Source organism: Scyliorhinus canicula, chromosome 11, assembly GCF_902713615.1.
Source record: "Scyliorhinus canicula chromosome 11, sScyCan1.1, whole genome shotgun sequence".
In the NCBI taxonomy this organism is placed as follows: Eukaryota; Metazoa; Chordata; class Chondrichthyes; order Carcharhiniformes; family Scyliorhinidae; genus Scyliorhinus; species Scyliorhinus canicula.
The window spans coordinates 147,892,261-147,953,208 of NC_052156.1; the positions used below are offsets into that span (position 1 = coordinate 147,892,261).

Here is a 60,948-nt window from a genome sequence, read left to right on the forward strand (position 1 = left end):
AACTAACCCAAGCTCAAGGCAATGGTGTGGACACTAGTAGTGGGGGTGCCATATGGTGGACTTATCCAAGATATGAAATTTTGCCCAAAACCAAATTTTCTGAGAATCTCCAAGAGATATCCCCACTCCACCCTATCAAATGCTTTTTCAGAATCCATGGAAAAAATTATCTGTGATTCGGGCACTAGAAAGAGGGAGAGGACAATATTTTAGAACCGACGTATATTGGCCAACAATTGCCGATCATTGACGAAGCCTGTCTGGGCCTCCGAGATCACCTCTGGAGGCAGGGCTCCAACTGCAGCGCCAGCAACTTTTACGAGTAGTTTAACATCTGCATTTAAAAGCAAAATGGGTCGAAATGACCCACATTCCGTAGGATCCGAGTCCTTCTTCAGGATCAGGGAAATAGAGGCCTGCGCAAGTGTAAAGGGCAATGAACCTTGGGACAAATAACTTATTTAATATTAAAGGGATCATCTGTCCTGCAAACGTCTTAATAAACTCAATGGGGAATCCATCAGGGTGGGAGCTTTATTGCATTGACATTTTGTTATTTCCTCAGGGTCCAACGGGGATTCCAACTCCTCCCGCCTCTCCCTCTCCACCAATTGGAAGGACAACCCATCCAAAAACTCTGTCATGGCTGAACTCTCCTCCAGGGGCTCCGAGCTATAGATATCCTGGGGCTGGTTTAGCACAGTGGACTAAACAGCTGGCTTATAATGCAGAACAATGCCAGCAGCGCAGGTTCAATTCCCGTACCAGCCTCCCTGAACAGGTGCCGGGATGTGGCAACTAGGGGCTTTTCACAGTAACTTCATTGAAGTCTCTTTGTGACGATAAGCGCCTATTATTATTATTAAAGCTGTGTTGACCTTAGGCGGAGTGGAAACCAGTCTGCCACCCGAGTCCCTTATCTGCACAATCTCCCAGGAGGCAGCCGGCCACCTCAGCTGATGAGCTAAAAGGCGACTGGCCTTCTCCCCGTGTTTATAAAATGCCCCCCTCAAGCGTTGCAGCTGGCTCGCCGCCTTACCTGTTGACAGCGTCTGCAGCGTTTTCCTACTCGCAAGCAACTCCAGGGTAGGGGTTGTAATGAAATGTATAGTTTATGGATGATATGTACAGTCTATAGGATAAGGAGAGTAAAGGGTTAACAAGATGATGTTCATGTATTTCAACACTAGATGGCATCACTGAGTAGTCCTATAAAAGGCTGTGTCTCTCAGCATTCTGGGAGAAGCTGATGGAGAAGCTGACGAAGAAGGATAGTGTGAGGTTGAGTTAGAGTGTAGGTTGTATTAGTGAGGGGTTGGTTTAGAACAGGGCTAAAAGGCTGGCTTTTAAAGCAGATCAAGGCAGGCCAGAAGCACGGATCAATTCCTGTACCAGCCTCCACAAACAGGCGCCGGAATGTGGCGACTAGGGCTTTTCACAGTAACTTAATTTGAAGCCTACTCGTGACAATGAGCAATTTTCATTTCATTTTTTTCATTGATAATTAATTATTGTAACATAGATTCAATACTATTATTTTGTTAACTGTTACTCAGTAGTGTGCGAATCGTTTCAAGTAGTGTAAAATAAACAGCTTTGGTTTAAACATATAACTTTATGTCTTTGTAAACACCACGACTTTGGCTATCTTGGAGAACAATACAAGGAACATAACAGGGGTATGCGCGTACTGATGGTCCACCTCGAGGATGGAGTCCACCAGCCTCTGCCACTGCACCCTCGCAGTCCTTTCCATGTGCGCTTTGTAGGTAACTATCTCCCCCCCTGATGACCACCTTAAGAGCTTCCCACAATGTAGAAGGTGAGAGAGATTCATTTTTATTAAATTTTATATATTATCCAAAGGCAGTGGACACACATTCACAAAATCCTTTATCCACCAATAACGCCATATCCAATCTCCATGGCAGGGGTTGGGAGGGACCTGACTCTCGGATCAAATCCACAAAATGTGGGGCATGGTCTGAAATCACATATCAGCTAACTCTTCGGCTGGCAGGGCCACAGTGAAGAAAAATACTAACAGAAGAAAGGTACAAGTATATTTTTTTTAAACTCTTAAAACATTGTACTCCAACAGGGAGCTATATATTTGCCATAACAGTTATAGCACGTGGAACAAAACCACCCCATAACATTAAGCTCCCCACCCAAATCCAACGTTTGAAACACTCATCTCACACATGAACGAAGAAATGTGAACATGTACAACAAACTCCTCATACCCACATACCCACCCTCAACATCCAAATTTCACAGAAACATCAATCAACTCATACTCAGACCATGTTTCTTCACAAAAGTCTCCTGCACATCGAAAAAATAGACTTTTGCCTCAAACGTCACTTTGAGCCGCATGGGGTACACCACACCAAATCGCATTCCATTCTTATACAGGGTGACTTGAGCCTTGTTAAATACCACCCACTTGCTTGCCAGCTCCACACCACTGCCTTGCTAACGTCTGATGGCATGGCCTCCTCATTTATAGTCACCATATTCCCTAGCCGATCTCAGGACCTGTTCCTTTTCCTGGAAGCTTGCGGTGGTTTGTTGGGATGAGGCTTCTGCCGGGAGTGTCCGGTGGGCTCGATCCAGCTGGGGATCCACCCTCGGCCCACGTGAATCCACCCTCCCCCACTATCTTCCCAAATATCTTTTAAAAGTATTCGGTGGGAGTGGGAGTCCATTTCCTCCAGCAACCCCACGATTTGAATATTCTGCCTCCTGGAATGATTCTCCAGATCATCCACTTTGGCCCTCAGTGCTTTATTCACACCGGCCATCAGGCACATGCCAGCTTCCAGAGGGGCTGATCACTACATCTCGAGAAAGCCATCTCCATGCCCTCTATCACAGCACCATGCACTTTCACCATCTCATTGCTCTTCATGTATGGGTTGCTGCTGCACATCCTCCACTTCCTTGCCCTTGCCTGCCGTCCTGACACACCTTGACGTGCCTTGCTGCTGTAAGGTAGCAGAGGACCCCAGTGGAGATCCCGCTACAGAGGTGTTTGTCCCCTTATCATCAGGGGCCTGGAATGGAGGGTGTTTCATGCATCGATTCACAGACTCCCAAGAAGCCTGCTCTTTTTACAGCCTTATGGAGTCCCTGCCTAGATGGATTGCTGTAGTTTACACCCTTTTTTAAAAAAAAATTTTAAAACATTTTTAAGTTTGCTTTCCACATCAGTCCCATGCTCCTGATCTACAGCACCCAGCGCGCAGAGCGGTGCGCAGAAGGAAGGGGACTTCCTTGTCAACCAACTCCTGGGCCTAGCCAAACTTGCCATCAACATATCCAGGCAGTGGGCAACCATGGCGGGTTACCTAACTGGACTGTCTGCCCCTCTACCACGGCTATATTTGCGCACGGATGTCCCTGGAGAGGGAGCGTACAATGTCTACTGGCACTGTCAAGGCCTTCCATGCTCAGTGCGCACCGTGGGGAATGGGGAGCCATATCGAACTGTTTAATCACATTTTGATTTGATGTTTTAAGTTTTACTTGTGACCTAGTTTATATTTAAGGCAGTATCCATTCAAGGGACGGTGGCTTTAATTTATCCCTCAATTCATTTCATTAAGTTTGATTGGTTATCTGCTTTACCCCAAAGTATAAATAGAGACAGTTACAACAGCTGGGGGTGGGGAACCATAAGAAGGTTCCCTTTTTCAACCCTACTGAGCTGTTTGAAGAGTAAAGTTGCTGAAGGTAAATGACACGTTTCTGTATTGTTCCTCCATCATATACAATTAATGAATGAACAGGGGCCAGCTTTCCCACTGGCAACAATGTGATGCACAACCTTCCTTATGATTATTGGTGCATTCCCACCACAAACCAACTCCGGAAAGCTCCATAAATCCAGCCCAGTACTTTTTAAATACTCAAACTCAGGAGGTGTTTTTAAAGAAGTACTTGTTCCCTCGGTTACTTCATGCAGTCACTTGAAGTCCCTTAACCCTCGATATCCTTCAAGTAAAAGGTTCCAGCTGAAACCTCAACCCTCACCCAGCTTTTTAATCCATATAACCTTCTGGAATTCAGTAACAGTTACCACAGAGTTACATTTTAATGTCATGATTTTTACTCCAATCATTTCGTTGAAGGAAGCGTATTCACTTGTGGTGGAAGCCATGACCTCCTCTGATGAGATTATCCAACAGTAAGAAAGTGGGAGGTCAATGTTTTGTAGAATCAGACCCAGCATTCATACAGGCTGCCACTTAAACAAGGGACAAAAATATCAACTATCATATTCCTGTGGTGATGTGCATCACTGTAAATACACAAGAGGTTAATGTAAATACACTACAACTAAGTAAACACTAGAGGGAGCACCGAAGATGTCATGACATACAGCTAATGAACACTTAGAATAGGACACAACCAATGAGCAGTCAAGACACCCAGAGGTGACATTACCACAAGGGGGCAACCCATATATAAGGACAGGGCACATATGCTCTCTTTCCACAGGCGACAATTAGAGTAGGACAGGGGCAGATCAGAAGCATCACACCCACCACGTGTCTTAGAGCAGACTGGTTAATTAGACTGAGTTACTATAGCAAGATTAGCAGGAGAGTCAAACTCATAGAGAACTGTGCTAATGGTTCAATAAATCACATTGAACTTACTTCAAAGTCTGCAGTATCTTTTGGTCAAAGCTGCATCGAGTTGCAGCCTGTGTTATCCCAGAGTACATAGCACATGAATTCCCATCTGGCATCACACTAAATGATGTGTTGTGAATTCTACATGATGGGCACTTTTTAACAGAAAATTTCCAAAGTGTGATATTGGGCATGGTTTGCGGGGTGTTTAGGAATGGCCGGCTTGGCGAGATTGTAGCCCATATTCAGCGGCACTTAATACCAATAATGAGCCCCCATGAGATTCTCGGCATTACTGCATCTCTCGCCATCTGATTCGCTGAACTCGTGCCTCAACTTCTCGTCGCTAAACGTTCCCTCACCATTCACTCCCAGTCAACACACAGGCATGGCAGCACGCAGACCTGCTCATCATTTTGTCAATCCCAACCTGGCCAGGCTTCTCGACACTGTGGCTGAGAGACGGCCCACCCTCTTCCCCCGAGGGTGTCGGAGGACCAGAGCAGGGTCAGCAATGCCTCCCGGGAGGCTGTGGCAGCGGCTGTCAATGCAGACAGCATCACCAGGAGGACCACCATCCAGTGTCGGAAGAAGACCAATGACCAGCAAGCTGCAACGGTAAATTCCCACCTCTCTCCTGGCATCAGTTCCGCCTGCCACCCCCCATTTTCCCAAACCCCTACCCACTCTCCCCAAATCACTGGCTGATACCTTGCACCCTTCCCACATCCGGTTTTGGTGATTGTTGCTCAGAACCCCCAGCACTCACCAGCACAGCCCCTCCATATCCAAGTGGTGCCCACACATGCCACCTGCTATAGACACACCCCCCCCCCAAACCCATGAAGAGCGCAGCTCACAATACCCTTTCTTTGTCCCCGCAGGAGAAGATAGCCCATAATGAGAGACATGGATAGAGTGCATAGCCAGAGACTTTTCCCCAGGGCAGAAATGGCTGTCACAAGGGGACATAATTATAAGGTGATTGGAGGAAGGTATTGGGGAGATGTCAGAGGTAGATTCTTTACACAGAGAGTGGTGGGTGTGTGGAATGCACTGCCAGCGGAGGTGGTGGAGTCTGAGTCATTAGGGACATTTAAGCGACTCTTGGACAGGCACATGGGCAGCAGTAAATTGAAAGAGTGTTAGTTAAGTTTATCTTAGATTAGGATAAATGGTCGGCACAACATCGTGGGCCGAAGGGCCTGTACTGTGCTGTACTGTTCTATGTTCCATATTCTATGTTCTATAATAAGCGTGAAAGGGTCAAGATGGGGGTAGCGGGATGCCAGAGATTCAAGTCCTCACCCCCTATGAGGAATGGGCCTTGGAAATTGTGGGGTTGTCCGAGGAGAGAGCAGTCAGCGACAGCAAGGTTGGCCTGCGTCACAGAGGCCATGATCCATTGCCCTTTCACCCAGATGACCTGTCTCAAGTGAGTTGTTCATGTCAGGCAAAAGGATCCTTCCCTCTCACTGACCATGTCCATTGTCTCGCAGGATCTCCATCTGATGAGGCTGGGGCATCAAGAGTCGATCCCCTCCTGCCACCGAGGAGGCCACCTCGAAGAAGAGCTCCAAGGAGACCACCATCGAGGCATCGCAGTTATCACCCCTTGCACCCACACAGAGACACACACCTCTGTGGGTGACATAGTGGACAAGCTTTTGGGGCACAAGCTGATGTGCATCACATAGTAGCTGATGCACATCAGGTGGAGGTAGGAACATCCAAGGGAAACAGCAGTCGGAGGTCTGCTGGATCCCAGGGTCCGGCTGGGTCCCAGACAGATGCCGTCCAGGTCCCCGCTCATGGGGTATAATAATAATCTTTATTGTCACAAGTAGGCTTACAATAACACTGCAATGTGAAAAGCCCCTAGTCGCCACATTCCGGCGCCTGTTCGGGTACACGGAGGGAGAATTCAGAATGTCCAATTCATCTAACAGCACGTCTTTCGGAACTCGTGGGAGGAAAGTGGAGCACCTGGAGGAAACCGACGCAGACACACGGAGAACGTGCAGACTCCGCACAGACAGTGACCCAAGCCGGGAATCGAACCTGGGACCCTGGCGCTGTGAAGCCACCTCCAGCCTGTGTGGTCACTGCTGCCTTCTCCAGCATCATGAGGACAGCCTCCGCGGGACCCTCACAAGCAAACATTGTTACATCTGTAAGGAATTGGAGAAGGAGACTGACAATTAGTTCAGGCTTCCATCCCTGGACCTTCAAATCCCCTAAGCCTCCCCCACTCTTACATGTCCCGCCTTCTCTCAGAGTGCCCCCCTTTCAGCACTGGGGCAACAGCTCTCGCTAATGAATACAAATGAGGAATAATGAGATTCTCGCCATCTTTGGGCGAGATCCAGAACTTGCTATTGGCAGCAAGCCACATGAATTGCAAAATGGTTTGTGCCCGGCCTGAATCTCGATTTTGGCCTTTCCTGCTATTCACCCCTATCGGGCCCAACATGGTGGTTAAATTACGCTCAACGTAATTCTATGTAACATTCCACACACACACCAGATAGTACAGCTTAATAGATTCAGCAACTAATATTGCAGGTAACATTAAAATTAGCCACCTCTTTAATATGGTGGCAGGCGAAGTAACGAGGAAAGATGTCCTCCCCTGCAAGTCTTTGGGTTGTGGGGGTGAGACCCACACAGATACGGGCAAAATGTGCAAACTGCACATGGACATTGACCCGGGGCTGGGATCGAACCCAGGTCCTTGGCGGCGTGAGGGAGCAGTGCTAACCACTGCGCCACCGTGCCGCCCTAAATACCTCATTGTGTTGGTAACCCCTGTGATCTCCCTCTTTCTGTGAACTGAAAGGTAGATGAGAGTGAGAATGCAAGCTGAACAGGAGCAGAGAATGTAGAGGAACTTATGGCTTAAAAGGTTGACTCTTTAACACTGTTTCTCATCTTTGAGAGTTCTGTTTTAATTCCAAAATGTCACCAGTGCCACATGATGAAAACAGCGTCAGTACACACATAGGGAGCAACCGACAGAAGAATGCGGAGTAGGCACAGTCCTGGAATTGTCTCACTAACCTGTGCCTACACCACATGGACTGCAGCGGTTCATAAAGGTAGCTCACCACCACCTTCTCGAGGGGCAATTAAGGATGGGCAACCACGAATAGGAGGAGGTCGGAGTACTTCAGGCTTTACCGAGGGACCAGGCAGGGTTGCCCCCGTCCCCCTTGTTGTTTGCATTGGCAATCAAGCCGCTGGCGATGGCGTTGCGAGATTCAGAGAGGTGGAGAGGCTTGGTGCGAGGTGGAGAGGAACATAGGGTGTCGTTGTATGCCGATGACCTGTTACTGTATGTGGCGGACCCGGTGAGAGGGATGCCGGGAGTGATGGAGTTGCTAGCCGAGTTTGGGACCTTTTCAGGTTATAAATTAAACTTAGGCAAGAGTGAGGTGTTTGTGGTGCACCCTGGAGACCAGGAGGAAGGAATTGGTAGGCTCCCGCTTAGGCGGGCATGGTAACGGCACCGTTGCCGCTCTCCCCTAAGAGGTTTACCACGAGCCCGGTGGTGGCGGCGACCCTAAGAATCTGGGGACAGTGGAGACGGCATCGGGGGGAAACAGGGGGCTCGATGGAGGCTCCACTGGGTGGCAATCATCGGTTCATCCCGGGGAACACGGATGAGAGATTCAGGGGGTGGCAAAGGGTGGGCATCAGCAAATTGAGGGACCTGTTTATTGGCGGGAGGTTTACGGGCCTGGGGGAACTGGAAGATAAATTTGGCCTTCCCCAAGGGAACATGTTCAGATACTTGCAGGTAAGGCGTTTGCTAGGGACAGGTAGAGGATTCCTGCCCTCGCAGGGGACGATGGACAGAGTGCTTTCGGGGGTGTGGGTCGGAGAGGGGAAGGTGTCTGACATCTATAAGGTAATGCAGGAGGTGGAGGAGTCGTCAGTGGAGGAGCTGAAGGCTAAATGGGTGGAGGAACTCGGGGAGCAGATAGAGGACGGGACTTGGGCGGATGCCTTGGAGAGAGTCAACTCTTCCTCCTCATGTGCGAGGCTTAGTCTCATCCAATTTAAGGTGCTGCACCGGGCCCACATGTCCGGGACTAGGATGAGTCGGTTCTTTGGGGGTGAGGACAGGTGCACCAGATGTTCGGGGAGTCCAGCGAACCACGCCCATATGTTCTGGGCATGCCCAGCACTGGAAGAATTCTGGAAGGGGGTGGCGGGGACGGTGTCGAGGGTGGTTGGATCCAGGGTCAAACCAGGGTGGGGACTCGCGATTTTTGGAGTTGCGGTAGAGCCGGGAGTGCAGGAGGCGAAAGAGGCCGGTGTCCTGGCCTTTGCGTCCCTAGTAGCCCGTCGAAGGATTCTGTTACAATGGAAGGATGCAAGGCCCCCAAGCGTGGAGACCTGGATCAGTGACATGGCGGGATTTATAAAATTGGAAAAGGTCAAATTTGCCCTGAGAGGATCAATACAAGGGTTCTATAAACGATGGCAGCCTTGTCTGGACTTCCTGGCTCAGAGATAGGTAACTTGGTCAATAGCAGCAGCGACCCGGGAGGCGGGGGGAGGGGGGGGGTGCATTATTGTAGTGTTTATTCTGTAACTTTATAGTGTGTTAATTTGCGTTGTTGTTAAAATGCTGGGTTGTTCATGGAGATGGGGCGAATGTATATGATTGTTAATATTATTGTTATTTTCGGTATTTTACTAAGGTGCGTCAATGTTGTATAAAATCAAAATTTTTCAATAAAAATTATTTTTTAAAAAAAGGATGGGCAACAAATGCTGGCCTAGCCAGTGATTCTCACATCCCACAAATTCATTACATTTTTAAAAACCATGACCTTAAATCAGGTTGTAATGTAATTTTCGTACCCGACTCTCAGTAAGGAGGAGTAGTGTGTCAAGATATCTGCCATCCACACTGAAATAGGTCACCAGCAGTAACCTCAGGGCAGGGTGAAGACAGCTTGGTCAGTGGCTGTCTAGCTAACAGTCACCAATGTGCCTTGCTCCTTCCAGGCTTGAGCAGGCGATATTTGCAACCTCTCCCAGCTTGCCATCCATTGCTGCATTAGGGAGGTCACTGGGGTTCTGTATTCTAAGAGTGCTGAATACATTTCACTCCCTCTTGCCAGAGAGAAGCATGTAGCTTTGCGAGGAATGCAGGTTTCCCTGGGGTTGCAAGGTCTCATTGCAGGTGCCACACATCAGAACAAAGTACTACCTTCATCAGAAGCATTGGGGTGCACGTTAATTGAAATCCCTGCATTGTTTTCGAGGGTTGTCACATTTTGCCCTCATTCTGTTTAGATTAATTGAGATCATCCCCCAAGGTAGCATAGCTTCTTTGTTATTTTTATGTCAAAAAGATAAGTTTTATTGTTTAAACAAAATGAGTCTAATCATAAAACATGCTGAGTAAGTTCACAGTACAAACAATCCAAACCAGGCTATTCCTCACCTAATAGCAATTCAGTTGGTCACTGGAGTGACTGAAGAATTAGGTATCTGAAATATGAATATCTGATCCAGATGGTGGATACTATTTCTCTGAATTGATAGGATGTGAGCAATCCGGGTGTAGGTACACGTATAGTGATGTTAGGAAGGGACACTCATGGGGCCCATTCATTAACCCAGGTTGCCCATCACTGTTAGACGTTGTGGGTTTGGAAGATGCTGAAGAATAAAGCTTGACAAGTTGTTGCAATGCTACTTGTAGATTGGGTAGTTTGGGAGGGTAGGTACACCCTCAGGTTACGCTATTGTGGAAGTAGATATTGGCCGTAAACATACAACACTCAGCCAACCTAAGGAAGTGACCGATGAAACTGAATCCAAGAAGACCACTGTGGGAAAAACTGAATTCTGAACCACAGATTTTCTATTTATACAACATGGTAAGATTACCCACTGAATAACTGTGGGAAACCACTGTTTATTCAAGATAAGGATTATCTGAACTGGCTCCAGTCACTGTGGATGTGAGGCAGCGACAGAATACATTCAAACTCAAATAGATTGTTACAGATGATCTATGTCATTAAAGATTCAGCACATACACAGGTACAATGATATAAGAACTGTTTATACTGTTACACACTCAACATTTCCTCAAGAACATCAGTAAGCGAACAACCAGGAACTTGGTCTCTCTCCCATTACTTCAAGGCAGGCACAGCACTACTTAGATAGAGAGTTAAAGTTACCTTTTTGTTGTCCCAAGTTCAGAAAAGCAATATTCCCCCTTTTTCACGTAACCACAGGCTGTATCCTCAGTATTGCTTCCATGGTCTAAGCTATCTTAATCCCTCCCTGCATCACACAGTGGGGAATGTTTGATGGATTCCACATCCCATATTATAAATGGGTGTTACCCATACTACTGGATGTGACTATTCCCTCCTTAATGTCAACCCAGAATTCAGAGTCAATTTAGAGCAACAAAGTCATAATGAACGAATGAGAGTCCTTCCTTCTCTGAGCCTATCGTCAGCTGTGACTTGGGGGCACAAGCTGACCCCTGCCTCAGGGGGTTAACTGTCTCAGTTCAGTCAACGTCTATCCCTAGCTAGTCCTATCCACCTTCTGTCCCCGTCCACCATACACTCTAAAGAAATTCCAAATACCGCCGTTACATATGGCAGTAATCGGCCAAAGTTATGGAGGTCCAAACCAGAGAATTTTATTTTATTTGCTCTTCCCATGTGAGGATATCTTCACCACTGTTGTTGTTTTCACCACACCTTTGTTGAAGAGGTAATGTGAGCGTTTTTCCCTGATGATCATTTTCAGTTTGTGAGAGAAAACAGCAAAATTCATCGCGTCTTCTTTGTAGCCCTGTAACAATAAGGCAAAAATCAACAACATATATAGTTTCCTTCCGATTAAGGAAGGAGGTCAAGCAAAGTTTCATGCCTCATAATGAAGGATAAAAGGCGAAAGATCAAACGTCAACAGAAGGAACCAAGTGAAAGGTCAAGAGTCATAGTGAGGGGAAGCAGGTAAAGGGTAAAGACCCACAATGATGGATACCAGGTGAAAGACTAGAGATCTGGTGAAGGACACTGGGGAAAGGCCCATAGGGGTGTGTGCACTACATGTGGTGAATGAGATTCATACGGCATTATAGTTACCAATGTCACTCTGTTCCAAGTATATATATGTATCAATATTGTAAGTGAAGTTGCACTACCTGACCACCAGGGGGAGTAGCTCTGGGAGTACTCGAGAGTTTGTACTGGGCTCCCCCCTTGGCTCCGTCCAGAACTCCTCCCCCTGGAGCTGCTGTATAAAGATCCGTGCCACATAGTCAGCCAGCCAGTTCACCGAAAGTTCAACGGCTAACAGGCTGGCTCTGTTGTAAGTATATTAAAACCGCTATTCTAATCCTACAAGCACGTGTCCGTAGAATTGATGGTTCCATCACTACAGTAAGAGTAAAAGAGTGAAATCAGGAATTGGGATTGTAAACGCCTTCAGCTTGAAAGAGGAAGGCAAATTGGAGGAATTACATTTTGCTGAAGGTTTAGGCAAGTCTGAGGTGGAGTGGGAAAAATTGATTTTAAAAAGGAGGCAGTTTCATGTGGGATGAGGCATTTGGAGCTTAGAAAACTGTCTAAGGAGGTGGCGAGAACCATAAGAGAGGGAGTTTCAGACAAATCAGTTTTTCTTCCATTCTTTGCAGTAGCTTGACAGAAGCGGATCCCTATTTATAACTTGCCTAATAGCATCTTTCACTATAGTCGCTATTGTCATGTGGGAAAACATGGCGGCTAATTTGGGCACAGCAAGGTCACACTACTTACAATGGAATGGATTGCCAGATTACCTGCTTTAGTCATGTTGCTTTAGGATAACTAATGGCCAGGACACGAGGGACAATTCTCCTGCTCTTTGAAATGGTGCCACGGGGCTTTTACCAGCACTTAAGAGGGCAGACAGGTCCTATCCAAAAGATGGAACTGCTGATAGTACAGCACTCCCTCAGTTTGGCACTGAAGTACCCGGGTTTATAGGCTCAGGTCTCTGGAGTTGGACTTAAACCTTTGATCTAGAGTCTTACCCTGAATCAAAGCTGGCAGCTTCAATGGAATCGATAAAGTCTTTGATAAACTTGGGTTTATAAGATGTATATATATATATGTGTACGTGCATTCCTTTTTTAAAAATAAATTTAGTGTACCCAATTAAGGGACAATTTAGATTGGCCAATCCACCTACCCTGCATATCTTTGGGTTGTGGGGGTGAAACCCACACAAACACGGGGAGAATGTGCACACGGACAGTGACCCAGAGCCAGGATTGAACCTGGGACCTCGGCGCCGTGAGGCAGCGGTGCTAACCACTGTGCCATCGTGCTGCCCGTATGTGCATTCCTATATGTATGTGTGTGCCCCATGCATGTGTGTGTTCATACGTGTTTGTAAATCTAAGTACGTGAATGTGAGGAGAAAGGTCGAAGGTGTACCACACTCTGGCTCCCAGTCTTTACCTGACCTGTGATGCTTATTGAAAGTGCCTACCTGGGTTAGTGCTTGGATCAGTCGGTGGATTATGGAATCTTCCAGTGCAGAGGGCATGCCAGTGAGTTTACTGATAAAATCCAAGATGCAGTTGATTGTCTCTTCCTGACACTGAAAGACAAAGGGACAAAGGTTAGGGAAATGTGGAGAATCATTTTGTGATGTGGGAATGGATAGTGACTCAGGTATAAAAATATATCTGATCACAAAGGGCCCAAACCACATGCAGGCTGAGATTCATTCATTCCCACAGGTCTTCCAATGTATCTGAGAGTTCACACATTGCTTTATGAGAAGTGCAACCTCTGTTTCCCCTATGTTTGGTATAATAACTCATAAGGAAGCTGTTGTTAATGAAGGTGAATTTATCTACATATTTACACGAGTCTGCTTAATGCAGCATTTCTCCCAGTGCAATTCTAGCTGGGAGGGTTTGTTCTGTCAGGCCCTGAGCTGGGCCTGATTTGATATCTTGCTCCTAACGAGCCCCAGGTGGTTGGCCTCTTCCCCCTACCTAGGGAGCTCGTATTCCACAAGTCCCACGGGGAGATCAATGCTTGTTTACCCATGGTCCTCGTGGGGGTTATAACATCTGGGAACCCCCAACAGAAGAGTGGTTGGATTGAGGGCAAGCTCTCCAATCATGGGGATCTCTAGGCCTCGGCCTACAAGGGACTGGAAGCTAGCTGAGAGACCAAGATATACTGACAGGCTTTGAGCCTCCAATCCCAGTGTGTGGTCTGCTGACAGGGGAAGAGAAGGGGTTACCAGTGCCTTGGTGTAAAACCCCAGGAAACTGCAAGGTATTTACAAATTCTGTTTAATGGAGGACATCAATTGCCACCGCCCTCTGCTTGCTAGTTATGGTGTCCCTGTGGTGAATGTAACTCCGTAATTCACACTATTGTATATACATGAGACCATGCATTTGTAAGCGCAGTTGTGTTGCCCGACCACTAGGGGGAGTAGCGCTGGGAATGCTTAGGAGTTTGTACAGGGCTCCACCCTTGGCTCCGCCCACGACTCCTCCCCCTGGACTGCTGTATAACTACCAATGCTCAGAGCCAGTCGTTCAGTTCATTGAGAGTTCAACGCGGAACAGGTTGGCTCTGTTGTAGGTAGATTAAAACCACTGTTCATATCTTAAAGCACGCGCCTAGTGAATTGATGGTTCCATCAGTCCCATTCAGCTTCTACTGGTAGGGGGTGCCCAACATAGGCCCCTCTGACCCAACATTATGATATACCCACCTATGCACTTTTACACACATTCACAAATACACATTAATATGCACACTGTAACACACAAACACACATTAAGACACACTAATATGTACACACAGAGGCTTATACATTTAGACACATAACTCCTGATGGCTGAACTGCAGCTAATTAACACTCTGTAGAGCATTAAATGCTTAAAGGTGGGCCTCCACTCCCATCTGGAGAGGAAATCCCACTGTTGGAAATACATTGAATCCCACTGAACAAAATGCTGGCAGCTCAGGATGGAAGTTAGTCCGGGAGTGTCTAGGCAGAGCCAGAGGAGGAGGGCTTCTCAGCAGGTGGTAAAGACCGGGGCAGATGGTTCACCTGCAGAGGGTGGGGGAGGACCAAGGGGTTGCCCCACTTGGGAAAAGAGACCCGTGAGGGAGTTCTGCCACTACACCCTCTCCCGCCCAAGGCTCGAACAGGCTAACCTGCTAGGCGTCCCATTCCCCACTCTGTTGACCTCCACCCACTGCCCTAAAACTTGCAGCCAGGCTGGAAATTACCATTCAGTGACCATTAATTAATCACTTAGACTAGGCCTCAATTGTGTGCCCCAGGCTTTGCCTGCCCCCTTGTAAAATCACAAACACGTTACGGGCGGGTGGGTAGGCAGCAGCAAGGGCACTGTGCCCTCTAAGTGGAGGAACCGTAAAAGTTTACCCACTAAGAGTACCATACTCTCACTACACTAACATATATGCAGAGTAATACATACTAGCCCACATATACATACGAGCACACACGTACTAAATATGGACACCTACACAAATATACGAACACAAACCCTCACATGTGTATACATGATATATTGTACACACTACACTATTCTCAGACAACGCCTGGTGCGTAGGAGAACTCACCTTTTCAAGATTCCAAGGGGTCCCTTTCGCTGTGGGCTTAGACAGCAGAGTCACTACATCTTCTGATCCGAGGACTGGCTCCTACAGGGAGGAATGAAGAGGGTCAATCAGCAGCTGATCCAGAGATTCAACACTGTTGTTTCCCATCATGTGCCCTGGACCTCCAATTTTCTCAATTCTCCAAAAACAAGCAGACTGTTGTCAGGTGTACAGCCCTGGGCTCTATGTTAGCTCACTAGAGTGAGCAGTCTTTTTGTCTACGGACTTGATTCTGTCCACAAGCCCAACAGGAGTTCCAGCAAGTGGCCAAGGCCTGTGACACAGGCACATTCCTTCTCTGCAGAGCCAGAGGTACTGAGGCCATTCATAACTCCTTCCATCACTTCACAATGTCCTCCAAGGGAAATTATGAAATTATGCTGATTTTTAACATACCACAGCAGGGAAAGATTCATGTGTACATGACCTGGGTGGAGTTGTGGTTATATTACTGGACTAGTGACCCAGAAATGTAATAATCCAGAAAAGTTGAGTCCACTGTGATAGATTCAAAAACCAGGATGTGAAAAGCTGGGATCAGCAGAAATGAAATGGAAGTTGTTGGATTGTTGTAAAAAAACACCAAGTTCTGTAATGTACTTTAGGAAGGAAACCTGAGGGCAGCACGGTGGCACAGTGGTTAGCATTGCTGCCTACGGCGCTGAGGACCTGGGTTTGAATCCCGGCCCTGGGTCACTGTCCTGTGTGGAGTTTGCGCATTCTCCCCGTGTCTGTGTGGATTCCACCCCCACAACCCAAAGATGTGCAGGTTAGGTGGATTGGCCACGCTAAATTGCCCCTTAATTGGAAAAAATAATTGGGAACTCTAAATTTATAACAAAAAGAAAAAACAAAAAAGGAAGGAAACCTGCCATTGTACCCCATCTGGGCTAATATATGACTCCAGATCCACAGCAAATTGTTGATTCTCAATTGCCCTCTAAAAAGTCTACCAAACCAATTGGTGTATCAAACCTTTAACTATGATCCAAGAAGGTCCACCACTCCCTTCTCAGGGTAATTAGGGATGGACAACAAATGCCAGCCATTGCAGCAATGCCCATAGCCAGAGAATGAATTAAAAGCATTGGGAGTTCCTTCATGACCATCAGTCTTAAAATGGGGGCAAACGCTTGGGGCTTTTGCCACTGGCTGTGGGAGCCTGTAACTGAAACCAATGTAATATATATAGTCCCATGATTTACCTGCCTCAGACCTACTGCATTTATACATTATGTCCTGTTCAGACAGAATAATTTTTACCTTGAGGTGTTCCAGCCAGCTCCACATCAACGTGCTGAGAATCCTGGGATCTTCCTCCGTAGCCAGGCGGCCCCAGGCCCCCTCGTTCTCATTTAGCTCCACCTCCAGGGGAAGGAGAAAGAACAGAGATCTGTTAAAGGTGCAATATCAATCAGTGGAAGACAGGCTAGTGCTGGGGATAGAGACAGACAGAGGGGTAAAGAGATCAGAGAGAGAGAAAGCAAGATGGGAAGCGATTGAGGCAGAAAAATGGAGAGACAGACATCGAGAGAGGGAGAGACGCACAAATCAAAAGAAGGAGCGATAAACAGAGAAAGACAGATAGATTCTAGAGATGAGAGAAAACAGTGAGAGACAGGTAAACAGAAAGAGATGGACAAGGAGTCAGAGAGATGAAGACAGAGAGGCAGGTAGACAGAGAGAAAGAGATAGAAAGAAGCACAGATAAAGAGGGACAGATACCAAGAGAGGCATTAAAGAGACAAAGGGAGAGCTAAAATTAGACAGGGTGCGATAGAGAGACAGAAAGGAAAAGCGATAGAAACAAATTGTGAGAGGGACAGAGATAGAGGGAAATCAGAGAGGTAAAGAGAGAGACACACATTAAAGAGAGATAGATACACATAGAGAGAGGGAGAGATAGATAGAGGATGAGAGGACAGAGTGAGAAACAGAAATAGCGAGATGGATAAAGAGTCAGAATGAAAGAAAATGAAACAGACAGAGAGAAAAAGACTGACAGAGACAGGAAGAAAAAGACAATATGTAGGCAGGAGATGAATACCACAGATTTTGTAATTCATTCTGTAGATGCCAGCATCTACTCTCAAATGTCCAAAGCATTTATTTGCAGCCATGTGTAGTCCCTGCAGTAATGATGGAAACATGACAGCTAGCGCACTGTAAGTTCCCTAAATAACACCAGGGATAAGTGATCGATTTGTTTTTAACCAGGTGATAAAGGGATACATATTGACCAGGACAATATGGAGAAGTGCCCAGCTCTTCTAAATAACAACATGAGATATTTTAGATCCACCTTAGAGAGTAGACAGGGCTTTGAGATCATAAGCGCATAATAGTCAGCGATAAATCCAACAGGCAATTCAGGCAAAACTTCTTTACCTTGAAAGTGATTAGAATTTGATACTTGCTATGTGGAGCTTTTGAGATGAATAACATAGATGGATTTAAGCTAGATAAATCTGTTAGGAAGAAACAAGTAAAAGTGGGGGCCTCACGGTAGCATGGTGGTTAGCATCAATGCTTCACAGCTCCAGGGTCCCAGGTTCGATTCCCGGCTGGGTCACTGTCTGTGTGGAGTCTGCACGTCCTCCCCGTGTGTGCGTGGGTTTCCTCCGGGTGCTCCGGTTTCCTCCCACAGTCCAAAGATGTGCGGGTTAGGTGGATTGGCCATGCTAAATTGCCCGTAGTGTAAGGTTAATGGGGGGATTGTTGGGTTATGGGTCTACGGGTTACGTGGGTTTAAGTAGGGTGATCATTGTTCGGCACAACATTGAGGGCTGAAGGGCCTGTTCTGTGCTGTACTGTTCTATGTTCTATGTAAAATACTGGTTGAGTTAAATGCAGTAGGATGGGAAGAGGCTCGAGTGGAACATTAACACTGGCATAGAATAGTTGGGCTGAATGGTCTGTTTCAGTGCTATAAACATTCTATAATTCTACGTAACCAGGTTAAGGAGGTTGGTCAGGGCAGCACGGTGGCCTAGTGGTTAGCACAACCGCCTCACAGCGCTGAGGGCCCAGGTTCGATCCCGGCTCTGGGTCACTGTCCGTGTGGAGTTTGCACGTTCTCCCCATGTCTGCGTGGCTTTCTCCCCCACAACCCAAAAATGTGCAGAGTAGGTAGATTGGCCACGCTAAATTGCCCCTTAATTAGAAAAAATAATTGGGTAATCGAAATATTTTTTTAAAAAGGAGGTTGGTCAGACTGAATTCAACTGTTTGCTCGGTCATTATCACGCAGCTCATTCTCAAGGTAATCATATTACCAGGATTAGAACTACTCCTGTGGGAGGGGATGTGGATACTTTCTAAGCATTACTTGCATTACAGGCGAACCTGCTTCACAGCAAGGTGAACATCTAATGGGACACAGATGGAAGAATAAATTGGGTGGGGAATGGGATGGGCAGTCCATGGAGATTGCTAAAAGATACTCTGGTCCCTCTGGTTCACTTTCTACCATCCTGATTGCCGCATGATTCGATATTGGAGCTGTTGGCAATAACCAATCTCTATCTTTCTACAACAGACGAAGACACAAGGGAAGCCACAGTAATCAAGAACTTTGGGAACCATAGATGCAAAATCCTCCTACAGCTATCACATGCTAGATCTCAAATTACTCAAATACTCGATCGCAAAATACCATTTTCTGAAAGAAATCAAATTAATTTTGACTTTGGATGAATCAACAGTCCCAGAGCAGGGAACATCCATGTGACTCCTTACCTTCCAAAGACGGACTTTCACCAACAAGTTGCTCTCCACTGGCGGTGTCTCTGACATTGCCTTGGCAACCAATTCCAGGAGGGGCCCATGTTTTTCTGATTTTCTGCCCGACTCTTTTACGGAGTGGCTCCAATGGGCTTTGGCCTAAAGAATACAAACAGGAATAAAATAACAGAGAATAAGACAATAAGCAGTGCGATTGGTTTGTGACCTGACGTCCAATCAGCTCCCAGACCCATCACTATTGTCTAAGCTTAGGGCCTGGCACTCCAGGCTGGTGTCCACTTGCCCTCCTGCATTATTCAATAATGTTCCAACACCCTGAGCTGGTGTGCGGTCAATTCTAGCCCCACATACCCCAGTGCCACAATACAAGTGAATTAACTAATAATTTGTATAAAAATACCCCAAATCTTTGGCCCTTGGCTGTCTAACAATTACAGTCACCAGATGTATAAGTTTAAACACAATTACTGTTTATTTATAACTAAAACAAAGACGAAATATACAGTAAACACAGCTGCTTAATGTTGAGCTGATACCTGACTCCCCTTTAACTGTGCTCGACCCACACACACACACACAAACAAACAAACATAGAAGGGTGGAAAGGGTTAAAAATAATCAGGATTAAGGTCAAAAAATGAGAGTCCTTGTTTCAGATGATGAGTTCTTTAATGCACTCCCTTCACAGTATGAGTGTGGTTTAAGGTCTGATCTCTCTGATCTTTGGGGGCAGCATGGTAGCACATGTGGCTAACACTGTGGCTTCACAGCGCCAGGGTCCCAGGTTCAATTCCTCGCTGGGTCACTGTCTGTACGGAGTCTGCACGTTCTCTCCGAGTCTGCGTGGGTTTCCTCCGGGTGCTCTGGTTTCCTCCCACAGTCCAAAGATGTGCAGGTTAGGTGGATTGGTCATGATAAATTGCTCTTAGTGTCCAAAAAAAGGTTAGATTGGGTTATGGGGATAGGGTGGAAGTGAGGGCTTAAGTGGGACAGTGCAGACTCGATGGGCCGAATGGCCTCCTTCTGCACTGTATGTTCTATATATCTATGTACAGCCTGTAATGATCTTCCTTGCAGTTAACAACAACTTACAGCTTTTCCTGGAGAGGCGCCTTGGCTTCACATTAGACCCTGCTTTTAGTTCATGGCTTATTTCCAGGTCTCTTTCTTTCTTGAGATGCTTTATTTCTTATCAAGCCAAGCCTTCAACTCAAGATTTGACTTTGGGGTTCTGCAGTTCCAAGGGAATAATGCTCAGACTTGCTGAAAAGAGTGAGAGAACTCTTACACTGGCCCTCTGGAGAGGATTAATCCTCTCCATCAGCTGCCGCAACCAAAAGTGAAACTAACTCTGGCCTTGTGACTCTGAAAACATTCCAGAGAAATAATATCCAATCACTGCCTGTTGCCAGGCAGAGCACAGCTTTTTGGGCCAATTCGTTGGCTACCAGCCAGGTTAATCAAAGTGAGTCACTGATGCCTTCCAGATTCTCCCTGCTTGAATCAATGGTATGCACCATTGCTTCTGCTTGAGTTAAAGATACAGGCTGCATTAAAGTCAGAGGTCCATTACACATCCATGGGATCAAAATGATAATAATAAAAATAAAAGAAAGGGGAAATAAGGGAATAAACAGAAAACATAAGGGCGGCAATGTGGCGCAGTGGTCAATACTGCTGCCACACGGCGCCAAAGACCTGGGTTCGATCCCGATCCTGGGTCACTGTCAGTGTGGAATTTGCACATTCTCCCCGTGTCTGCGTGGGTCTCACCCCCACAACCCAAAGATTTACAGGGTAGGTGGCTTGGCCATGCTAAATTGCCCTTTAATTGGAAAATTAATTGGTACTCTAATTTTTTTTTAAAACCGAAACAAACAAGCAGGACCGTTACAATAACCTGATGAAGCATCACTTTACACTTGGATTGAGGCATATGTGGGGCCACTCCCAAGTTCTGACCCTCATTACGATCCATTCCCAATGTGTCATTCCCAGATAGCAGAAATGCTTCTTAGGCATGACAGCTGGGAAATATCAGGGAATAACTGAGAAATGTAGGTGGATGTGGAAGATGACCAGGTATCATTTTGAAGCACGTTCTCCCCAGTGACTCTCCAAAATTCATCCCTCAGCTCCAACCAAGTTTAGTAACTAACTAAACAATTTATTCTAAGGAATAAACTATGGGCAGAGTATAGTAAATGTGCTACCGAATACTTCGCCTCCAGCCCCAAGCTGGCTGGGAAAACCTATGCTCAGCTCCAGGGTTTGCATTCTCCAGCCCGATTGGCCAATCACGTCCCAAGAACCCCCCCCCCCAAAAAAAAACCTCACCCCCCCTCCCTTAAAGGAGCTCGCTACTACATCCCTCATCCCTGAGGTTCCTTATTACCATATTCAAACAAAAGTTAAACCATTTATAATCAAGCAACAATAAACAAGTTCTTTAACAGAGTCCATCTTAAACTCAGCTTGACAGGGGACTTTCTCTTCTGCTGGGAGAAACGTAGTTCATCAGGTGGTGTCTCCACAGCAGAGGTAGCTTCATTTTACTTTCAACTTGTAACTGCATCTGTGCTTCTTATTTCTCCAGTTCCCACAGGAACACTACTTGGCCCTTCCTCAGGTTGACTTACTTCTTTGCTTCATTCACAATAACATTACTGGCAGGTATAATCAGAGCAGACTGCCTCACCAGTTCTCTATGTGACTCCCTTCATCTCAAATGGTCTGAACCCTTTTTTGGATTTATCTTGAGCGTCCACCTCCTCTGACACCAGCCTCGTTCTGGCCACGACAACATCTGGGACCCAACGCAGGCCAGTCCCAAAATCTTCTACATGTACGAGATCATTTACTTTGAATTCCACTCAATTTTGTTGAGTCATTGATTCTTCTTTTCAAAACTGTGTTTTGCTTCCACCTTCAAGGCCAAATTGGGAAACATCAGGTCCAACCAAGTCTTCGTACGCCTACCCATTAGCAACTCGGCAGCAGTTACGCCAATGGTCACGTGTGGTGTCATCCTATTGAAAATGCGGAAATACACCAATTTTGTCTGCAGGAATGCTGGTGGTTGCTTTTTTATGGTTGCTTTTTCTTGGTTGCCCGGCCCCATCAGCAAGTCTATTCAATGAGGAGTGGCAAGGAGTTGGACGTATATGTTTAATCCCATTGGGTGGCATAAAACATTGGAACTCCTCGCTGGTAAATGCTGTTGCATTTTCTGAAACCAACACCTCCAGTCACCCCCCGGGCGGCAAAGCCTTGTCTTAACTTTTCCACTGTTGCAAAAAAGTCATGGACGTCATTTCATAAATATCCAGCCACTTTGAGTGCGCGTCCACTATAAGTGGGAACCTTGTACCTGTGGATGGGCCTATAAAGTTCACATTAAGTCTCACCTATGGCAGACCAGGCAATTCCCAAGGGTGCAACTGGGCAGCGGATTGTAACTTTTGTTGCATCTGGCATTGGTCACACTGCTTAACCATGGTCTCTATCCCAGGCCACCAAACATAGCCAACATTTTTATCTTCGATACACCTGTGTAATTCATCAAGCAACAACTTCCTGCCAAACATTGGGGCAATCACCCTCGCTCCCCACAGAAGGACGCCATCTTCACAGCTCACTTTATCCTTCCTTGTTTGAAAAAGTTAGCCATTCTATCGTAACTCCAGACAGTGTCTTTTACTTTGGATAATATTGGATCTCTGAGTCCAGTATTCGACCTGCTGCACAGATACAGGAGATGTATTGAGAAAATTCAAGCCTCAGATAATTTCTTGTGGCATGAGGGCGGTGTACTTTCTGGCAATGGGAGGCAGCTTAAGGTGCCTGCATTTGATACATGTGTCCCTGGCCAGTGTTGGAAGGTGTACTCATAGGCGGGCAACAATAAAGCCCAACGTTGCAGACTCTATCGGAGAAACTGCCTTATCTTCTCGAAACAATCCTGCGAAGGGTTTATGATCAATGCTTACGGTAAAATGCTGGCTTTCAACATACTGGTGGAATTTTTAAATCCCAAAAATGACAGCTAAACCCTCTTTCTCAATCTTGAGTATATGTTAGGGTTCTTGAAGTGTATCCATTGGGCCTTTCTGACTCATCATTCATGTTATCTGACAGAACAGCTCCGATTCCCTAAGGAGATGTATCAGAAGTCAGTATGATTTCTTTAGAAGGATTGAAGTGGACTAAAAGGCAGGTTGACTGTAAGACTTGCTTCAGTTGTCTGAAGGCTTCCTTTCGCTGCACCTTCCAGCCCCATCTTGGGTGTTTTTTTCAATAATGCATGTACAGGTGCCAGGATCATGGCCAAGTTTGGAATCTCTGATAGTAATTTACTATTCCGGGGCAGCTCGGTGGCACAGTGGCTAGCACTGCTGTCTCACTGCGCCAGGACTCGGGTTTGATCCCGACCCCGGATCACTGTCCGTGTGGAGTTTGCACATTCTCCCCATGTTTGCGTGGGTCTCATCTCCACGCCGATAGGACACTTCATAAGTCTTGGCCAAATCTCTTATAGCTCTGCACTCTCTGAGGCTCTGCATTTCATTGCTCACCAAACCTTGCACCCTCATCCTTGGCACTGCTCCCGCCAGCAGCTTCCCTCCAAACTTGGTGGACCTCCTTGCCTTGCAGGCCTTGAAGCTCCTTTCTGCACTTTCCATGGCAAGAACAATTTCTAGAGCCTTCTTTAAGGCTATTCTGCCTCTGCCAGCAGTTTTTTCTGTATGGCAGTATTATTTACCCCGCACACTAGACAGTCTCGCAACATATCATTTAGAGCAGGCCCAAATTCACAATGTTCAGCTGTTTTCCCTGATCTCACCATGAAAGCTGCTATTGCTTCCCCAGGGATTCTTACTGTTGAGTTGAACTTATAGCTCAGCAACATTATCAAGGGTTTCGGGTGAATAGGGTTATCGGGGGTGGGGAGGTGGGTCTGGGAAAGTCCAGCTCCTTATTAAATTATAGGTTTGGGCACCACAAGCTGTTAGAAATGTTACCCTCTTCTCCATTTCCCCCTCCCTGTTTTGTTTGCTTTGAAAAGATATTCCAAGCGTCCAACGTATTGAACCCAATCTTCCGAATTAAGATCAAAGGGCTCTAATTTTCTGAATGGGGCATTGTTGTAACCTACCGAGTCTTGAATGGACCTTCAATGACTTACACTCCAGGTCCGCTCTGTCTTTCTTTGTGGCAATTTGAAGGCACTCCCATTGATCCCAGTTGCCAATGCAATAATTTAAGGATGGGTGACCACCAAGTTAGTAACTGAACAAAACAATTTATTATAAAGGAATAAACTATGTACAGAGTATAAGGAATGTGCTATCAAATACTTCAACTCCAGTCCCAGACTGGCTGGGGTAACCCGCGCTCAGCTCCAGGATTCGTGCTCTCTGGACTGATTGGCCAATCAGGTCACATGACCCCCCCCCCCCCCCCAATAACAGGCTCGTTCCTACACTGATGATCAGGCTATTGTTGGGATTTTGCTCTATGCAAGTTGGCTGCCATGGTTCCTACATTAGTACACTTGAAGAAAATAACTCAATGGCTTTGGGGCCCCCTGAGGTCTGAAAAGTAAACCTAAGTCCTTTATTTTTTCTTTAAGATCAGAGCTCAACCAGAAATCAGTAGATCAATGGATCACCCAATGAGTATCTGAGGCCCAGGTTTGATCCTTGGTCTGTGCTAGTCCTAGTTGATGGTAGCTGAGGCTAAAGTAAGGGAGGTGCAATGAGGCTCTATCTAAGTGGATAGAATCCACCCATTCGCTCCCCTGTGGCATTTACCACAGATGTCACATTCCTGTGCAGGTGTCAAGTGAAGACAGAATTGGGAACATCTGTGCTCTCCCTGAGCAATAATTATGCAGCAGCTTTCACAACTTCAGGACACACCAAATTTCTTCACAGCCGATGAAGTCAGTTCGAAGTGTACAATGTAGGAAATACAGCAGCCAATATTCCAACATAAGGACCCTCAGACAGCAGGCAATAGGGTAAATGATTGAATAATCAGTGCTAGTTATGTTGGTTGACAGATGAATATTAGCCATGACATCAGGAAGAACTCTCTTGTATATCTTTAAAAACTGCCATCGATCTTTCATATCCACTGGAGGAGGCAAACATCTTGACCCTTCATCTGAAAAAGGCCATCCTTGTTGAATAACTCTGCTTCCGAACTGATTAAACAGTTGAATGAAGCAGAAGCAGGTGGCTGGTGAGAGATAAATTTTCATAAACCAATATTAATAGGGACATGAATAAACTTGCAGCATGGTAAATAATTAGCAATTGCAGTTCAACACAGATAAATTACATTCTGGTTGGAAGAATAGGGAGGTCACTTATCATGAGGGAGGTGCAAATCTAGGCGGGGTCGAGGAACAAAGGATTCTCAGAGTGGAAATAGATCAATCACTAAAAGCCACAGGTTAATGAGGTCACAAAACACAAGCCAAGTATTAAGCCGTCTTTGTAGAGGGATGGAACTGGACAGGAGGGAAGTAATGTGACACATATAATGTTCCTTGGTGAGTACAGCATGCAGTTCTGATGAAAAAGATTTTAACACTGGAGAGGTTGCAGAGGTTCACAAGGGCATGGTTGCACAGTGGTTAGCACTGTGGCTTCACAGCGCCAGGGTCCCAGGTTAGATTCCCGGCTTGGGTCACTGTCTGTGCGGAGTCTGCACGTTCTCCCTATGTCTGCGTGGGTTTCCTCCGGGAGCTCCAGTTTCCTCCCACAAGCCCCAAAAGACGTGCAGTTAGGTAATTTGAACATTCTGAATTCTCCCTCCGCGTACCCGAACAGGCGCCGGAATGTGGCGACTAGGGGCTTTTCACAGTAACTTCATTGCAGTGTTAACTTGTGACAATAAAGATTTTTTTTAAAATGCATGGTTTTACATTATCAGGAAAGGATGAACTGGCTGGATATCATTTCTCTCCAAAAAAAAGGCAGAAGGATAACAAAATACAGATCTTGGAAGGCAGTGGCATAGTGGTATTGTCACTGGATTAGTAATCCAGAGACCCAGGGTAATGCTCTGGGGACCTGGGTTCAAATTCCACCACAGCCGATTGTAAAATTTGTATTAAAAAAAAATCTGGCATTAAAATGTCTAATGATCAGCATTAAAACGTCCAATGATCTCCATGAAACTATTGCTGATTGTCATAAAAACCCATCTGGTTCATCTATCTGTCCTTAGGGAAGGAAAACTGCCACCCTCACCTCGTCTGACCTACTGTGGCGCTAACAATTATACTCAAAGCCGAGAGACTAGTACAATAGAGGCTTTATTGCTGTACGATGTTGTCCCTCCATCCGCAACTGTAGACTGAGGGTCTGAGCAGCTCTCATACATATTTATACACAAGCTCCCTGTGGGCGGAGCTAGCCGGCAGGGGCTGACCGGAGGAACCTGTATTACAGGTACAGGCATACATCCCCCTACTGCAGTACACATAACTACAGTGGTTATCTCACCACACCTACATGTGATTCCGGATCCACAGCAATGTGGTTGACTCTTAAATGCGTTCAATTCGACTTCCAGTGACAGCGGGCAGGAGGCAGCCGCACACTGGAGGGCTCCCGCTCGGGAAAAGGAATTTTGGGGTTTTAACGCCCGGTCCTGGGGGCGACGGAGGCTGAAAAAGCTGTAAGGAGGCACAGGGAGGAGAAATGTCCAAGTTTGAGGAAAAAACGGCCGTGTAAAGGGGGGGTTAATGAAAGTCCGCCGGTGAGTGGAAAAGTCAACACAGGAACTGTAAGGAAAGCGGAGGCTGAAGCACCAGGGGAGGCCGCATCGCTCAGGGCAGAAGAAATAACCAAGGTGATGGCTGTGGAACTTGAAAAACAGTTCACAAAGCACATGGAAGCGATGAAGAAGGAGATGGGGGAGGTATTGAAAGTGCTGGTGGAGGAGGCGATTGCCCCGGTGAGGGCGGCGGTATTGAGCGCAGCGGCGGAGGTGCGGGAGCAAGGTGAGACACTGAAGGAAGTGGAATTGGCATTATCGCAGCACAGTGATCAACTCCCTTCGATGGGGATGGAGTTGCGGAAGGTGATAGAGACCAACAAAGGTCTGCGAGCCAAAATGGAAGATCTGGAAAACAGATCCAGGCAGCAGAATCTGGGGATCGTGGGTCTGCCCGAAGGGGTGGAAGGCCTGAGGCCGACGGAGTATTTTGCCACGATGTTGGCAAAGCTATTGGGGGAGGGGGACGATCCCTCTCGATGTGAACTGGATCGGGCTCATCAGTCGTAGAGGCCTATACCAAAGGAGAGTGAGCCGCCAAGAGTAGCAACTGTGTTTACGTAGGTGAAGGAGAAAGTCCTGTGCTGGGCAAAGCAGAAGCGGCTGGTGCAGTGGACTGGAGCTGGTATACGCGTATACCAAGACTTCTCAGTGGAGTTGGCGAGGAGGTGGGCTGCCTTCAGCCGGGTGAAGAAGGCACTGTACAACAGCAATGTGCAGTGCGGCATAGTGTATCCAGCTAAGTTGAGCGTGACGTACAAATCCAAGCACTTTTATTTTGGGATGGCGGAAGCGGCGGAGGAGTTTACGAAGGTAGAAGGACTGTGGAAGAATTGAGAAATGGGAATGAGAGCGGGTCGTGTGCCGGTGGAGCCTCATGTAACTTTATTTTTTCACTGCGTGTTGGTGTATGCACTAAATGAGTTGATGCTGTATATTTGGACAAGGGAAGAGTTGGAACTTTCATTTGCAATGATGATTCTTTGGGGCTTGGGTGTGTATGCTGGGGTTGTGTCCTAAAGGGGATTTCTTGGATTTCCTGGGACCGGGCAAGGGGCAAGGAGACCCGGGCGGGGGCCTCCACGCTGGCCGGTTTATGTCAGGAGTCAGTGAACGGGAGTGAGGTGGGGGGAGGGGCTGCAGCCACCGGAGCCTGGTAGAACAGGTTACGGGGAGTCTAGCCGGGGTGAAAAGTTGGGGGAAGGTACAGAGTTTGGGGAGAGGGGTTTACAAGAGGAAGTGGAGGGGAGAAGTCTGGGAGGGGGTGGGGTGTCTCCAATTCATGGGTATCATTCACGGTACTCTTTCGGGGATCGGATGACGTTGAATATTAGGGGGGGTTGAGGGGGTGGAATATATACGTCAATGGTGACCATAGGTGATTCCAGATTCCTTTTTCCTTTTTTTCCTGCTTGGGAGGTTTTGTTTTATTTGATGCGTACATTGTCAGGTGCGCCGTTGTTTGGGGGTTGGTGGGAGGATGGGATCGTTGTTGTTAATAAGGGGATTGACATTGTATTCGTTACCGTTTACTGTTTGTTGGTGGGGTGTAAATTCTGAAGAAAATGTGAAAATGGAGAATAAAAATATATTTTTTTTAAATGCGTTCAATTCAAGGGCAAATAGAGATAGGCATTAGATGCTGCCACAGCCAGCGATGACCACTTCCCTGAATAACAAAATCTTCAAAATTATGAAAGATAGAAAGCATAGAGGGAGAATATTTCCACTTGTGAGGAAGAGCATTACTACAGGGAATCAATGCAAGATTGTCAGTGAAAACCAAATAGGGAATTCAGAAGGAAACATGTTCCAAAGATCGGTGAGAATGTGGTTGAACCAAATAGTATAGATCTTATAATCATAATCTTTATTATCACAAGTAGGTTACATTAACACTGCAATTAAGTTACTGTGAAAAGCCCCTAGTTGCCACATTCCGGCGCCTGTTCGGGTACACAGAGGGAGAATTCAGAATGTCCAATTCACCTAACAGCACGTCTTTCGGGACTTTGTGGGAGGAAACCGGAGCACCCGGAGGAAACCCACGCAGACACGGGGAGAACGTGCAGACTCCGCACAGACAGTGACCCAAGCCGGGAATCAAACCAGGGATACCGGCGCTGTGAAGCAACAGTGCTAACCACTGTGCCCTGCATTGCTGGACAAGAATATGAGGGAATTAGTGGAGATTAGAGTGTTATGGTGATAGATTTAGATGAGGAAAGATGTGAGGAAACGCCGAGTGAAATGAAAACACCAGCACGAACAAGTTGGTCCGAATGGCCTGTGAGTGTGCAGAAAAGTTTATATAATCCTATGTTAACAAAATTAAAGTTGATAATGGAAAGAGGGGAGTAGCAAAATGAGTTTGTGGTGTGGGATTGACTTTGACCACTACACATTCACTTAATACCAGTCCATACCTTCCTCTCAGCTGCAGGCACAAAGCTGGTATTGGTCAGCAGGGAGTTTCTTTGCCTTGTGAGCTTGAGTCCTGCTTCCTCGTCAGTCTGCGCCAGACCCCTGCTTCTCACAAAGTTCTCCATCCCTTCACAGCTGATGGAACGTTTCACTGGATTGCTCGGACCAACGAGGCCAAACTTTGAAACTGCAGCTCGACACTGACCCACTGGCAAAGGTCGCTGACCACTGGCACCCTTAAAGGAGAATTTAACCACAGGTTCAGTCACTCAGCATATTTGGGTTGGTGGGACTGGGTGCATTAAATTGTTTACAGCTTCCATCAATCCCTGCTCTGTGCCAATGTTAAACTGAACTTCCAGAAAATGGATGTAACTATCAGCTTCCTAAAGGGTGACTGCTGCAATCCTTGGCCAAATTCAAAGATCAAGAATTATTTTAAATAAGATGCAACACTAGCTGTGCCATTTTGAAAACATCAAGGCTATGACTGACACAGAATGAGAAAAGACCACTCAGTCTAGCAACACCAATCATGCCAGTGCATATATACCACTCTACCCGATCACATACTCAACCCACACATACCGCTCTACCTGATCAGACTCTACCCACACATATACCACTCTACCTGATCACATACTCGACCCACACATATACCACTCTACCTGATCACATACTCGACCCACACATATACCACTCTACCTGATCAGACTCTACCCACACATATACCACTCTACCTGATCACATACTCGACCCACACATATACCACTCTACCTGATCACATACTCGACCCACACATATACCACTCTACCTGATCACACTCTACCCACACATATACCACTCTACCTGATCACATACTCGACCCACACATATGCCACTCTACCCGATCACATACTCGACCCACACATATACCGCTCTACCTGATCACAAACTCTACCCATGCATACACCACCCCACACATATACCACTCTACCCGATCACATACTCAACCCACACATATACCGCTCTACCTGATCAGACTCTACCCACACATATACCACTCTACCCGATCGAATACTCGACCCACACATACCGCTCTACCTGATCAGACTCTACCCACACATATACCACTCTACCTGATTACATACTCGACCCACACATATACCACTCTACCTGATCACAAACTCTACCCATGCATACACCACCCCACACATATACCACTCTACCCGATCACATACTCAACCCACACATATACCGCTCTACCTGATCAGACTCTACCCACACATATACCACTCTACCTGATCAGACTCTACCCACACATATACCACTCTACCTGATCACAAACTCTACCCACGCATACACCACCCCACATATATACCACTCTACCCAATTACATACTCGACCCACACATATACCGCTCTACCTGATCACACTCTACCCACACATATACCACTCTACCTGATCACAAACTCTACCCACACATACACCACCCCACACATATACCACTCTACCTGATCACAAACTCTACCCAGGCATATACCATTCTACCCACACAGACTCTACCCACACAAATACCACTCTACCCGATCACATACTCGACCCACACATATACCGCTCTACCTGATCAGACTCTACCCACACATATACCACTCTACCTGATCACAAACTCTACCCACGCATACACCACCCCACACATATACCACTCAACCCGATCACATACTCGACCCACACATATACCGCTCTACCTGATCACACTCTACCCACACATATACCACTCTACCTGATCACAAACTCTACCCACACATACACCACCCCACACATATACCATTCTACCTGATCACAAACTCTACCCACATATACACCACCCCACCCCACACATATCCCACTCTACCCGATCACATACTCTACCCACACATATACCGCTCTACCTGATCACACTCTACCCACACATATACCACTCTACCCGATCACAAACTCTACCCACACATATACCACTCTACCTGATCACAAACTCTACCCACACATACACCACCCCACACATATACCACTCTACCTGATCACAAACTCTACCCAGGCATATACCATTCTACCCACACATATACCACTCCATCCGATCACATACTCTACCCAGGCATGTACCACTCTACCTGATCACATACTCTACCCAGGCATATACCACGCTACCTGATCACAAACACTACCCACACATATACCGCTCTACCTGATCACACTCTACACACACACATACCGCTCTACCTGATCACACTCTACACACACATATACCACTCTACCCGATCACATACTCGACCCACACATATACCGCTCTACCTGATCAGACTCTACCCACACATATACCACTCTACCTGATCACAAACTCTACCCACGCATACATCACCCCACACATATTCCACTCTACCTGATTACAAACCCTACCCACACATATACCATTCTACCCGATCACATACTCTACCCAGGCATGTACCACTCTACCTGATCACAAACTCTACCCCGGCATGTACCATTCTACCCACACAGACTCTACTCACACATATACCACTCTACCTGATCACATACTCTACCCAGGCATATACCACTCTACCAGATCACAAACTATACCCAGGCATATACCACCCTACCTGATCACATACTCTACCCAGGCATATACCGCTCTACCAGATCACAAACTATACCCACACATATACCACTCCACCTGATCACATACTCTACCCACACATATACCACTCCACCTGATCACATACTCTACCCACACATATACCACTCTACCTGATCACATACTCTACCCAGGCATATACCACTCTACCTGATCACATACTCTACCCAGGCATATACCACCCTACCAGATCACAAACTATACCCACACATATACCACTCTACCTGATCACATACTCTACCCAGGCATATACCACTCTACCAGATCACAAACTCTACCCACACATACACCACCCCACACATATACCACTCTACCTGATCACAAACTCTACCCGGCATATACCACTCAACCTGATCACAAATGCTACCCCGGCATATACCACTCTACCCACACAGGCTCTACCCACACATATATCACTCTACCTGATCACAAACTCTACCCGGCATGAATCACTCTACCTGATCACAAACTCTACCCACATATATATCACTCTACCTGATCACAAACTCTACCCAGGCATGTACCATTGTACATGATCACAAATTCTACCCCGGCATATACCATTCTACCCACACGGACTCTACCCACACATATACCACTCTACCTGATCACATTCTACCCATACATATACCACTCTGATTACAAACTCTACCCAGTCATGTAACACTCTACCGGATCACAAACTCTCACCAGGCATATACCATTCTACCCACATAGACTCTACCCACACATATACCACTCTACCCACACAGACTCTATCCACTCATTTACCACTCTACCTGATCAGACTCTATCTACACATTTACCACTCTACCTGATCACATACTCTACCCACACTTATACCACTCTACTTGATCACAGACTCTACCCACACATTCGATCTCCTGCCATAGCTCATGCACACTCTACCCGGTCATGTATGCTACCCACACATTTATTCTTCTTAGTGCGGCAGATCCTGTATGTGACAAAATTCTATAAATGAACCCCCCTCCCTTCCTCCACCCAAACCATTTAATCAGGTTCTAGCCTGCTGTTCACTCACAGGTACTCTCATTGCTACTATGGGTCCCAGATTGCAGTCAACTCCTGACAGTGATCTGGCCATGTCTCAGATTACCTGTGTTCCATGTCGGTGAGTGATTCCAGAGAGGCTGGAGTCGCTGTGGGTCCGTAATAATCTTGGCATTTTGAAGGGTTGGATCTTTGTGCCTCCAATCGGTAAAGTAGCCGGTTCAAACAAGCCTGCCGCACAGGCGGAAGGCCTCAGTGCATTATCGGGGTCTTCTGGCTCCTGGTTTGCCAGGAGAAATTCAGGTGAGGTAACAAAGGAAGCAATGGTCTCTCTGATGTGAAGGGTCATTGTCCGATTGCTCACCTCCCTTTGCATCTCCACCTGCACCGTGATGGAGTCCTCTTTGTCAAATGCTGCCTGCAGAAGTTTTTTGCAGACAAAATCCACAATTTTGGGCACATGCTTGAGATGCCGTGCTTCGTATCCATGCAGGAGGTGCCGCTGCCTGTGGAGGTACTGCTGCAAGGTAACAGGTTGGGCATGCAAGCTGACATCCGTGAAAACCGTCCTGTGAGAGTCCACAAACTGGGCAAAGTCAAAAACCAAGTTAATCTGAGTGCGTGTCTGGATGGAGCAGGGGCGTTTGATCCGGACAAAATGTACGGCTTCACTGGGGCTGACCCGCGTGGCGTAAACTAGATAACAGGCGATCAGGACTCCTAAGAATAAGGAAATGGATGGTGAATTCCTCTTACTTTGGGTTCATTAATTGTGCTCAGTGAAGTGAGGGTTAAAATAACAATTCACATTTAAATAGTACCTTTCACGTAGCCAAATGCCCTTGGGCACTTCACAGGTGCAATTATGAAACCGGGTTTGACACCAAGTCACATAAGGTGATATTATTTAGAAGAAGGAACAAAAACCTGGTCAAAGAGGAAGCTTTTAAGGAGAGTTTTGAAGGAGGGGATGTGAAGAGGTTGGAGAGAAAATTTGGGAACTCATGGCCAAGACAGCTGAGTGATGGAAATCGGAGATGAAGAATTGCACATGTTTGAACTCACTGAATGCTTGTCTTTTCTCTTTACAGATGCTGAATAAGCCAAAGTATTTCCAGAGATTTGCTCCTTTTAAGTCCGTCTTGTTCTGAGTTAAGTGCAGCCATATGTTCATGGGAAAAGTTAACTATCGTTGTCAACTACTGGACTGAAACTGCTTCGCACTCATCCCTACATCTCCTGCACTATCCAACTGGTTAGCACTTCAAAAGAACCCCATTTGTTAAACACTTTGAGCAGTTTTCTGCTCCACGCTACAGAGGGTATGTTGAAACAATGGACAAGGTGGAGCGTACAGTTTCACTGGCACACTGCCTGGTATGAGGAAACACATAGAAAACATTGAAAAATTGGAGCTGTTTGTCTTTGAACAGAAGGGACTATATGGGGTGATTTGGTGGAGGTGTGAGGGCAGGTAGAAACAGACTTTTGATTGAAGGGTCCTACATCGAAACATACCGAGAAAATAGGAGTAGGCCATTCGGCCCTTTGAGCCTGCTCTGCCATTCATTATGATCATAGCTGATCATCAAATTCAATACCTTGATCCTTCCTTCCTCCCATATCCCTTGATCCTTTGAGCTCCAAGAGCCATATCTAATTGCGTATTGAAATCACATACTGTTTTGGCCTCAACTACTTTCTGCGGCAGTGAATTCCACAGATTCCCCACGCTCTGGGTGAAGACATTTCTCCTCACCTCAGTCCTAAAAGGTTTACCCCTTATCCTCAAACTGTGACCCCTAGTTCAGGACTCCCCCACCATCGGGAACATTCTTTCTGAATCTACCCTGTCTAATCCTATTAGAATTTTAAGTTTCTATGAGATCTCCTTTCACTCTTCTAAACTCCAATGAACATAATCCTAACCGACTTAGTCTCTCCTCATATGACAGTCCCGCAATTCCAGGAATCAGCCTGGTAAACATTCGCTGCACTCCCTCCATAGCGCGGACATCTTTCCTCAGATAGGGACACCAGAACTGCACACAATACTCCAGGTGTGGCCTCACCAATGCCCTATACAATTGCAGTAAAACATCCCTGTACCTATACCCAAATCCTCTCGCTATGAAGGCAAGCATATCATTTGCCTTCTTTACTGCCTGCTGTACCTGTGCACTTACTTTCAGCGACTGATGCACGAGGACATCAAGATCTTACTGAGTATCCTCCTCTATCAATTTACACCCATTTAAATAATAATCTGCCTTCCTATTTCTACTACCGAAGTGGGCAACCTCACATTTATCCACATTATACTGCATCTGCCATGCATGTGCCCACTCACTCAGCCTGTCCAAATCACACTGAAGCATCTCTGCATCCTCCTCAGCCCACCCTCCCACCCAACCTTGTATCATCTGCAAATTTGGAGGTAATACATTTAGTTCTCTCGTCCAAATCATTAATATATAATGTGAACAGTTGGGGTCCTTGCACAGATCCCGGTGGTACCCCACTGCCTGCCAATCGGAAAAAGACCCATTTATTCCAGCTCTTTGCTTCCTGTCCACCAGCTTTCTATCCATCCCGAGACACTACCCACAATCCCATTTTCCAGCACTTGGTCCACGGCCTTGTATGCTCTGGCATTTCAAGTGTTCATCTAAATGCTTCTTAAATGTTCTGAGGGTTCCCGCCTCGACCACCCTTTAAGGCAGCGAGTTCCAGATTCCCACCGCCCTCTGGGTGTAAAGGGTTTTCCTCAAATCCGCTCTAAATCTGCTGCCCGTTACCGTAAACCTATGCCCCTTGGTTATTGTCCCTTCTACTTAAGAGAGAGGCTTCTTCTTATCTACCCTATCTATTGTTATGGGCCAGGGTTTAGAGAACTCCAAAGTGTATCATGGAGTTCACCTGACCCACAACGTTTAATAGATTGTGGTATGGGGAGCACACGGCCCACTCTACAGGTGTGGTACAGCAGAAATGGAAAAGTATTTTTTAAAGCAATACAATGTTTATTCTATGAACTCAAGTTAACCTTTTTAAAACATACAGTGAACATCTTAGCAACAATCAATTCAAATACAACCCCCAAAGAATACAACACCAAGTAATCCTGAATAATTTCCCAAACAACATCCAGAAGGCAAAAGAAACACCTTTTAACAGAAGCACATTAGGTTTACATTCACGACTGAGAACATTTATAATTCTGAATTCACCAAATGATCAAGAGACAGTCTTTTCATGGCAGAGAGATCAACAGTTCACCTGCTCCGTCTGGCTTCAGCTCCAACACTGAAAACAAAACTAAAATACACCCTGCAGCAAACAGCCTAAAGTGAAAGTAAAAAGCTGACAGACAGCCCAGCTCCACCCACTCTCTGACATCACTGCAGTAGTAAACACCCATCTCTTAAAGGTACTCTCACTACAGATATTTATATACACACCCATTTATAAACACCCATTTCTTAAAGGTACTCTCACATGACACTATGTCCTGACAATTTTGTACACCTTGATAAGGACCCTCCTCAGCCTTCTCTGTTCTGAGGAAAACAACCCCAGTTTAACCAACCTCTCTTTTTTTTTACACAGTGTTAATTATTGAAGCAGAGGCCAATCAATAGTTAAGAACAAGTGAAGATGGTTGTTTCAAGGAAATAGAAATAAAGGCATATGATAAAATGAGATTGAGACTGCTGCTCATGTGGAGGATAAACACCAACATGGACTGAATCATGGATTTGAAGATTTTGCTCATGACCAACTTAAGAATAGCTGGCCCACAGTCACCAAGTTTACCCTTGGTCTTCTTGAAAAACTGTGACCAGAGATTCTGTCATTTCCTCTTGATTTTTTCACAATTTCAACCTTCAGGACCCATTGACTAAACACAAAGGATCTTGCTTACTGCTCCAGAACTAATTCAAGGCTACACATGTTAAAATAGTACAGATGAAAACTTGGTACTGAGTGTTTGGGCCTGATCAGAATGGACACCCTAAAATTCATTCAGCTACTACCTTTCAGCACACAGAGATTAACCACTGTGTGAGCCAATTGCCACACAGACTGCAGTGATTCAGGGAGGAGGGTCCACCCTCTCACGGCTATTAGAAACAGGCAATAAACGCTGGGCTTTTTACTTCTGAAATGAAGGAGATAATAGGGGTTAAGTAAAATTAGTAAATCTGTTGCCCAGGATTATGCGGAGAAAGAGTGGGCTGGATTCTTCTGCCCCGCCCGCCGTTAGATCGTCATGATCTATAGGTCCATTGTCCTTGGGTGGGAATTCCTGGTCGCCTGGCGGGTGCAGCCAGAGAACCCCGCCCAGAGTCTGGAACTATTTTTGATACATTGCGAATAATCAGCCAGTCTAATCGGTTAGTTTTAGTGTACATTATTAAGGAGAAATGAAAGTCTTGCATTATATTATCTCTTTCACAAACTCAGGGATGTTCCAAAGTGTAGCCAATGAATGACTTATTTTGAAGTGTAACCGTTGCTGTCATTGAAACTCAGCAGCCAATTTTGCGCCGAAATCTCCCACAAAGACCAATATGATAATAACCAGGTCACATTTAGAAAATTGTCTTTGTTAAAGGATAAACATTGGCCAGGACATTGTGGCGAACCCCCCTGCTCCTCTCCAAGTGGTATCCTGGGATCTATAACATCCACCTGAAAGGCTTCTATTTAACGTTTCAGTGCAGCGCAGCTCTTCCTCAATATTGCACTGGAGTATCAGCCGAGATTTTGTGTTCAAATCTCCAGAGTGGAACTTTACATAGTGGGACCACAACCCCTACTGACTCAGAGGCAATAGTGCTACTGATTGAACCTTGGCTGACATCCACCACTTGGAGGTTCCCCTCCAAGTCACTCACCACCCTGACTTGGAAATATATCGTCGTCGCTTGGTCAAAATCCTGGAACTCCCTCCCTAGCAGCACTGTGGGTGTACCTACAACACATGGAATACAGCGGTTCAAAAAGGCAGCTCACCACGACCTTCTGAAGGGCAACTAGGGATGGGCAATAAATGCTGGCCTAACCAGTGATGCCCACATCCCGTTAATGAATTTTAAAGAAATGTTTAAATGAGAGGAGTACAGCAGGTTTTGCCTGAGTAGAAACAGTAGGAAACCATTTAATGCCTTAAATCTGTTCCACAATGCAACTGGATCGTGGTTGACCTGTATCCTAACTCAAACTCTTTTCCCTTGATATCCTTATCCACCAAAAATCTATCCCTCTCAACCAAGAAATTCTCAAACAATCGCCCACCTCTCCCGCAACAGCCCAACGGCCTCACACCGCACTGCAACATCCACGGCTATTTGCTTATGCAATGGGATCAGTTTCTGACATGAGATCCCACTCTCGCACTCCCTTTCAGGATCTAATTAACTGCTGTGTTTCTTCATTGACTTTATTAGAGGAATTGTTCTCCCAAACGGACCTGTTCTCCCGAGCCCTGCGTGACAATGCACAGCCACCTTGCCCTCCTGGACAGCAAACGATGTCACCTTCACTGCGTCCAGCACACGAATCAGCGAGGATACTCCAAAATCCGCCATTCCAAAGTTAAAGAAGTAAACTGCGGATGAGAAAACATGGGTGAGAATTATAGGATGGCCAGTGGTTTGGGAATGAAAGATTCCCCCCCAATAAGAAGCAGTGAAAAGTCCTGCTCCTGGTACAATTGTTTTGCGTATCCTTGTAGTAGTCAGTCTGCTATGGCCTGTGTGTCTGTAGCATGGAACAGTATCTGTCTAAACTGCAGCAGGGTACAGCAACCAATTTAGTGTCCACGGTCTTTCAGCGACTGTTAAACACAGATTATTACTCAGCACCAAACTACTATATATACATACTTACACACAAACAGGCTAACCCACTGGCCATTGTTAACATATTCACCCACAATCACACCTTCAGATACAGATACATGCCCTCATCTCATTACTACTTTTGGGATTTTGATGTGCACAGACATGATCAAAGTAATTTGTCTGTTGAAACACTAGGAGATGTTTCTGACAAATTTAATAATATTCCACCTGGCACCTGTCTTTCTTGTTTTTGGGGGTCTTTTCCCTTTCTCAGTCTCTCTTTATCCTTTTCCTTCTCTTTGACTCTCTCTCTCTTTTCCTATTTTCCTTATTCAAATGCTGAACTGTACAGCCCATAACTGGGCAGTCTGTAAACCTGAAAGGATCCTAGTGCAGAACAACAATGGTGCACATCCTCAGTCATTTAATCCGGGCCGGGGGGGGGGGGGGGGGGGGGGGGGATTGAGTCCGTTAAGCCCCGGAATTGATATAATATTCTCTGCACTCATTAAAAAATTAATTGCTATAATAATAATTTATAAGGCATGAGCTTTGCAGTCCTGGTAACCAATGTCAGCAACAGGACCCCAACACCAACCCGGCCCAAGTCCCCATCACCCAGACATTGGGGGAAGTGATAGCTTGCTTTGTGTATTGAATCCCTCAGTCAAGGACACTTACTGCTGAGCCAAGTGTAAATAGAAACGGTGATTTTTAATTACAGGCAGGGAGATTACACAGCGTCAGCGTGTAACTGAAGCCCACAGGATTTGCTCACTATGTGAGTGCGAGGACAGAGGAGAGACTCAGCACAGGGGAATTGCTATTTTTTGCATTCACAAAAACAAATTACGACTGGTAAATAAACACTTCACATTCCAGGCATTCAGAGACCCACCACACGCTCCCTGGGCAGGTACAGCATGTGCTAAATACAGAGTAAAGCCTACTTTATACTGTTCCATCAATCACTCCCTGGGCAGGTACAGCATGTACTGGGTACATTGTTGTGGAAATTCAGTGATGCTGTGCTCAGTTTGCACAGGTTATATAGAGGTTGGAAACAGGCACAGGCATGTTCTGAGCCTGCGCTCTGCCAATGCCATAACCATCAAAAGAGGCATCCACAAGCCATGCCTGAAATAGGCAGTAAGCACTTGTCAAATATGAATAAGGCTGTTCAGTGCCTCCTTTCCCACATAGGGTATCCCGCAATTAAGCCGATATTGGGCTGGCTGTGTTCAGTAAAATGTAGCCAACACGTTGAAAGGCCTTAAAGAGATCGCCCCTAAGTAGCTCAGTGTTCAATCTCGGGTGGGCTTTTCCCTATGCCCAGGTTGTGCCGGCCTGTCGATGCTCGGCTATCGAGCATTCGACTTATTTTTGCCCACAACCGGGTGAGGATAACAAATTTCCATTAAACAAAAATAGTCAAGCTAAAGACTTTATAAATGAGATTGTCAATTTAGTTTCAATTAGCAGCAAAGGGCTTGCATTTACATAGTGCCTATCACATCCTCAGAGCATCTCCAGGTGCTTCACAATCAAAGAATTGCCATGAGCGGTTGTCATAGTTGTAAATCCAGAGAAATACAGCAGCCAATTAGTGTACAGCAGCAGGATAACTGGCCAGTTAAAGTGTGTTAGGTATTGATCGAGGACAAATGTTGGCAAGGACACTGGGAGGTCTGCCTTGCTCTTTTTGAAATAGTGGTAAGGGATCTGCTAATCGACCTGAGAAGGCAGACAGGACTTCAGCTCAACTACTCATTCAAAAGGTGGCATTTCTGACGTTGCAGCAGTCCCTCAGCCCCTGCACTGGGAGTGTGAGCTGTGATTATGTATTTGAGTCTCTGGTGTGGGGCTTAAACCCATGACTTTCTAATGCCACCAACTCCGCTATTCACTTATTTATCGATGCATTTTTGTGCGAGCCTTTGCTGTTAGTGTTTTATTTTTGAACCCAACACATTAGGGCAGCACGGTAGCATGGTGGTTAGCATAAATGCTTCACAGCTCCAGGGTCCCAGGTTCGATTCCCGGCTGGGTCACTGTCTGTGTGGAGTCTGCACGTCCTCCCCGTGTGTGCGTGGGTTTCCTCCGGGTGCTCCGGTTTCCTCCCACAGTCCAAAGATGTGCGGGTTAGGTGGATTGGCCATGCTAAATTGCCCGTAGTGTCCTAAAAAGTAAGGTTAGGGGGGGGGGTTGTTGGGTTACGGGTATAGGGTGGATACGTGGGTTTGAGTAGGGTGATCATTGCTCGGCACAACATCGAGGGCCGAAGGGCCTGTGCTGTTCTATGTTCTATGTTCTATTCACATTCACAATATTGTTTCATTTTTCCGGGGGGGCGGGGGTCACAAAGCTGTCAGCCTATGTGATGAGACTTACTATCATTCTCCATGAAGACCTCTGGTAAATATGAAAATCCACTCTTCAATTCCAGGGGGTCCCCACAATAATTATGCTCACCAGGTACTTGCAGATTTATCACTGACTTGATGTTTAACCTGTGAGAAGAAAGGATATATCTTTGGTTCTTACAGTTGTGGGCGGTGATGTGGTTCTTATCGCCAAATCAGACCTTCATTTGTCCCCCCCTGCTACTCTGGTATTTGCTCATTCTCTGTGTAGCCCCTCTTGTGTGACTCCTTCTACCACCCACCCACGTCCCAGGTCAATTTTCTCACCGAGATACCTTTGCTTCTTTCCATCCTCAGTGCCAACGATCTCTCATCCTCGGTGATGTCAAGCAACATTTCAAATCACCATGTTCCCTCTCCTAGGTTCACCTATCAGCAGTGTAATGGGTTATGGGAATGAGGCAATCATGTGCAACATGACACAGTGACACCAGCAGTCATGTGCTCGAGAGTCGGTAGAGAGGATGGAATAGTCTGCACAAAGCAGAGATGTAATTTACCTAGAAGCTTATCATGTACATAATGTAAATAAAGTAGTTTTGAAGAAACCTACCTGCGTCAGACCCAAGTCACTCATTTTCTAAACAAATATTTTATTGTGGTACTTATATATTAACACAATGGACAGAAACACAACCCCAAACCAGCCAACATAACCAGCACAACATAAATACCCCACCAACCTGCCCCCACCTTGCCCAACCTCCCCAGCCTCTCCCTTTTAACCCCCCCCCCCCCCCCCCCCCATCCCCAACCCGCCCACTGCTGACAGCTTAACGTTTCCTGAAGAAGTTGATAAACGGCTGCCACCTCCGGGCAAACCCTTACCCAGAACCCCTCAAGGCGAACTTTATTTTCTCTAGCCTGAGAAAATCTGCCAGGCCGCTCACCCACACCCCCAGCTTTGGGGGGGACCCCGGAGTCCCTCCACTCTAACAATATATGTCTCCGGGCTACCAGGGAGGGAAAGGCCAAAACATCAGCCTCTCTCACCACCTGGATTTCCAGGTCTTCCGACACACCACAAATCGACACCTCTGGACTCGGGACCACCTTCACCTTCAGAACCTCCAACATAACGTCGGCAAACCCCAGCCAGAATCCCCTAAGCTTTGGACATGCCCAGAACATGTGGACATAGTTCGAGGGCCCAACCGCGCACCACCCACATGTTTCCTCCACCCCCTCAAAAAGCCTGCTCGTTCGGCCACAGTCATATGTGCCCTGTGGACGACCTTGAACTGGATAAGGCCTTCCGCATGATGAGGATGCATTAACTCTCCTCAAGGCATCCTCCCACAGCTCAGCCTCCAACTCCCTTCCCAACTCTTCCTCCCACTTACGCTTCACTTCCCCTATTGGGGATCCCTCTCAGTCGATCAGTTCCTTATATACTTCCGGCACCTTCCCCTCCCCTACCCCCGTTCTTGACTCCACCTTACCTTGTAACCCCTGGGGCGACAGGTGAGGAAAGGACGGTACCCCGCCTCCAAACCAAATCACTCACCTGCAAATACTGGAACCCATTCCCGACGGGCAGCTCAAATCTCCCCTCCATCTCTTCCAAGCCCAGAAAGCCGCTGATGAACAAATCCCCAAACCTCTCGATCCCCGCCCGCTGCCTCACCCGAAACCCCCCATCCAGCCCTCCCAGAACAAACTGCTGATTGCCACAGATCGGTGCCCAAACAAAGGCCCCCTCCAACCCCAGACGCTGCCGCCACTGTCCTCGCACCCTGAGGGCCGCCACTACCACCGGGCTTGTGGAGTATCTGGCCGGCGAGAACGGCAGAGGCACCGTTAACAGTGCACCCAAACTCGTGTGGATGCCAGTCACTCATGAGGAGGGAGAAACTTGCCTAAAATTGATTAGGCTGCAGGTTTCCCAAAGAGAAGTACAAAACACTGCCCTCTCCAACACCTCTCCATTGTTGTTTGACTGGTTGGGATCGCAATCACCATGTTCCATTCTTATCTATCCCAATGTTGCTAGAGAATCACCTGCAATGACTTCTCTTCTCACTTCGGAAGTTCCCCAAGGATCTATCCTTGGCCTCCTCCTAGTTTTCATTCCTATGCTGTCCATCAGTGACACCATCTGCAAACACAGCATTAGTTTCAACATGCACACTGAGGACATCCACCTCTCCCTCACCACCAACTCTCTTGACCCCTCCACTGTCTCTAAATTATCAGACTGGTTTGTCCAACTTCCAGTACTGGATGAGCAGAAACTTTCTCCAACTAAATATTGGGACGGTTGAAGTCATTGTCTTCACTCCTCGCCACAATGTCTGTTCCATTGTCACCACCTCCAGCTCTCTCCAGGCAATTGGTTGAAGCTGAACCAGAGAGTTTGCAACCTTGGTGAGCTGTTGACCACATATGCCCAGCCCATCATTAAGACCACCTATTTTCACCTCCGTAACATTGCCCAAGTCCACAGTGTCTCAGCTCATCTACTGCTCAAACCCTCATTCATGTCTTTGTTATCTCCAGACTTGACTATTCCAACGTACACCTGGTCCCACATTCTACCCTCCAAAATTCTGCTGCTTGTGTCCTTTTTCACACCACGTCCTATTCACATATCACCTGTTATCTGACCTACATTTGCTCCCACTTAAGCAACACAGAAATGACCCCAAAATAGTGGTGTGGTAAATAGTGAGGAGAAAAGTCTTAGATTAAAGGACGATATAGACGAGCTGGTTAGATGGGGAGAACAGTGGCAAATGGAATTTAATGATGAAAAGTGTGCGGTATTGCATCTTGGGAGGACTAACAAGGGAAGGGAATACACAATGAATGGTAGGACCCTAGGAAGTACAGAGGATCAGAGGGCCTTGGTGTGCCTGTCCATAGATCCCTGAAGACAGCAGGACAGGTAGATAAGGTGGTTAAGAAGGCATACGGGATACTTGTGTTTATTATAGTAAATAGGTGCTGATGGCGAGCGTGGACATAATTTGCACTTTCTATGCTGTAAAAACTCGATGATTCCAATTACATTAATTGTAAATGTCTCATCTTTGTTTTCAAATGTATCCATTATCTCACCTCTCCCTATCTCGAATCTCCTCCTGTCCCACAATCCTCTGAGATATCTGCTCGTTTAATTTTGGTTCCTTGAGCGTGAAAAGGAGTTGAGACAATTACCTGTGTTTTTGTCAATGTCAGAGTGTTCATTACCAGCAGTTTACATAGTACATTCCATTAACACAAGTTGCTCGAACATATCCTGTGAAGATTGTGTTTCTAATGAGCCAAGTGTTAACCGAGACCTGTATTGTACAATTATGTGACTCCATAATCTTCCCACGATTTAGCACCTACCCTTTGAACTGCTTGATGATGTTGAACTTCTTAATGAGCTGTGTAGATGGTCTTGCCATGGCCAAAATATCATCAGTGACCCTGGGGGGAGAGAGAAAGGCACATCAACCTCATCTTACTTTTATTATTTTTTTTTCGCAGAATGTGGGTGTCACTGGCAACGCTGGCAGATATATATTTTTTCAATATATTTTTATTGGGGTGGTATGGTGGCACAGTGGTTAGCACTGCTGCCTCAAAGCATTGAGGACCCGGATTTAATCTCGGCCCCGGATCACTGTCTGTGTGGCGTTTGCACATTCTCCCCGTGTCTGTGTGAGTCTCACCCCCACAACCCAAAGATGTGCAGGGTAGGTCGATTGGCCACGCTAAATTGTCCCTTAATTGGAAAAATTAAAATATATATATTTTTTTTAAAAAGGCATTTTACATATATACATGAAAATATCAGAAGACCAAACATCAACATGAACAGAAAGCACAGGCCCCCAACATCCCCCAATACCAACAGCCCAACCCACCCCACCTTCCTAATTCTTCCCCCTATCCCTCCAGGCAATCTTAGAAACGTATGTACACTTGATCTTCCCACTGCATGAGCTGCACGATCATAGAATATACAGTACAGAAGGAGGCCATTGGGCCCATCGAGTCTGCACCGACCCATTTAAGCCCTCACTTCCACCCTATCCCCGTAACCCAATAACCCCTCCCAACCTTTTCGGATGTGGAGATGCCGGCGTTGGACTGGGGTGAGCACAGTAAGAAGTCTTACAACACCAGGTTTAAGTCCAACAGGTTTGATTCAAACACGAGCTTTCGGAACGAGCATTCACCTGAGGAAGGAGCTGCGCTCCAAAAGCTCGTGTTTGAATCAAACCTGTTGGACTTTAATCTGGTGTTGTAAGACTTCTTACTGTGCTAACCTTTTTGGACACTAAGGGCAATTTAGTATAGCCAATCCACCTAACCTGCACGTCTTTGGACTGTGGGAGGAAACGGGGAGAATGTGCAGACTCCGCACAGACAGCGACCCAGCGGGGAATCGAACCTGGGGCTATCCACTTGTGCTACTGTGCTGCCCCTAATTTAATTTAAATTCCACCAGTTGCTGTGCTGGGATTTGAACCCATGTCCCCAGAGCATCAGGATGAACCTCGGGACTACTAATCCAGTGACAATGTCACTAAGTCACATCTCACCATCTTGTTTTAAACCATGTAAAATTTTACACCATGTAAAATTCCACCCTCAAACAGCCAGCACAAGCACAATGAAATGAATGGCCTCCTTCTGGGCCATATCTCTTTATATTGACTAAGGACCCACACCTGGAATGTTAACCCTTCCTTTTGTTTCCAGATGATGGCTGTTTCCAACATCTGTAGTTTTTTTTTGCTCTTTACCAAGTATTCTCTCTCAACCCCCATTTATTCTGTCTTTCTCTGGGAAATGTATGCCCAAACTGGATTTTTCTTCTCTCCACGACTGTGCTTCATGCTCTTACCTCCCTTGCTATTGATTTGTGATCCTTATAGATACGGACCTCTGTTGACTGACCTACCATGCTGAGAACACGCCCCGGATTGCTTGCTGCTGCAGGGTCCAGACATCGGGTCCCTCGTAGCGACATTCTTTCCCCCCGCACATCAACGAACAGATGAGATGGGGGGGCACAGCCTTGATGAGGTTCTCTCGAGTCTGGGAATAGGAGGGCCGAGGGTTTGGGATTTGCAGGGTCATGCCAGGGTGAGGGAGAAAGGGCTGGAACAGTTCCGAACCAGGATGAGCAAGCTAATGAGGAGATTTGAATGCAAAGACACATGTGTAGATGGCAAATGGGTCACAGGGAGTGTCTGGCATTGTTGGATATCAAAACTACAAGTAAATATATTTGGGATCTTCTATTAGCCAATGGGGAAGGTGGGAAGCAAGGGGAGAAAGGAAGGACAAGCGTCTGGTGGAAAGTGGGAAAGGGAAGGGGAGTGACTGGGTCAGAGGGATAAAGGATGGAAACACAAAAGAGGAACAAAAGTTTACACTGACATTTTATACAGTTAAAGATAAATTTATTTCCAATGTAAATGCCCTAAAAAAAAAGGTTAACAGTCACATTTTAAAATATAGCTGGTCATCTGTCGCTTCTGAACTATCAGAAGGCATTCAATTCCAAGCTTAGGCCATTAACTTGACTCCACACATCAATGTAATTCTGAATTGTAAACATTGTGTCTATATGTGATTGCAAATAACATCAGTTACCTGGTTAGCTGATTTCTGCAAGTAACCCACTGGTCAAGTGATAACTCCCATTCAGTCAAGAAACCCACTGATGGGGTGGTTGAATAGTGATAAATACTCTTTCAGGAAACCCACTGGTCAGGCGATAACTGACAGACAATCTGTCCAGAGGCTGATACCTATCGATACCCAAGGCTTCTTCTGATGGATTCTGCAATCAGTCTGGAGGCAGCACGTTTAGAACCACACCGAGAGTAGTGGCAGGCATTTCATTATTTATACTCTTTTCTCAATGTCTCCACAAAGGTTATGTTTGTGGCCATTAAGATATGTCCAAGCAGTTGTCCTTGATGGTTCAGAACACTTAAGCCTGGAAGTGAAGGGCTTCCCTGACCCCAAGAGCACGATCCTGGCTAATCTGCGAGGTGAATGGATTTGGAGTCCACAACGAGGGGCAGCACGGTAGCATGGTGGTTAGCATAAATGCTTCACAGCTCCAGGGTCCCAGGTTCTGTTCCCGGCTGGGTCACTGTCTGTGCGGAGTCTGCACGTCCTCCCTGTGTGTGCATGAGTTTCCTCCGGGTGCTCCGGTTTCCTCCCACAGTCCAAAGATGTGCGGGTTAGGTGGATTGGCCATGCTAAATTGCCCGTAGTGTCCTTAAAAGTAAGGTTAGGAGGGGGGGGGGGGGTTGTTGGGTTACGGGTATAGGGTGGATACGTGGGGTTGAGTAGGGTGATCATTGCTCGGCACAACATCGAGGGCCGAAGGGCCTGTTCTGTGCTGTACTGTTCTATGTTCTATGTTCTAATGTTGGAAAGAAAGAAATACATTTTTATGACCTTTCTTGACAACCAAGAGTGCTTCACAGCCAATGACGGACTTCTGAAGAGTGGCCACTCTTGTAATGGTGGAAACACAGCTAATCAGCACACAGTAAAGTTGCACAAACTACAATGTGAATAAGCAGACCGTCTCCTTTAATGATGTTTGATTGAGGGATAAATATTGGTCAGAACATGGGGTGGACTCTCTGGCCCTTCTTCAAAATAGTGAGATGAGAGTTACTATGGGTTCATCCGAGGGGACAGACAGGCCTTCCGTTCAGTATCTCATCTAAAAGACAGTGGCCGGAATTCTCTGGTCGTTGGGATTCTCTTTTCCCGCCGGCACCACATCCCCGCCCATGGGTTTCCTGGTGGTAAGGGGCGGCTTCAACGGGAAATCCCATTGACAAGCTGCGGAAGTAGATAATCTCACCGCCGGCGAACAGCGTGCCGCCGAGTAACAGGTGTCTGGGGGATTGGAGAATCCACCCCAACATTTCTGACAGATACTTTACAAAAGCTCTACTCACATAAATCTCCGAGTGGACCAGTCCTGGAAAAATCTACAAGTAGAATATTCGGCCTGCCCTCCTGGTGTGAGGAGCTATGTTCCTCTTGAGCAAAATAAAATGGTGACGGGTGACCTGAATATTGGGCGACCGAGCATTGAGCAGGAATGGCCCAGGTTTCATCCATTCCCAGTTAATTAATCACAACCTCTGCAGTACGGGGGCGCTGTGACTATTTGCCTTAGTGCTTCTGGACTATGAAGCAGGAGGAGAACCCGCTGAGGTTTCTACAACTGGTAGCGCAGGAGCATCAAGGTCAGACTTGGAGTGTAAGCACCGAGGTGTTAAAGTTTTGGGGTAAGATATTAAACTCTCAGATGGAAGTCAGAGATCCCCTGACACCATTCAAACAACAGCCGAGTCTTCCCTAGTGCCCTGGCTAATATTTAGCCCTCAAATCAACCACATTGAAAACAGGTTACCCATTACTGTTGCTTGATTGCTACGTGGAAGCTTGCTGTGCGCAAATTACCTGTCACAGTTCCTATATTACAACAGTGATTACACTTTGGCAAAATACCAATTTGTCTGGAAAGTGCTTTGGGATGGCCTGAGGTTTAAAAGGATGCTATATAAATGCAAATGTTTCTTTGTTTCTCCAGCAGCACTCACTCTCTTGGGTTCACAGTGTAATGATTAGTTCACTGCACGAAATACAGCCACACAGCGAATACCCAAAGGGGTTTGTCCCAAAAACGGACAGCACCTTATGTGGGAGAGGGAGGGGAGAAAGACCAGGAGTGAAATGAAGGGTCCACATTCATCATCACGACAGAACTTCGACACGCAGACCAATGGTTGACCAGTCTGCGAAGTTCAAGGAGAGATATTAGGGGGTGGTTCAGCACCAGGCAGCAGGACAACATACCCTGTACAAGACGACCATGTAAAGACACCCAATAAAAGCAAAATACTGGGGACGTTGGAAATCTGAAATAAGACTGAAATAAAACAGAAAATGCTAGAAAAACTCAGCAAGTCTGGCAGCAGCTGTGGAGAAACAGAGTTAATGTTTTGAGTCCATATGGTTCTTCTACAGAACTGAAAGGGATAGAAATATAATGAATGATGGGCGGGATTCTCTCAGCCTGGGGCCGGGCCGGAGAATCCCCGGAACCGGCGCAAATCGCGCCACGCCGTCCCGACGCCGGCACGCGATTCTCCGCTCTGCGGAGAATTGGTGCCATTGGCGCCGGTGTGGTTGGCGCGGCGCCGGTTGGGGGCTGCTCTACGAGGTCGGCCCGCTGATTCTCGGCCCGTTGTAAAAAAAGCCAAGTCCCGCCGGCGCCGTCCACACCTGCTCTCAGCTGGAACTCGATGTGGAAGGGTCGGGGGGCAGCCTATGGGATGGGGGGGGTGACCCCGGGGGAGGCCTCCGATGTGGCCTGGCCCGCGATCGGGGCCCACCGATTGGCGGCCGGCCTCGGGCTGGCGGCCTCCTTTCATCCGCGCCAGCCCCTGTAGTCCTGCGCAATGTTGCGCCGGGACGTTGAAGGAAGCCACTGTGCATGCGCGCGTTAGTGCCGGTGCCACTGTGCACGTGCGGATCCCGCGGCGCCCATTTGACGCCGGGATCAGCAGCTGGAGCAGCGTGAACCGCTCCAGTGCTGTGCTGACCCCCTGTAGGGGCCAGGACTGCTGATCCTGAGGCCGTGTTGACGCCGTTGAGAAACGCGACGGCGTTTCCAATGGCGTCAACACTTAGCCTCAGGGTCACAGAATCCCGCCCGATATGCTTGAGGAGGGAATGGAGAAGGTGGCGCAGAATAGGAGCACAAGGATAGGTCAGAGTTAAGGAGAAATGAACAAAGATGTCACCTACTGGCTGAGACACAAGACACAGGAAGGTTGAATGGATTCATTTGAGGCAGGTTTTCAAATTGATAATCCAGATGTACCAAATTAGTGATCCAAATGCGGGAAATTAGGGGTAACTGAGAGTCCAGAGTAATCCACATTAGCCAGACAAGTCTAACTATATTTCTGATTCGTTAATAAAGGTGAGTACTAGACACCATTGTTGGGCCTGTGATCTCAATGCTTATATATTTGCATGGTGTATGCATGTGAACTTTAACCTGCCTGTGTGTTTGTTGGTAAAACACTCAGATGTAAAACAGTATCAGTGTCTGATGATCCTGGTATGTGCTATACATCCACAGTAACTTCAATGATGGTCGAAATTTGTTCAGTAAGTATATACGAGTGAAGCATATTTTCTTGTATTGCGTATAATTTGTTTCTTAATAATATTAGTACATGGGGCTAAAACAGTGCTGTTGTTACCTCACCTGGGGCTAAGACAGTGAATTCAATTGCATGACGATGATTTACAATATTTTTTTTTAAATTTAGAGTATCCAATTCTTTTTTTTCCAATTAAGGGGCAATTTACCATGGCCAATTCACCTACCCTGCACATCTTTTTGGGTGATAATTTACACCATTAGAAACAAAATGTTTCTGTGACTCTGATGAGGCACAGCCATTTGGAGAGATTCCCGTCACATTATTAAACATCGTTGATGTATTCTGTGTCTCCAGACACAAAATGCTGAATAAGCATTTAACTACACCAGCTGTGTCTTAAATTATAGATAACCATTGATGCCTATACAGGAGCAACAAAAACCAATTGCTAGTACCATGTTGATTGTAAAACACACTGAGTAAAACACGTCTGGCCTGTGTCAGGATGGAGGATAATAAATGGCAACAAATATTCCATGTTCCGGAACTGCAGAGGCTTTTGGGACCAAGAGTCATGTAAAAGTGTGACAGTAGAATGATAAAGTGTGACAGTGGAATGATAAAGTGTGACAGTGGAATGATAAAGTGTGACAGTAGAATGATAAAGTGTGACAGTAGAATGATAAAGTGTGACAGTGGAACAGCAAGAGATTCACCTCCTCGGCCTGATTCACTTTAACCTTTCCTCAGCAAATTCACTCGAAATCACAACAGTCATAAGATAAAAAAGTTATTGCAGAGAATGCTTTAGTACGATGGATGGCGGAGGCAGATGTCAGTCTGCAATGTTAACCCCATCAGTTTGTGACAGAATCCCCATTCACAGAGTCAGCCTACAACTAAACATTTGTCTATTTTGTTAGTTCGGGCAGTTGGGCTGAGGTTAACCAGGTAGAATACATGGGGTTGATTACCAGTTAAGACTAGGTGAGCAGTGGTTCACTTGTTAGTTGGGCTGGAGGTTACCAGTTAGAGTATGTGTGGCTGATGGTCTATCCCTAGCTAGGGTACATAGGGCTCAAACTCACTAGTTACTGCACATCGCTGTGGGCCACCAGTTAGCGAAGGTGTATGTTTAACTGGAGACTATTCGTTAGCCCAGCATTGTCCAAAACATGAATTACCGTGTTTCATTTAATTAATACAAGATTAATAGTTCCATTAGGTCGGTTAGCTAGATGGCTGGTTCATGATGCAGAGCGGCCAACGGTTAGCGGCCAGAGGTTCAATTCCCGTACCGCCTGAGGTTATTCATGAAGACCCCGCCTTCTCAATCTTGCCCCTTGCCTGAGGTGGGGTGACCCTTAGGCTAAATCTCAAAAAAGAGGAGAGCAGCCTATGGTCCTCCGGGTCTATGGTGACTTTCATTTCATAATCTCCCTCTTTGACCAAGCTTTTGATGATATGCCCTAATATCTCCTAATATGGCTGGGTGTGAGAATTTGCTTCACAGCACTCATGCAAAATGCTGCGGGAAGTGTTGTTATGTTAAAAGTGCAATATAAACACAAGTTTGTTGTTGGAAACAGACCTCAGGGGGACATCAGCTGATGAAATGAACAGAGACACTTGGCCGATGAAATTTAATGCATAGAAGTGTGAAAATGCATCGAAGTGTGAAAATGTATAGAAGTGTGAAGTGATACATTTTGGAAGAGAGAATAAAGAGAAGCAAGGTAAACTAAATGATACAATTTTAAAAGGGGTGCAGGAACCCAGGGATTTATGCTCAAAGATTTGTGGCTGGTAGGACAAATTGATAAGATTGAAGAAAATACATGGGTACTGTGGCTCTATAAATAAAGTTAGAGTACAAAAACGGAAAAGTTAAATTAACCTTTCCTAAATCACTAGTTAGGCTCCAAATGGAGCATTGTGACCATTCCAGGCACCACATTTTAGGAAGGATGTCATGGCCTTGGAGAGCTGCAGTGCAGCTTTATTAGAAGAGCATCAGTGAGGAGGGATTACAGTCATGTGGTGGGACTGAAGAAGCTGCCGTTGTTCCCCTCAGAGCAGAGAAGGTTAAATGGAGAGTAATAAAGTTTTCAAAATTATGAAGAGCTTTGATACAGTAAGTACAGAGTGTTAGCTGCAGGGTTGATTACCAGAGGACATAGGTTTCAGAGAATTGTCGCAAGAGTTAATAGGGAGATAAGGAAACTTTTTTTTTTATTCAGCAACGCCTCATGATTGGAATGCGCTGCCTCAAAGGGTAGTGCAAGAAGATTCAATAACTTTCAAAAAGTTACACTTAGCGGGCGGCACGGTGGTGCAGGTTAGCACTGCTGCCTCACAGCACTGAGGACCCGGGTTTGATCCCGGCCCCGGGTCACTGTCCGTGTGGAGTTTGCACATTCTCCCCGTGTCTGCGTGGGTCTCATCCCCACAACCCAAAGATGAGAGGGGTAGGTGGACTGGCCACGCTAAATTGCCCCTTAATTGGAAAAAAAAATTGAGTACGCTAAATTTATTTTTTAAAAGAATCACACTTAGAATCCCTACAATGCAGGAGGAGATCATCCGGCCTACCAAGTCTGAACCCACCCTCTGAAAGAGCACCCTACCCAGGTTCACATCCCTGGACACCTAATTTTCATAGAATTTACAGCGCAGAAGGAGGCCATTCGGCCCATCGAGTCTGCACCGGCTCTTGGAAAGAGCACCCTACCCAAGCCCACACTTCCACCCTATCTCCATAACCCAGTAAACCCACCCAACTCGAAGGGCAATTTTGGACACTAAGGGCAATTTATCATGGCCAATCCACCTAACCTGCACGTCTTTGGACTGTGGGAGGAAACCGGAGTTCCCAGAGAAAACCCACTCAGACACGGGGAGAACGTGCAGACTCCACACAGACAGTCACTCAAGGCTGGAATTGAACTCTAGACCCTGGTGCTGTGTGGCAGCTGTGCAAACCACTGTGCCGCCAACTTGAAAATAATTTTAAAATTAGCGCTGTGGGGCAAGGAGCAGGGAACTGGAGCTAATTGGATACTCTTTCAATGACCTGGCATGGGCATGGTGGGCCGAATGGCCTCATTCTGTGCTGAAGATTCTATTATTCTATGTCAAGTGCATTTACTTTGTTGTAAGTGGTTTTCTGCTGAAATTAATGGAGCTAAAATAGTGTTGCCATCGTTGCCGCAGTTTGCCAGTGATTTCAGTCGAGCTACAATGAGTTAGATTAAGTGACACTAGTATTAATAGTTATAGTAGGTGGACTGGAATCACTAGTTAGAATACATGGGCAGGTATTACTAGTTGATAGTACCTCAGTCTGGTGTCACAAGTTAGGGTGTGTGGAACTGGGGATCATTAGTTAGATTTGGCGAGAGTGAGAGTTACTATTGAGAGCCTGTGGAGCTGTAGGTTACTAGTTACAGTCCTTGGAGCTAGCAGTTACTTGTTAGGGTCCTGGGCTGGGATTACTAGTTAGGGTCCTAGGGCTAGGGCAACTCATTGGGGTCCTGGGGCTAGGACTACTAGTTAGTGTCCTAGGGCTAGTGGAACTCGCTGGGGTCCTGGGGCTGAGTTTAACAGTTAGATTTCAAGGGTTTTGATTTACTAATTTGAGTCTATGTGGTTAGAAGTCAGAATCCTTCTGGTTTTGGGCTAGTTTGAGTTTGTGGGATGGCTGGCTACTAGTCAAGAGCACATGAAGCTGGTGTCACAAGTTAGTTTGCAGCTGACTGAGGTATGTATGCTAGGTAGGGATGGTGAGGGTTAGTTGATCCCTCTGCCCAGTTTATAAAAGAGCTTCCAGGCACTCGGTAGTTTGATTGGAAAGGCCATATTAAAATAAAATGTAAGAATGTTGAATTATTTGTTTAAAAATAGGAATATGAAATTAAACATTTTAAGCCTGGCATCAGTCTGAGCCAGTACAGTAATGAATTAGTCCTGCAGTGCCCGATAGAGACGGCCAGACTCACCTGTTGAGCTTGCAGACTTCCCTGATGCACAACTCCTTGTTTTCTGATGTTTCAAAGCATTCACATTTGCATCATTGAATTTCTGTCTTGGAGAATAGTACCAGCAAAGAGGCTGTACCTTCACCAACCTCCACAACTCACCTGTGCTATTGCACCAGGAAGCACGCTGTCCGACACACTAATATCAGGTAACCATGGTGCCTTTGGTTTACCAGATAGTTGCACCTGATTCTGTCTGTGAATACAATGTCTCTGCAGGGTCCTAGTGCACATCATATTCCAAAGTTCCAGTCTAGATGTTTACTACGATGGGTAAAATTGGCATTTAGCTTGCAAGCCAAATTCCAGTGTCACTACCATTTGGCTGATAGAACATAGAACAGTACAGCACAGAACAGGCCCTTCGGCCCTCGATGTTGTGCCGAGCTTTGTCCGAAACCAAGATCAAGCTATCCTACTCCCTGTCATTCTGGTGTGCTCCATGTGCCTATCCAATAACCGCTTGAAAGTTCCTGAAGTGTCCGACTCCACTATCACAGCAGGCAGTCCATTCCACACCCTAACCACTCTCTGAGTAAATAACCTACCTCGGACATCCCTCCTATATCTCCCACCCTGAATCTTATAGCTATGCCCCCTTGTAACAGCTACATCCATCTGAGGAAATAGTCTCTGAACGTCCACTCTATCTAACCCCCTCATCATCTGATAAACCTCTATTAAGTCGCCTCTCATCCTCCTCCGCTCCAAAGAGTTGCAGGGAAGCATCAAGTGCCCACCATAATGAGGCAATCTACCCTACTACTCTCCACAAATCCTGCAGTAGTTTATCCACAGCTTCAATTACTGAATAAAGGGACCGGATAGCACAAGTGAAGATAGCACAAGTGAGGATAGCAGGAGTGAGGATAACAGGAGTGAGGATAACAGGAGTGAGGATAACAGGAGTAAGGCTGAAGGATTAGGGGAGAGAAGATGCATGGCTCCTACACAGCGACAGTGACTTCTTTGGCTGTGAAACCTTTCTGAACATCCTGAGATTGTGAAAAGTGTTATATCAATGCAAGTCTCTTCTTCTCGCAAGAGAGAAAATAGGATAAAATGATCAGGAATTAAGGTAATATGAACGGAAATCAAGGAATTGTAGATAAAAGGTGTGGAAATAATAGGGAAGAGGTGAACACAAATTAGATAAAAGAGTGAGAATAATCAAAATTTAGTTTTCATAGAATTATATAAAGATGCCGGACATTGAAACTGACAAATGAGAGATAGTCGCCGATGACCTTGACCACTGGAGGTTGATTGTTTGGAAAGGCATTGAAGGAGGTTAGCAGAAACTAAAAATATAGCTGGCCGGCAAAAGAAAGCAGAGGTCAGAAAATTGCACAATTCCCAGTGCGACAGAGGCTGTCATGCCAGAGTGGGATTCCTGAGCCGCACTAGGCAATGCTTAACAGAGTTGACCACAGTGGGGAAAAACCATCATCTTAGGAGACAGAAGGCTGCCATCTGCAAATAAAGTCATACAATGCGGTAGGAGGCTATTCTGCCCATTGTGTCTATGCTAGCTCTCTGGCAGAACTATTCCGTTTGTTCCATTCCCCTACTGTTTACCCATTGCTCCTCAATCCTTTTCCTTTGTTTTCGAGTATATCCAATTCCCTTTGAAAACCACTATTGAATCTGCTTCCACCACACTACCAAACAGTGCATTTCAGATCATAACATTCTGTTGCATGAAAACACTTTTCTTCACCCCTATTTTGCCAATTATCCTAAATTCTCAGTTTAGCGATACTCCTGACAGTGGGAATAGTTCCTCCTTAGTTACTCTATCAAACCGTTACAATTTTAGATGGCATCAATAAATTCTCTGCTCTAATGAGAACAAACCCAGCTCCACTGGTCTCTCCACATAACCAAGTCCCATCTTGGTACTACTGTATTCTTGTAAATTTCTTCTTTTCCATCTGATTGGCCTCACAAGATTTGTTTCTTCCACATTCAATGTTAATGATTGATGATAGTGGGATATATATCCAATCAGGTCTGGGATCTACTGAAACCAAACCTGGAAACTGCTGTAACCATGACAGAAATAGTTATAACATAGACAGAGGCCTACCTTAACCAAAATAGAGCTCTACCACAATAGGATAGCAGATTAAAGGGCATGAGGACTGAGCAGAGAGTGGGATAAGACTGGGTGGAAAATCAAAAGGTAAGGGAGAGTGGTATTAGAATGGGTGACATCTCAAAGGGCTGGGGGAATGAGACAGAGAGAGATTTGGCTGGATGTGACATTAAAAGTCATGGAAACTGAGTAGGAGAGTGCGCTAAAATGGGACGGGATATTAAACTGTTTGGGGCATAATAAACAGGACAGTGGGATTAGACGTGGGGGGATATTAATGGTATGGGGAGTAAAGGGGAGAGTGACATTACACTGGATGGGATATTATTAGAAATGATGCGTTAAGAGAGCGGGGTTAGACTGGGTGGGATATTAATGGGAACAGGGAGTAAAGGGAAAAGTGGGATTAGGGGCTCATGGGGAAAAAAACACCAGAATTGGGGGAAATCAATGATTTCAGGTTCAGGAGTGGACAGATGCATAAAGACAGACTCAAGACACTGAAGGCACACAGACACATACACAGCTGCAGAGGGCAGGCAGACACACAAACACAAAAAAGGCATAAACACAGATGGTAAACAGACACAGATGACATACAGACACAATTAAACACAAGGCAGCAAGTCCTTCACAGACTGCATGCAGACAGATGCATACACAGATATATGGACAACCACAGACAACACAGACACAGATGGCGCAATAACAGACTGATACACAGTCACTGAAGACACAGAGACAGACACACACCCACTGAGTAAACTGCGGACATATGGACTCAAAACACCAAACCTCTCCGATAGTTTTTTTTTGTTATTCTTTCATGGGATGTAGGTTTCACGGGTAAGGCGAGCATTTGTTGCCTCTTTCTAATTGCCCTTGAACTGAGTGGCTTGGCACACCATTGCAGAGAGCAGTTCAGAGTCAACTACATTATTGTGGGTCTGGATTCACATGTAGGACAGACCAGGCAATGGTGATAGATTTCCTTCCCTAAGGGTGATTAATGAACCAGATGGGTTTTTACAACAATTGACGATAGCTGTTATGGTCATCATTACTGAGACTATCTTTATATTCCAGATATATTAATTGAATTTAAATTCCTTCAGCTTCCACAATTACCAAGTGGGCGAGAGGCATTCATTTTCAGTGCGTTACCCTTTTCTTTTCCCTCTGCCTGCTCACCAGAAAACCGAGAGGTGGAACTGTGCGCTGAGGATTGGACCAAATATTGCCCTGGAAGCGAATGTGTGGTGTCAGGAGACCACTCTCCAAAGCTTCCTTTCCTTCTGTTCTTTGCTCATTGCCTCCCTACATATGGGGGTAAAAATGGAAGGTGTCTCTGCCATTCCTCAATGACACATGTATTGGTCCTTGCCTGACCTCTGGCCATATTCCTGCTCCCAGAATCAGAAATGCAACAGGGGCATTCTGATGGGGCACAGTTTGCCAGTTCCAGGGTCGCAGTACCATTGGCTTGAATTTCAGCTCGGGTCATTTTCAAAGTCTTGGTTCTCGCGGTACATACTTCATGTTTCCGCCTTCCAACAAACAAAACCGCTTGAAAGAAAATGGAAGTGTTGGGTACTCCTGCAGATTGAACAAAGTGTGTTTCCTCTTTAAGACGTAATGACCTGACCTAATTGTAAGATAATGTGCCTAAGGATTAGCTTCAGCCAAAACACACTGAGTCAGCTGAGGCGCTGATCCGATGTACTGTCCATCTGACTGTGATTGAGTCACTGGACGAGTCAGATCATCATCATGGGATATGAACATGGACACACAACACCCCTCCTTAAAAACACACATGCAGACAGAGTGCTAGACATTTTCAGGCACAGAAAAACTGCACACAGGCTCACAGACATGGAATCACACACCCACACACAGGCACGCACACAGACGCAGTCACTGACTCACATACAACATACACACACATTCTTTAAACACAGTCATTGTACAGATATACACAGAGAGGGGGTCATTTTCATCAAGCATTTGTCATCTGCCCAAATATTTCTTTGTGAGACTTGGTGTCAAAATCTATTTACTCACAGCTGTGAAGAACTTTGGGATATTTTACTTTGTTAAAGGTGCCATGTAAATGCAAGTTGTTGTCGATCACTATTTAAGGGCAGCACGGTAGCACAAGTGGATAGTACTGTGGCTTCACAGCGCCAGGGTCCCAGATTCGATTCCCCGCTGGGTCACTGTCTGCACGTTCTCCCCGTGTCTGCGAGGTTTTCCTCCGGGTGCTCCGGTTTCCTCCCACAGTCCAAAGACGTGCAGGTTAGGTAGATTGGCCATGATAAATTGCCCTTAGTCACCAAAAGAGGTTAGGAGGAGTTATTGGATTATGGGGATAGGGTGGAAGTGAGGCCTTAAGTGGGTCGGTCCAGACTCGATGGGCCAAATGGCCTCCTTCTGCACTGTATGTTCTATGTTCTACTATCTTGGATCTGAAATTGCTCTGAGTTTTTAACATATCGATTTTCAGCAAGAATCCCTTGCTTTTAAAAGTTAATCCATTCATTTACGATGACTCCTGCCAAAATTGCAGAGAGGGGAGCTTGAGAGCGACCTACACCAGGGTTTGCTGGTACTTCCTCGTGGATTCTGAACCCCTCATTTTCTCACTTGTACTATTCCATCCTGTACATCGAAATATGGCTCCTCCATGCCTTTTCTCGACAATACTCCAGCGAGGGCCTAACCAGATTGTTTGAGATATTGAATTACGTTTGGTGTAAATGAGAGCTTTTAGTGCAGTAGTTTGCAGACACAGTGGGCTGAATGGCCTCCTTCTGTGCTGTAACAATACTGTGATCCGGTGAGTTTCCTTTTGACAGGTTGACTTAACAAGTAATTAAAGTGCTCGGAGGAACAAAGCTTAGTCAATCATCTGTTTCTTTTTGCCTTTAGGCTTTGAAATCCCGATGGGAGAAATATATTTACTGAACAGCTACCTCTGCTTGTTAAAGAGTTCAATGTGCTCCTGTTTCTCCGCAGCGCCATACCATCACTCTGTACAGAGATTTTCAATGATACACACAGTGCCTAGATATTGGGGCCCATATTGGCCGGCATTGGCCAATCAGAGTCTGGTAACTCTGGTAGGCTCAACAAATACAAATGAGCCTATCAGCAGGAAATGCTGAGCGACATCAGACTGATTAGTCGAGTCTACTTAGAGCGGGAAAACAGACTGGTCTGAATATTGAGGCGGGGTGGGAACGAGAGGCGACAAGGTGAGGAGGGAGAGAGGCAGAGGTAGAAGATCCTGTTTTCTCCTAGAATTTACAGTGCAGAAGGAGGCCATTCGGCCCATCGAGTCTGCACCGGCTCTTGGAAAGAGCACCCGACCCAAGGTCAACACCTCCACCCTATCCCCATAACCCAGTAACCCCACCAACACTAAGGGCAATTTTGGACACTAAGGGCAATTTAGCAAGGCCAATCCACCTAACCTGCACATCTTTGGACTGCGGGAGGAAACCGGAGCACCCGGAGGAAACCCACGCACACACGGGGAGGATGTGCAGACTCCGCACAGACAGTGACCCAAGCCAGAATCGAACCTGGGACCCTGGAGCTGTGAAGCAATTGTGCTATCCACAATGCTACCGTGCTGCCCTCGTGAAAAGACGCAGGTTTCTCGGACCAGGGCTGAGGGCAGGCCAGCCAGCAATAGCGAGGCGAGGCACTAGGCGCGAGCTAAAGCCACAAATCAAGGTGAGCCAGCCGATCACTAGCCGTCAAACAGTGAGGGGAGCAGGTGAGGGGCACACCGACCCCCAGGGCTGAGGGCAGGCCTGCCAGCAATAGCGAGGCGCCGAATCAAGCCATACCAGCATGAGAAGACAACAAGTGAGGCAGGAGGCTGGCTTGAAGACCCCAGGCGAGCGAGGTTAGTGAGATTGTGAGAATAGGAGTGAGGAGTGTGAGGGGTGGGGGGACACTGTGAAGGGAATGGGAGTGGGTTGGGGGTGAAGAGTGTGAGGGTGATGGGGGACCACGGAAGGAAAGTGTGTGTGTGTGTGTGTGTGTGGAGAGGGGCGGGGGGGGATTAGCCAGGGATTCATGCCTTTAGGGAGGGTGAGTGGATAGGACAGCACAGTGGTGTAGTGGGTAGCATTGCTGCCTCACGGCGCCGAGGTCCCAGGTTTAATCCCGGCTCTGGGTCACTGTCTGTGTGGAGTTTGCACATTCTCCCCGTGTTTATGTGGGTTTCGCCCCCCACAACCCAAAGAAGTGTAGGTTAGGTGGATTGGCCACGCTAAATTACCCCTTAATTGGAAAAAATTAATTGGACGCTCTTAATTTATAAAGAAAAAGGAAAAAAAAAGGGGAGGGTGAGTGGGTTAGGACCAGGTTGCATTTTGGAGGGAGGAAAAGTTTGTGAATT

At 46.4% G+C, this 60,948-nt stretch overlaps 1 protein-coding gene across 7 annotated transcripts; it reads right to left on the reverse strand.

Annotated features, from left to right (window-relative positions):
* Window positions 1–10,523: 10,523 nt before the first annotated feature.
* Window positions 10,524–54,644, reverse strand: zgc:77752 (uncharacterized protein LOC393862 homolog). 7 transcript variants are annotated; one of them, XM_038811694.1, is made up of 12 exons: window positions 54,398–54,642; window positions 46,139–46,475; window positions 44,575–44,655; window positions 41,207–41,325; window positions 38,443–38,580; window positions 33,073–33,686; window positions 29,302–29,535; window positions 19,079–19,222; window positions 16,604–16,705; window positions 15,302–15,382; window positions 13,170–13,280; window positions 10,524–11,483 (listed from the first exon to the last, which is right to left on the reverse strand). In XM_038811694.1, the coding sequence occupies exons 2-12, from the start codon at window positions 46,315–46,317 to the stop codon at window positions 11,334–11,336; spliced, it is 1,953 nt and encodes a 650-aa protein (XP_038667622.1). In that variant the 5' UTR covers window positions 46,318–46,475; window positions 54,398–54,642; the 3' UTR covers window positions 10,524–11,333. The 7 variants fall into 7 exon arrangements, with proteins under 7 accessions (XP_038667622.1, XP_038667621.1, XP_038667620.1 ...); XM_038811693.1 differs by having other exon boundaries at window positions 46,139–46,478; XM_038811692.1 differs by having other exon boundaries at window positions 46,139–46,531.
* Between the last annotated feature and the right edge of the window lie 6,304 nt (window positions 54,645–60,948).

Excerpts from the sequence above, each read along its gene's own strand:
- zgc:77752 (XM_038811694.1), bottom strand. The coding sequence starts at position 46,317 with ATGACCCTGCAAATCCCAAACCCTCGGCCCTCCTATTCCCAGACTCGA. Across the intron at positions 44,656-46,138 it reads CGGGGCGTGTTCTCAGCATG|GGTCACTGATGATATTTTGG; the intron begins GTAGGTCAGTCA and ends CTCTCCCCCCAG. Across the intron at positions 41,326-44,574 it reads ATCATCAAGCAGTTCAAAGG|GTTAAACATCAAGTCAGTGA; the intron begins GTAGGTGCTAAA and ends TTCTTCTCACAG.